This window comes from Equus quagga, chromosome 7 (genome assembly GCF_021613505.1).
Source record: "Equus quagga isolate Etosha38 chromosome 7, UCLA_HA_Equagga_1.0, whole genome shotgun sequence".
NCBI classification, from domain to species: domain Eukaryota; kingdom Metazoa; phylum Chordata; class Mammalia; order Perissodactyla; family Equidae; genus Equus; species Equus quagga.
The window spans coordinates 50,188,131-50,259,228 of record NC_060273.1 but is presented as its reverse complement, the minus strand read 5'-3'; the positions used below and the strand labels follow the sequence as shown (position 1 = coordinate 50,259,228).

The 71,098-nt window shown below is 50.2% G+C and overlaps 2 long non-coding RNA genes across 2 annotated transcripts; one reads left to right on the top strand and one right to left on the bottom strand.

Moving 5' to 3' along the window:
- Positions 1–11,502: 11,502 nt before the first annotated feature.
- LOC124242841 (uncharacterized) lies at positions 11,503–17,009 on the bottom strand. Its single transcript, XR_006889524.1, has 4 exons — positions 16,859–17,009; positions 16,609–16,734; positions 15,319–15,579; positions 11,503–12,029 (listed from the first exon to the last, which is right to left on the bottom strand). It is a non-coding gene; the product is annotated as an uncharacterized LOC124242841 (long non-coding RNA).
- Positions 17,010–35,054: 18,045 nt separating this feature from the next.
- LOC124242786 (uncharacterized) lies at positions 35,055–68,568 on the top strand. The gene is made up of 3 exons (XR_006889500.1): positions 35,055–35,523; positions 67,697–67,909; positions 68,278–68,568. It is a non-coding gene; the product is annotated as an uncharacterized LOC124242786 (long non-coding RNA).
- The last annotated feature ends 2,530 nt before the right edge of the window (positions 68,569–71,098 follow it).

Below are 71,098 nucleotides of genomic sequence, written 5' to 3'. Positions count from 1 at the left end.
CACACCCTGATTCTGTTTGGAGCAGCAGTGAAGTCAGTTCCCGGTGACATCTTGCTTTCCCGGACATCCTTGCACTAGGGGCAGTCATGGGATACGTTCTGCACAATGAACAGGTGCACGCAGGAGAGCTTTGGAGCTCGTTGGAAGGTGGGTCCTTTCTCCCTTGAGCACAGACATGATGGGCGGAGCCTATAGCTGAGATCTTGAAAACAAGATGGAAAGGTGAAGAGAATTGCAGAGACACTGGTCCTGACATCACTGAGATGCTGAATTACAGCCAGTATATCCTACCTCCATCTGTACCACGTGAGAAAAACAAACTCCCTCTCGGTGAGGGAGAGGGCTGTGGTGGGAGTGGGGTCGACCAGATGACTGAATTGCTCTGGGGCAGATACTGGAAAGGAGGGCACCGTGGGGTGCAGGCAACCCCCAGATACCAGCATTCCCACCTCATCTTGACCCTTCCCATTCCACAGGGAAAAAAATTAAGTCACTTTAGTTGAATTTTCTGTTCCTTGCAGCCTAAAGTATTCCTAACTGATAAGCAGAGCTCCAGGTAACCTTGGAAATTCAGATATGGAAAACTGGGGGGCAAGTTCAGGGTTGGGTTTTACTCTCTAACCATATTGTCTCCACTCTTTGTGGTTAGAGCTTGGCTGAACCCCGGGGGTTGAACTCTCAGAGAGCAGCAGAGCATGGTCAGAAAATCTAGATGGGGAATCCTAGCTGTGTCACAGACCAGAAAGGCAGTGAGGGTCCCTGGGGCATAAACTCAGCCTTTCAGAGGAGGCTGTCCTCTCAGACAGCACCCTGAGCCTCCCACCCCCACCCCGTTCCCCCCACACCCCCTGCTGGGTTTCCATCAGCTTTGTCAAATTAGTCACCATTTCCTGAACATTCTGTGCCTTGGCTGATCCATCTCTTTGGCCGTAAAGTTCTCATCATCTCCTCTTCCACTCCCCTTTTTGGCTTATCTTTCAAGGCCCCACTTGGGACCTCTTCTGTCAGGTCCTTCTGACCACCCCGGTGCCTCCCCACCCACACGATGCACCAATCCTGCTGCTAGGTCATCTCACTGCTCTACCCTGCCATCTCTTCCAGCCCTCCGTCATCCCTTGGCCACAGGCTAGGAACTTAGCACATGACAGTACAATTCACTGTAGACATGTTTATGTCACCCGCCAGAGTAGGATTTCTTTGAGGGCAGGATCCATTTATCTTCACCATTTACATTTTTTCCAGAGCCCAGAATGGTATGTGGAAAACAGCAATCCGTGCTGGAGTGATCAAGTCTAGTCTTTTGAGTGATCAAGTCTAGTGTTCTGGAACACAAGTTTCCTAGGATGATTTAGGTACTGTACACCAGAAAGGTTCCATGGTCAAATAGGTACGGAGAAGGCCAGCCTGTGTGAGATCTCTCAGAGCCTTCACCACATGGTGAATCACCAAGGAGGAGATTGAGTATGCGTGGTCTCTCCGGGGGAATTGACTATGAGATAGCTTTCTCATGGAGAATGCTGAGGGGCTAAAAGGTTGAGGAATGCATTTTGGAAACCCTAAAGCAGAAACACCTTTATTTCACAAGGAAAGCATAATCCAGTGCCTTTCTGGAGGTCTACCAGCTGGTTGGAGGCAGAGGTAAGACCTAAGATTGAAAGCCCTTGAAGGCATACCTTGGGTGACCTCAGGGGTCCTCAGACAGTCAGTGAACTGTGGTTGGAAAGGCAGCAGTTTGAGGAATCACAAGACCTGAGCTCCAATCCGGATTTTCCTCTTACTACCTGGGTCACTATAAGCAAACCCTCCAGCCACTCTCGTTCTCAGTCTACGTTTCTCACCTTCAAAATGTAGCTGATAATGCCTATCTCACATGGTACTGTGACGTCTGAAGGGTCTGAACAGATAACGAAGCTCCATAAATGGCTGCTGTGGCAGCCAACAGCATTCTCCAGACTTCTGGAAAGATCCCGCAGATGTTGGAGGTAAACACTGAAGAAGAGTTAACAGCACTCTGGGTACACACACCAGTGGTACACAGAGGGATAGCCAGGGAAGGCTCCCCAGGGATGAGTATGACCTCTCCAGCCCGATATTACCAGTAGGACAAGGGTTTGGTTCATTCTGGAATCTTCCTGCCTGCCCCTGGGGACTAATGCATGAAACAACATCCTAACATCCCTCAGTCCTCGAAACCAGCTTCCTTCTCCATCCTGGAGGCCATCTTTCCGTGTTCCTCCACACCCCAGGGTGGGCAGCAGTGCAGCTGGACCTGCGCTTTCTTCTCTTCCCCCTCAGTCCATCAGGACCTGGCCTCTGTCCATCTCCTTGCCTCTTCTCCCTCCGCTCTCTCTGTCGCTCTCTGCCTTACTGACCCTGACCCTCTGTCACTTCCCAGCATGCTCCAGGTTCCTCCCTCCCACCTGAGGGCCTTTGCTCTCATGTTCTTTTCTCCATCTAGAAGCCTTTCTTTCTCTCTGTGGTTGAACTCTCCCTCAGATCTCATCTCAAATGTCCCCACCTTAAGAGAAGACTTCCTCTAAACATCACCACTAGTCCCTCCACTCTTATCCACTCCCATTGTTTCCTCTCCTTTTTCTTCATACTAAACACTGTTAGCAATGATATATTTATGTGATTTGTAAAAAATATCATCTGCCTCCATTGTAGAAGGCAAGCTTCATGAGGTTTGCTCTGCTGACCTTTGTGTCCCTGGGGTGTAAGCAGTGCTGGCCACGAGAGCAGCTGCCCGTCAAATATTCAGTGAACTGCGTGTGCGTGATGTATTGTCCAGACAACATTTCTAGTTTGTTTTGGGGGATCCATGGGCCCCACAATTTTCTGAATAAGATTGTTCCCTCCATGGGGCTGGGAGGTTTGCCAAGCCTGCTTCTCAGAGGAAAGGGCTGGGGTTTGAGCCTTGCTGTGTGGACGGCCAGGCAGAGGAGCATTGCAGGAGGCCCCTCCCCCAGTGGATGTCCATCTCTAAAGTGGTCCCTTCAGGGTCTCCTAAATTCTTCTAGCCTTCCACAGAGCATTTTCTGAACACTGACTCATTCCATTCTTTGGATTCTGCAAATTTGGAAGAACTCACGTCTTCCGTTTTGCATTGGTTGCTGGGAAGCTCAGGTTGAATCTGCAGTCACCTCTCATAATCAAATGATAGCTAAAAGCTTGCAGATTTCCTCTTACTCACACCCAGGGTTCATTTTCCTTTGTAGCCCTATTTTCCTCTTGTCCCAATTTCTTGCTGTATTCATTTTGTGTCTTGGTGAATGTGTGTAACTTGGTCAGCCACATCAAATCCTTTCTGTAGCGATTGAGGTACTCTGTAATTGAGGTGAAATTTAAGTAACATAAAGTTAACCATTTAAATCAAGTGGCATTTAGTTCATTCACAGTGTTGTGCAACCATCACCTCAAGCTAGTTTCGAAACATTTTCATCACTCCCAAAGAAATCTTCACACCCTTTAAGGTCACTGTGTGAGTCACGCCTCGCCCCTTTCCCTCCAGCCCCTGGCAAGCACCCATCTGCTTGCTGTCTCTATGAATTTGCCTATTCTGGAGATTTTTTGTGAATGGAGTCATACAATATGTGACCATTTGTGTCCGGCTTCTTCCACTTGCATGTTTCAAGTTCGTCCATATTGTGGCATGTATCAGTACCTCACTCCTTTCATGGGTTGTTTCGATAGATTGATAGATTAGAAATGTGGGTCAGCAGAGGCTGGGGGCATTTAAGTCACTCTAACACATGAAAGGAGGACAATCTCCCCCAGTCTCTCTAGCGTACGCAATAGATTCCCACCAAGGAACCGATGTAGTCTGGACGTTCCAGTATTACATTCCAGAGGTCTTGGGACCTGGGCACTGGCTGCTTCTCTCCAGAGATATTCTCCCAGAATAGACAGAGGTGTCAGTCAGCATTAAAATAACCTTGGCAGAAATCCCCATGCCAGAAAGATAGCCACAAACATAAGCGCCAAGGTACGTGGTGGCAGGGAGGGGGTTCTAAATTAAGTCTTGGGCTGTGAGTTATATTGACTTGGGTGTGGTGGGGCTGACCGGTCGGTTCTGCCCCTTTGCTGCATGTCCCTGGTTTGGCAGGTGGTGGGTGAGAAGGACTTTGTAAAGGCTAAGACGGAAACGCTGCCAAGAAATGTGGGATGACTTCCAGCACTAAGGCGCTCCATCCAGGCCAGAAAGGAATGGAGAGGGGAGAAATAAAGGAAGGCAAATGGATTTCAGCTTCTTGAATGGGACTTAGAAAAGCAAATCTAATGGCCGCTCAGCTCATGGAAAGGGGCTGCGTTAATGCATTGCTTGATTATTGACATCAGAGGTGACCAGAGAGATAACGGGACTGAGTGAGATGAAAATGACAGCAGAAACCACTGTGGGCCGAATCTCATTTCCTTCTGTGATATACAATGAGGCTCTTCTTTTTCAGTCTTATAACAATGTGAAAATGATGGTTTGGGCATTTTGGGGAGACTTTGGGCTAAGAGGAACCTGGGAACAGATTCCAGCCATGTCATCTCTAGTTAGATCAACTTGCAGATTTCTTCTCTGACTCTTAGTCTTTTCATCTTAAAAATTGGAGTGATAGCTTGGTTATCTCAAAGAATACTCTGGATCAAATCTGATAGTGCGGCCGAGAAGCCTGGCATTGCAGAAGGTGTTCCTCAAAAGTTTGCTCTTTTCTCCCTTCTTCCTTTTCTAAATCTTAGGAAAGACTCGGATCTTTATGTGACTATAGCTGTCAGTGATGCAACGTGAGACCCAACGCAGCGAGAAAGCAAAGGGATAAAACATAGTTTTAGTTGAGAAGACTTCGAGAATTCAAGTTGGAGGAGATAAGATAGATCCACGTGAGAAGAAATTTCAGAATAACCCCAAACAGTCATAACAAATGTAAAGTGGCGCGTGCCCCCCTTTATAGCCAGCTGATGGCATCTCCTCTGGAGAACCTCATCTGAAGCCACAGTGGGTGATGCCATTCCACAACATTCTCCAGTCCGACACTGACATGCCATGTCAAATGATCTGTTTGTGGGTCTTGGCCTCCTTCCTCCAACCGACTGTGAAAACTGCCTGGCCCATAAACGCTTTTTTAATACTATAAATTAGCATTTAACAAGTACTTACTACATGAGAGGGCCTGTGCTCAACTTTTTGTACTGACCATCTCCTTTTTTCATTACCACAACGCTAGAAAATAAGTCATTGTATTATTCCTGACTAATAGAGAGAGATATAAGACTCAGGCAGAACACACTTGCCCAAGGTCACCGGGGTGGCACGTGACGGAGCTGGCCTTGACTGACCAGCTGGACTTCAAGTTCCTGCTCTGAGTCCCAGGCCCAGCTGGCTCCTTGGCCTTCAGTGCTCATGCCTCCCGGTGCGGCAGGAAGGGAAGCAGGGGTCAGCGTGGGCCTGACTGGCTGCTGAGGGAGGCCCCAAGAAGACGTTGTGACATCACTGGGCGTATTTGCACTGGAGGCCTGGATGACCACAGAAGACGAGGAGACTGAAAGCTTTCTAGTGACACACATTGTAATAAGCATTGAGAGCAGCAGGAGTGGGCGGCAGGAGGAGGAAGACTGAGGAAGCTTCTGTAGATGAGAAGCAGCACCCCCAGAGAAACCATTGCTCCATCACACAAGCTGGGGAGATGGGCTTTGTGCAAGCTCGGCAGCTAAGGGTGGGCATGACAGGGAGAAGGAAAGTGGCCTGCTACTTGGAAAGAAAGTCTGACAACAGGGTGCTTGGGAGGGGACGTCATCTCTTGGAGCCATAGCTGCATTTGAGAGCCAGGTCAGCCACTTACTAGCTGGTGACTAAGAAAGTCACCTTTCCTCTCTGCACTGCAGGTTTCTTACCTATAAAATAAGGACAATAGTAGCCACCCAATGGGATTATCCCAGGATTAGAGATAATGCATGTGACATAATCAGCACAGTCCTCCCCCCGTGGATGTCAATGTTCGCTCTCCCTGTGACGGTAGCAGTAAGGAGTGGTATTAATATGTGTGTCTCTGTTGGCAGAGGATTAGCGTAAACCTTGGTTTCCTTTGAATGGGCTTGCCAATGATGGTGAAAATCAAGAGTGCCTATTTCTTTTGTTAAAGCTTTAGAATCAACTATAGAGTGGAGAGTGAAGAAAGTTGGTGTGTTGGGGGGTGTGTGTGTGTGTCTGTGTGTGTGTGTGTTGTGGAGTTGTGCGTAGTCTGAAGCATGCCAGAAGAATAGATAATGCTGCAGAGCAGGGGTGCCGCGGGCTGCGAGAGCACCAAGGAGGGGATTATTAACTCTCTTAAGGAGTAGAACAGGCTTTCAGAGGCTGTGACATCTGCATTAGCTCCTGGCAGACGGGAAGAAGTCTGCCGGGTAAAGAAGAGAGAGCAATGCGGAGGCATGGAGTCTTGGTGGAGCTTGCCTTCTTCAAGGAACGAGTTCAGAGGGAGCAGAGGCAGGGAGGTTGGAGGAGGTGGCAGGACACCTGGAAGCAAAAGTGGGCCCTCTCCATTCTTCAGCCCAAGCCAGAGTCTGACTTCCCACCCCAAGGAGCCCCGGACACTCTGCCATGTTGGCCTCCCCCTACCCACCACGCCACGTGGCAGCTCTGTGTTCAAACAGCCACGTGTTCCTGGCTGTGTGTCTGCCCCAGGGACCTCAGAGGGGAGGACACACAGGTGAGTGAAGCAGGAAGGAGCCGGGCAGGGACTCAGGGGAGGGTGCGAGAAGACGACGCTCTTTGAGATGCTGGGCCTTCGACGGCCTCCGCAGCCTGTGCTGTGAGCCCTGCCAGGGTGGCCGCTGACAGTCTGCAATGTCTCTGTGGCCACGGGCCATGGAAATCGAGGGCGGAGATAGTTCTTGGCGAGGCACGCCATGGTCTGGTACATCTCATAATTTCCTTTGGAGGCCTCCCTGGGTGTGCCAGCGGTCACAGACAAAGATGTCCACGGGGGCTCCCATCACCTCTGACTTGTTTTCCCAAAAGTGCGGCTGGATCTTCTCAGTGCCATCTGCACTATCTCACTGGCCACCCCACCCGCCATCTGTTTACAGGCTGTCAGACAGCTGGCTGGGGTGAGGGGGACACTGTGTGACCACAGAATGCATAACATTGACTGCCTCCAAGCAGAGGACCCTGGGGCCTTTACCTTGCTTGCCCTGGGATCCCAGCTGAAAGATGGATGTCAGGTTAGCACCCGCCGTGAGCTTCGCCTATGCTGACAACAATGACAATAATAATACCAGTGATTACCTGAGGGCTTATTAGGTACCAGGTACTGTACAGACACCTCATCGAATCCTTGCAGCAAGCCTGCAAGATGAGGGCGGGTTATCAGTCTCTTACTCCTGAGGAGGAAGCTGAGGCTCAGGGAAGTCATGTAATGGCCCAGGGGTCCACAGCCGAGTGTCAGAGCTGGAAGTGAGCCCCAGAAGCACAGGACCTCCAAGCAGAAGGAGCTCCTTCCTCCTGGCATTCAAGGCTCTTTGGGTCATGTACTGATCTACTTGTCTGGCCCCATGCAGATGCTGCCCTGCCCGCTGACCCATGGCATAGCTGCCGGCCATTCCTGATGCCTCATCAGCTTTCCAGCTTCTACTCCTTTGCACCCCCCCCCCCCCCCCCCAGTTTCCTCTGCCAGGATCCCTGGGAGCATCTCAGAGGGACCCACCTGGTCCAAGGAGTCAGGGAAGATTTTCTCTTGCTGGCATTTCTGACGTCCAGCACTGCAGAGTCGATGATGACACTTTTTGTTCTAAAGATACCTCCTGCTCGTTGTTAGATCCCAGAGTACACAAGTGCATAAAGTCTAATCTCATTTCCCTCGAACATCTCCTCCACCCCCAAACTCCCCTCCCAGAGAAAGCTGCTGGGTGGTTGGTGGGGGTCCTCAGGTGTTCCCATGCCTGCGAAAAGATGCATATGTAATTGGTCCAGCCATGCTTCTGGTGGCTGTTCTCCGTTTGCCTCCCCTCCTCCAGCCCTACAGCTCTTCTTTACCCTTCTCTGCCCTGCTCTGTGTCTGGGAGGCTGACCTCGCAATGGCAGCGTCCTGGCTCCCATGGTCTCTGGCTTCCAGTGGGGCTGGCCAGTGGGAAGCACTGGCAGGAGATGGAAGGGCGGGAAGAGAAGGACGAAGGACGCTGAGGGGTTTCCTCCTCCTCCCCTCCTACTTCTGCCCTGCACCCCTGTAGTTCTCCAAGTGGCTGGACTCCCTGAGGCTGCAGGCCCTGTTGGGTCTTTTCACAGTCCAACTCCCTCTGGACTCCAGTAACCTTGTCCCTCCCTTTGTCCCCTCAGGCCAAGGCAGGGCAGTGACTTCCTGCTGTTGCTGCTCCCTGGGTGCTTCACAACCCTTGTCGGCTCCCTTACCCCTCACCCCAGCACTGGACCAGGCCCATCCCAACACCATTTTCACACCTTTGTACACTTTTGAGTGTGCCGTCTGCTTGCTGTTGGAACCCTGTGACACACCTACCATTCTGGAACTGCTCTGCCCTTAGCACTGTATCCTGAGCATCTTTCCGTATCAGGACCTGCATATCTATTCTTAAAGCATGCATGGTGTTTCTTTCTGGGAGAATTATAGCTAGAGTTTGAAACCAAAAAGAAATAGTGACCAGGTGAAGAGATGCATGTGTTGGTAAATGCAAATGGTGGAGAGAGCTGCAGAGGGCAAAAGTGAGTTGCCATGACAGAGATGGACAGGGGGGACCTGCTGGCTGGTCTCCTGTCACGCGGATGGACCAGAGCCGCTGTCACCTGTGTCCTGTTGATGGTCACTTAGGCCTTGTCCACAACTTCACTCTCTCAAACCGTCTGGTCTGTCTGCAACATTCTTGTACCTACATCTTGGTATCTGTGTCCTAAGATGTCTGGAGAGGAATTTCCCTGATGTGGAACTGCAGGAAAGAGATGTGGGTGGATTTAAAATTTGCTAGATTCAATAAATCATGCCTAAGGAGCGACTCTTCCCAGGGAGGCCCATGCGAGAAGAAGCCACAACTTGTTTGCCCTCTAGGGAGCCAGAGGAAGGCTTGTCCAGGAGCGAGGACTTGGTGGGAAGGTCCCCCAGCCTTCCTGGAACCGAGGCCTCATCACAGACTTTGTCTTTTTATTTAAAGTGGTGATAATGCAACTTGCCCGCTGTCACTTCCCCTGCCTTCCTCTTTCCTCCAGGGAACCTTGTAATTGATATAAGAATGTTGCAACCAAATACCACAGAGATTTTTAAAAAATGAGATCCAAGAGAAAAGCCTGGAAGCAATTACTACTCACCCTTTCTGGTGATTCAGTTTGAGTAGATGCTTAAAGAGCACCCAATCTGTGCTAATTCTGTGCTCGTGGTAGGAAGACATGAAGGATGGGATGCGGCCCCTCCGAGGAGCTCACAGTCTGGGGAGGGGAGGGAGGAGTTAATACGATGGTTTCCAAACCTGTCAAGGGACCTGTTGCAGCGGAATCATCTAGAAGCTTTGCAAAAACCCAGGTCCCAGGGGCTCACCCTGAGGGCTTGCTGGCTGGCAGGTCTGAGGTGGGGTCTGGGACTCTGTAGTATTAAAAGCCCCCCTGGGTGACTCTGATAGTCGGGGTGCTGTGGGCTGTGGCTGTAGCATGTCTCCAGGGGTGCATGATGTGGTCGCTTGGGTAACGTAGAAGTGGCTGAGCTGCATGGCCCAAGGGCCAAACTTGGTATTTTGTGTGACCTGTAATTTGGACTTACACATTTTAAAAAAAACCCCAAAATTAAACTAGTTTTCAGCCTCTAAAAATCAGGAGTTATCTCATTAAAATTCAGATTTCATCTCTTTGAAAAATCCTAACAACTTGCTACAGCACTTGGCTTTTTAGATGGGGCATGCATTCTCCAGTTTGACACAGTCCCCAGCACTCCCTAGTGTCTCTCTCTTAACATTGTCAGTTGCCATGTTGTCATTGGATTAACACTGCTCTTTTCTTATGGTAGAACTAATGGAAAATGAAGTACTTCTTGTCCTCTGAATTATACTAAATGTTGAAAAATGTAAGACAGACCAAGAAGTCTGTGTGTGTTATTTTTTTAAATGAGAGAGAGTGTATTTCTTTATGGAAGTATTCAATAGGCGCATCAAATGTGTCAAAAGACTATGAGCCCAGCCCATTTTCCTCATTTATACTCCCACCCTAACCTTGTGCACCAGTGCCAGGAACACCAGATGGGGAGCCAAGAGCCTGCATTTCTCCTGCCCCTTCAGCCACTACCCCACCATGTCACCTTGGGAGCAGTATTTATTCCTCTTGGCCATGCTGTAAAACACTGGTTCTCAACTGGGGGAAATTTTGTTTCCCCTCCTAAGGGACAGTCCCCATCTTGAGGTATTTTTGATTGTCACAACTGGAGGGAAGAGTTGCTATTGGCATCTAAGTAAAGGCCAGGGATGCTGCAAAAGATACTACAATGGGCAGAACGAGAGAGAGTTATCCTGCCCAAATGTCAACAGTGTTGGGAGTGAGCAGCTCTGCTATCAATGAGGGAGTTCATCCCTTCTAGCTCTGAGAATTCATAAGGTTACCCTAGGAGAACACATACACAGAGAGACAGTACTCTCAGTTTTGGGGCTGACAAAGCCTCAGGAACAGGTAGAATCTTGGAGGGTGAGTAGGATGGGAGGCAGAGAGAGAGTGTTCAGGTGAGTGGGAGCTATGGGCAGAGGCAGGGGAAGGCAAGTGCAGAGCATGGTCATGGCTGCAGGGGGGTGAGTGGCCTGGTGTGCCTGGGTGTGGCAGGAGTTGTAGAGAAAGCCTGGAAAAGCTGGGGCCCAACCGTTAGGACAGTGTTCTCAGTGCGTGGGGTGGGATGAGGTCTGTATAGTTCACAGATATTCTGGCTCTCCTTCCAGGACATGATCGGGTTGTACTTCCTGCCCAGGGGAGGCACAGCTGGCCATGTGACTTGATTTAGCCATTGAATAGTGAGCAGAAGTGGTGAGTATCCACTGTGGGAGGAAGCATTAAAAACCGGGCATTCTGCATATCACTTTCTTCCTCTGGCACAATGACTCTCAACGTTCGGGATGGTGGCTGCTTCATCAGCCTGGAACCCTGAGCAACAAGAATGAGCAGGGACCTGCCAACCCACAGTGGATATGGGCAAGAAGTAACCTTTGTGTTTTGAGCCACTGAAATTTGAGGGTTGCTTGTTGCTGCAGCAGAACGTGGCTATCCTGACTGATTTAGACAGAAATCACTGGTGGTGCTGAGATGACGGTCGAGGGTACACAGAGGTGGCGTGAATTATACTACATCCCTCAGGGAGAGTCCTCCTTCCTGTCAGGATCACACTACAGAGTGGGTCTCAGTGTGTGCCAGACTGTCTTGAACACCCATTCCATACAGCCTGTGCTCCCTCTTTCACAAAGAGAGAGGGCACAGGCTCAAGTTTTGTCTTTAGTTAAAGTTTCATAGAATAGTTTTAAAATTGAATTTAATTTTAGGGTTGGCTTCTATTCCTGGCAAGGGATTATAGCAATATAAGGGTTTTTTTAATGGAAAGTGAAGAAAGTGAATCATTTAAAAAACTTATATAACGCCAATAAAACACAGGTGGTATACACTTATGGCAAAAGTCATAAAGATAGTTGACAAATGACTGCAGTAGGGGGAGTAGAACGCATGGTATATGACAGAATCCCTTGCACAGGTGACCTGTCGAGGCAAAAGCTGTGGCCAGGATAACAAACACAACGCTAATCCTATTTCCAGGCATTCCTCTAACAACAAGGTGAAGCAGCTGTTACGCAATAGAATTCAGAGGGGTACAGAATACAGTCTGACGTCCTCTGTACCACCCCATGCCTGGCGCCCAGTAGGTGCCCGACCAACCTGTGTTGCATGAGCGACTGGTGATTGTGATTTCTGTGCCCTCCTTGGGGAGGGCTGCCATCTTGGGAAGGCTCTGGCTCTGCTCGACATGTTGAAAAGCTCCTGTGAGCACATCAGGCACGTGGGGAGACGCTTCAGAGTGCCACTCACTCTGCAAACAGAGGGGAAAAAACTGAGGATCCCTGGGAGGGGAAGGGAAGAAGGAGCCATAGAGGCTGGGGCTGCTGGCTAGGGGGAAAGGGGAGAAATCCCAGGTGATGTGTGTGCATGTGGTGTGTGTGGGGGGGGGGTTGTTGGAAAGGACTATGGAGAACTGACATTGTTAATATGAGTTTTTAAACGTTTGCACGAGATGCGCAATGGAAACTCCCTCTCCCCCCTACCCTCCAAGAATGGATGAGCCCCACACTGCATTGCGCAGCGAGCTCTGACTCAGCAGAGGAGAAGGGGAGACCGAGGAAATGCTGGGGAGGCTCCAGCTATCCGAAGCCATGGAACTGTGGGTCAGAGGTCGTCTGACCATGATCTCGGGAACTGCTGAGGCTGCAGCTGCCCTCTGGGTACACATGAGTGAGTGAATGAATGAAGGACGGTGACTAATGCACTGGGATGTGACAGCCAGAGGCATTTCTTACTGTGTCCACCATGAACGGCGAGAGGCGAATCTTATTTTCCAAGGTGGCTGTAACAGAGTATTCCATCGCACAGGCTCTTCTACAATGTGACTGGACACTCCTCCCGTGAGAGGTGGTGTTTGTGTCCCCTCCCTTACCTTTATGTGGCTTGTGATGGCTCTGACCAGCAGAACAGGGCGAATGGATCCCGGGTAACTTGGAAGGCAGCATCCTGAAGGGCAAGGTGGCTTCCTCCTTGTTGACTGGGACACTTGCACTTGGAGCCCTGTGCTACCACATGAAGGGTATGAGTGCTCTGAAGCTGCCGTGCTGTGAGGAAGCCTAGCCACATGGAGTGGCCACGTGCTCTGGTCTGCAGGGTTAGTCTTCAAGTCATCCCAATCCATACCTTTAGATGATGCTGTTCCCCAGTTGCAGGTCACCTCTGGGCTTCAAGTCTCTGCAGCTGAGTTCCTAGACATCGAGGAGCTAACCCTGCTGTGCCCTGATTGAATTTCTGACCAAACGAATACAGGAGCCTAGTCAGTGGCAATTTTAAGCTGCTAAATGTTGGGGTATTTTGTTACACAGCAATCAGTGACTGAAACACAGTGACTGAGTCTTCCTCATCTCTGAGTTCTCAGCCCACAGCACTGGGCCCGAAACCAAGAGGGGCTAGATAGGATTAGCTGAGTAAATCAGTGAGGGAAGAACTGAGTTAGCATGTGCCCCTAGGCAGGTCTGCGTTCCTTCTGGAGCCCCCCTTCCATCACCTAATTGTATGTTCACAGGAACAGACAGAGCACCAAAGCTTTTGTGGTGACTGGATGCTCTGGAACCAGGAAACACCACCTCTTTTTCAAAGAGTCTCTGATGTTCTTTCCTTTCTGACAAATTAACTTTTCTGGTTTGATTGGCAGATTTGGTAAGCATAAGATCACGTGCCAGTGCCAGTGGGAAAAGGGGGGGGGGCGCAGAAAGGGAATATGCAGGGGAGGGCTTTCACCATCCATCAAGCTGTGTCGTAGCATGTCATTTTCTACCCAAACAGGCAAAGGACAACACTGAATCTTTCAGAGGCAGGCCGCTGGCCGCGGTGCACCAAGACGGCTATCGGCTTACTCTCCCCTCTAGCTCCTCACAGCCCCGCTTCTCCTCCCAGCCCAGAGGCTGGGAAGAAATCGCTCCTGCTCCTGGTGAAGTCCACCTCCATTTACGTCCCAGTACTGGATCGAGGCAGTAGGTTAGCCTAGACCATTTCAAATGCCGTCCAATGCATTTCCTTTGATTCATCCCAAAGCCGCTTTGCAATTGCTGTTGAAAGTTCCAACTGTGAGGGAGGATTTATAAGGAGCCAGGAGTTTGCCTATCTGGACGATACTGGTGGGCAACGTCCAGCTGAGGCAGTTGTCTGCTGGCTGAGCAGGAATCCATTGCCTGCTGGAGGCAGGAGGCCAACTCATTGCAGGCAGCCACGCCTGTGTCCTAACAGCAAAATCAGTGCATCCTGGGGTCTCGCTGCCCTGGGAGGTTTCCCTGACGCGTGACCCAAGAGATGTTGGGAACACTTGCTGCCATGACCTGGCAGGAATCACTGAAAGGCTCGATTGTGCTGTGGGAAAGGGATGGTGCTGTGAGCAATCCACATGGCAAGTCAACTGTGAAAGTGCTCTGTCAACTAAAGCCTTGGAAAGGGGGAGTCCAGTTCAGCTACTCCCTTTTACTGGAAGGAAAGTCAGTAAGTTTTGAGTTTCTCAAAGCAGAGAAATATGCAGCTAAGTCATTTCACATAACCTGAAACCTCCATCTTAAGTTACATTTCATGCCCACACATAAAAGTGTGTGAGCTGGTGCCACCTATGGGCGAGTTGTGACGCTGCAGCCCAGCTCTATTAGATGCTCCACGTGGACGGACAAAAAGTACCATAATGCCAACAGATAAAAAATGCAGAGGCATTTAAAAAATATATGAATATAAATATTTGTTGGCATAGTTTGTTTTACAAGGAGGTAATACAAGCTCTTGGAACTGGAGGCTGAAATCATTAAATTGTATGCAAAAAGATGGAGAAAATTATGTTATAGGAGTTCCTCTTGGAAAAAGTTCTGTGTGTAGAGGAAACGGATTCTGTGCTAAGTCTCTTTGGTTGTGGAGTAAGGCCCCAGGGGCCATGCTCCAGGAAGAGTGGACGGTCTCTACACTGCCTGCTGGGGAGGGTGGAGCCTGTCAGCTGCTATGGTTGACCTGGCTGGGGCAGACATGTTGGAGGGCACAGCTGCATTGCTTGACCCAACAGAAAGGAATGGAGCATCTGCAGGGGAGTTTGGAAGAGGAAGACTACCAGGGGCAGCATGGGAGAATGGAAACTCGGGGGATGGGCATGCAGAGGAGGTGTGTTGCAAGGGGTGCTGGGTACCATCTCTCCTGCGTTTCCCCCCTGGGAAATCTGTTTGGGTTTCGTTGTGGAGAATGCATAAGGGGTGAGAGCCTGGGTTGACCTGGGTTCTAAATAGAATCTTGGAGTTGAAAGAGATTTTAAGAAGTCACCAAACCCATTCCCACCCAAAGTGGAAGCCCCTCCCCCAACACCCCTGGGAGGTGCCACCAGCCTGGTCCAAACACATCTGGGACAGCGGCTCCCTTCTTGAGGAGGCAGACAGGGTCAGGGAGGAACTTCCTGTCTTTGGTTTGCTGTCTCTGTTTGGTTCGGAGGAACTATAAATAACGAAGTGGCTACATTTCACGGTGGGGAGAGGGGGCATAACAGCAAAGTCACAACAGCTACTGGGTAGAGTGTTTCTACTGGCGCCAAGCACTTAACTTACACTGTCTTGTTACAGCCTTATGGGGAAGTCTTTCCTCCTGCTTTGGAGGGAAAGAAACGGAGGTCTCGCCAACACCGCTGATTCGCCTGAAGTCACACAGCTTGTCTGAGGAGAAGCAGGGGTTTGCACTCAGGTGCCTTGAGCTTTTCCCTGTCCCCGTTTCTTCCCTGTTGGCTTTACTGGGAGAATCACCCTCTGACAACGTTTCTGAGAGGGCGTTTGAAATGGGCTCAGCGTTGCGTCTGACTGTGGTCTCTACACCTTAAGAGGAACAAAGAGAATTTCCAAAGTGGTCAAGTAAGTTACAAAGGAAACCTGGAGAATAAATGATCTCTGAGGAATGTTTAGAGGAACTAGGATGATTTCATTTGAAGGCTGATTATATAATGGGTCTTCAGGTTTATGAAAGATTGTTAGAGACGATGGCCACCAGCTGTTCCTCATCTCCACTCTGGACCGGAGAGGAGGAAATTGGCCTAAGCTGCAGCCTGAGGGTGTCTATATGGAAGAATTTCCTGACACTGGAATGGGCAGGAAATAAAAAAAAGCAGGCCCTTTTTCTGAGGACACCAAATGGAGACCAGAGTCGTCTCGGTGTGTGTGGGCTTTTTAGCAGCCAATTAATCGGGCTCGCTGGGCGTGTGCCTTGGGATTTTGTCTCTAGAAGCTCTCCGGGTTGCAGGGGAACGTTGCAGGACTCTCTCTGACAATAGCCCCAATGGAGCTATGCCCCCATGATAGCCCAGTACCCCTTCCTAATGACAGACCGTGCCGAGCACCAGGGCATGTGCGTACGTGCACGCCAGCGCTCTGCCCCTGGCCTTTGCTAGCCCCTAACCCTGGGGCTAAGGGTGTCTCCTGGGTTTCTGGGGAGGGAGCAATGAATCATCTACGAGTAGGTCTAGCAGAGTGCCTGGCACGTAGTTGGCGCTCAGTGAATCATAGTCCTCTGCTCCCACCACCCAAATCTCTAGAACTTATGTGAAGTCTAAATAAGCTCTGTTTTTTGACAGTAAAATTATTTGATTTTGAGTTAAGTTCCACAAGGTTCAACAAGGTTAAGGTCTGCAAGGTTCAAGGGGTACAACTTAAATCTGTGCTCTGGGGATTTGCTGAGTGAGTTCATCTCCAAACCCGCATCTACTGCAGACTGTGGATCTCTGCTCTCAGCCCAAAGTGTCTGGGTGCTGGCAGAGCTCCCTCACCCGCCACTCCCGTCAGTCCAGCCAACCAGTCCCCTCCGGGTCTCTAGTCCTCCTTAGACACCCGGGAGGCCCCAAGTTATCTTACATCATGCTGGCTTCCACCCCAGTTCCTCCACGGACTTGCGCTGTGACAAGTGGCCTCGGATAAGTCATTAACCTTCCGGCGCCTCGGTTTCCTCATCTGTGAGGTGGGAAGGACAGTCGTGCAGCCCTGCGGTAAGGATGGAAGCAGACAAGGTGTGGAAGGCACCTGACACAAGGCCTCGTGTGCAACTGCCAAATGAATGTTGAGACGAGGGCCATGTTTGGGGATTGTTTCCAACTCTCGGCCATACCTGAACCTCTTAGGATCACTTCCTGGGTCCATCAGACTCTGGAGATTTATCAGACAACCTGAATTGGCCTGTGGAGGGACCCTCTTCTCTGCCCAAGTCCTTTCTCTGACCAGACAGATGGAACGTCCTCCCCGTTGGCAGAAGCGTTACAAAGGGAGCGTCTGCAACCTCCTCTGCGGCCTTAGTTTCCCTGGAGCAGCTAATCTGATTGGCCAGCGCTGGCGCCAGGAGGCGGGGGCACGGATGTCTTACTGCGCAGGCGTGTGGCTGGCCTCTGGCTGGCCGTGTTTTCTGCAGACTTCTTCCTCGCCCGAGGTGCCTTCAGAGTCCCGCACCCATTCTTCCAGGACACCCAGTCTTCCAGGAAGCCAACCTTTGCGGGCTGAATAGATGCTTCCTTAGCCAGTAATTAAGCCAGAGTTCCTCAGATTCGGCACTATTGACATTTTGGGTGAGAAAATTCTTTCTTGCATACTTTGTAGGATGTTTAAGCAGCATCCCTGGCCCCAAGTATTAGATGCCAGTAGCATTCCCCACCTCAGCTGTTACGGCCAAAAATGTTTCCAGACATTGTCAAACGTCCCCTGGGGGGCTGAGTGCCGCTGAATGAAGCTGAGGCTGTGATCCGCGTGTAGGAAGCGAGCCTCAATCAGAGGTTTGGGTAGTGAGTCCTATCAGACCTCAAATGAGAGAGAAGGGAATTCTTTTCCACTAACCCTTAAACTCTTCAACTGTGCTGCTGGGTGGCTAAGTGAGAGGCCTTCTTTAGTTTCTTTATAGCGAGAGAGAAACAGAGCAAGAAATAGAGAGTGAAAGGGAGAGAGGCAGAAAGGGAAACTGAGGCAGGAGCCAGCAGCAAGTGACTTCCATGAAATTCCCAAGGGCACTCGGTGTGCAGGAACAGAGGAGCCAGCAGGGCGGGGCTGTGGGGGCCGCCCTGGGCCTGGGTAAATATGCTCTGTGGAGAGGACGGGCTGGCAAGTAAATATAGTGACCATCTCCACAGCAGTTCCTGGGGCGGCTGAAGTGCGGGGAAGGACACACAGCCCATTGTACAGAAACCGCATTTTTTTTCTCCCTCTGTCTCTTTATCCAGCCGGTCTCTGCAACTGCCCTGGCCAGTGCTCCCCTGTCCAGACCTCTGCCCTGGGTCATCCCCCGCCACCAGCCGCCCCAGTCAGTCCCAGGTACTCAGTGCCGGGGCTGGAACCGAGGCCATGGAGATGGAGGCAAAGGAAACGAGCCTCCCCCGTCCTGGGCCGCTGAAAATAATCACGGCCTTTTCAAAGGCCGACTTCCCCTGGTGCCAAGGCAAGAACTGTCTGTCTTGCCACCTTTCAGTTCTTGTTAAAAAGCAGAAGGCATGTCAGGGCTGGGCCGGGCCACAGCACAGAGAGGGCTTTCTTCACAGCCCTGGACGGAGCTCAGCGCTCTAATGAAAGCACTTATTAGCCCCAGCTGGCATGCCATTTTCCTGAGCTGGAATAAAAAATTGCCTCAGTCATCCTTTCCCAGGCTAATTTCAAAAGCATAATTACCATCATCGTAATTGATTACTATTTATTTTGGTCATTAATCGTCATGCAACCCCTTGTTACATGTGGATGAAATGATCCAGTGATATTTACGGCACGTGGCAGCTGTATTTGTTTTCCTTCAGTCCACATGTCTCCCTTGTCCCTTTCAGGGGAACCCCTGGATTTCATGACACCCGGAGAATCCTTCTCTGGCTTCCATGTTCAAGCTGCTAAACTATGGTGACTGAGGAGAGTTGGGGTGAAAAGTTGGGGGTTCAAAAAAGATATGGATAGAGTGCCATGGGGGGGGTAGCAATATTAAAGGGCAAGGGGGGAGGACACCCTCCAAACTCGTGTTGGAGATGAGAGGCCAGGGAGGAGGTGGAGGGAGATCAATTGAACGATTATGAGACTGTTGTTTCTTCTCTCTGGCCCCTTGAAGGAGGCAGTTACCAAGCATCAGTGAGCAGTTAATTTGGGAAGAGAACTGATATTTTCTGCCTTAAAGGCAGCTTAGACGGCGCCTGCAAGTAACTGCAGGAGGATCATAACGTGCCCCATAATAATGACAATGTGCATACAGCTCCCACTTTGCCCGAGCTCTTAAGGTCCAGTCAAATGCAATTCCCGCAGATTAGTTTAATGCACACCCACTCTGGAGACAGAGCAATGTTTCGTCCCCATCGTCCCAACTACTATTAGGTATTCAGCTCTCCTGAAAAATCTGGAGGTTAGGACAATAAAGATAAGTGAGCAGAGGCTAAAAGCCTTAAATTCCACGAAGGTGGTGCTCTTACACCTGCTGCCTCCTACTGGGCAGCCGTGCTGGGTCCAGGTGGGACCTGACTCTGGCTGAGGCACAGGCTGCGCTTGCCTCTGAGCCATCTACCCCCTTGATTGGTGGAAGGATGGGTGCCAAGTTCAAATAGGCCAATCAGAGTTCTTCCCTAGAAGTTTTGAAGCTGGGACCAATAACAGCATAAGTTAGTCCCTCGTTCGTGCTGGAAGTAAGGAATCGTTCATGGACAATTTTTCATTCACCTCATGGATGAAACCAGCCCACAGTGGGAGGGATTTAGTCAATAGTCAGAGAGAATCTCGTTTCAGAGATGGAGGGTGAGTCCTGGTGGGCATTTAAGACCCCGCTTCCAGTTACTCCTAAAACATGGAAGAGGGACACTGAGAAGAGCTCAACAAGTTGGGCCCTGCATAACTCCAGCAAGTGCCATTTGTATGGTCGCCTTGTGATAGTGGCCCCTGGGGTTGTGCAGTGTGCAGCTTGCACAACTGTACATGGTGACCCCATCTGGCAGCAATCCCTGCCCTGTCTTCAGCTTACTTGGAGATACTCCAATACACTGTTATTAAACTCTCCTTTTTGCCAAATCCAGTTGGAATTGGATTTATGCCACTTAAATCAAATGAGAGCTAAATAATATGATAATAGATATCCCGAACCACAAAGAAAAAAAAAGATGTCACCTCCTTCCCCCCAGCTTATTCTGGATAGCAGGAAGGAAGTACCTGTTTTTCTTAGCTATTAGCTCTGAATTTACCAGACCTTCAGGGAGTCAGGGAGGGGGAAAAGAAGAGTAAACCTAATTTGCACCCTGACCCCAGCCTCAGTCCTGGGGTGCCAGGCCCCGCAGAGCTGCCAGGCCATGGAGAAGGCGGGTGAATGCAAACCATTTCCAGAAGGCCTTTGAGCTGGCTGCGTGGGAACAGCTGCACGGCTCCCTGATGGGTGTCAGTGTCAACGCGGACTCAACATTTTCCAGGGGAATGGGACTGAGAGAACGTCCTGCTCCGGCCAGATGCAGCTCCAGAGGGTGGGGAGACGCCAAGGAGGAGGGAAGGCGGCCAGGCAGAACGGCAGCCCTACCCACCCGGGGGAGAGAGAATGAGGAAGAGTCTTGAAGAAGCTTTAAATTCATAGCTCCTGCATTCCACCCTTCAAGGGCTTTCTGGGTCTCCGTGGTGAAATATGTAGACGCTTGATTTCAGGAATGAACAATAATCAAAGGATTTTTTCAGGGGTGGGAGGAGGAGGAACCCTGGCAGAGTTCTTAGTGAGAAGGCAGAGGGAAGAGAATTCAAACAATCCCCAGGAATGTAAATAAGTGCTGTACAAAGAGACGTGGGTGGTGCAATGGGATTAACGTGGATTTTGCAATCAGCCTGATCTGGGGTCACGTCCCGGCTCCATGGGAGCATAGAGTAGCCACGTCAATTCTGGAAGCCTCATTTCCTCGTCAAAAATAGGGATAATAGTGGGGGCCGGCCCCGTGGCCAAGTGGTTAAGTCCGTGTGCTCCACTTCAGCGGCCCAGGCTTTCGCCGGTTTGGATCCTGGGCACGGACGTGGCACCACTCATCGGGTCATGCTGAGGCGGCATCCCACATGCCACAACTAGAAGGACCCACAACTAAAAATATATATATATATACAACTATGTACTGGGGGGCTTTGGGGAGGAAAAGGAAAAATAAAAAATCTTTAAAAAAAAAAATAGGGATCATAGTACCTGATTGCGTGTGGGGATGGTACCCGACGCGAACATCAGTATAGCAGAGTGGCCCAGGAAACAGCGCAACGCCAGAGTGTGAGTCTTGTTGTTGCTGTTTCTCCCCCTTCCATGTTCTTGACTCCATGCTAGGTTCTTGTGTGCATCTTTTCAAATACAACTCAGTTCTCTGCTTTCATCTTCAGGCCAAATATTTTTGGAAATATGTAACAGGGTCCACTCGATAATGGAGGAGCTCAGACTCAAAGGCCGTCCGGGATCCACGCCACCATCGTTGGAGTTATTTCCCTCGGCCCTGTCCTACCCACCAACATCGTGCCTCCTTGTCTCTCCCTCTGGTTTTGCTCTGCTGTTGCTGTCTCATCTCCTTCTCACTCCCCATTTGTATTGGTTATCTATTGCTGCATGACAAATTCTACCAACACGTAATGGCTTAAAACGAGAAGCATGTATTATCTCAGTGTCTGCAGGTCAGGGGTTCTGGGGCGTCTTAGCTGGGTGGGTCTATTCCGTTTGTCTTATGAGGCTGCAGGCAGATGTGGGACCAGGTTTCAGGCAACTGAGGGCTTGCCTGGGGCTGCAGGATCTGCTCTCAAGTCCCGTCGGCAGGGTGCCTCAGTTCTTCCCTACGCTGCCCTCTCCATAGGCTGCTTCAGTGTCCCCATAACGTGGTGGCTGGCTGTCCCAAAAGCAAGTCATGGAAGAGAAAGTGAGCAAGAAGGAAGTCACAGGGCCTTCTGTGACCTACTCTCCACAGCCACATGCTGTCACCTCCACTTGATTCTCTTTGTTAGAAATGAGTCACTAAGTCCAGCCCACATTCAAGGGCAGGGAAATTAGAATACACCTTTTCAGGATAGGGGTATCGGATGATCTGTGGACGTTTTAAAACCACCACAGCACCTGGGGTAGTCAGCCTTCCCATCATTTCTTCAATTTCAGGATTTTAAGGTTTGTTTTCCCAGGGGCTTGTAGTCCAGATCCCTGTCATGGGCTGAATGGTGGCCCCCAAGCATATTGAGTTATTCCAGTATATTCCTGGAGCCTGCAAATGTTACCTTATATGGTAAAGTTTTTGTAGGTGTGACTAAATTAAGGATTTTGAGATGAGGAGATTTTCCTGGATTATCTGGGCAGATCCACAAGTGTTCTCATAAGAGAGAGGCAGAGGGAGATGAGACACACAAGGGAGAAGTCAACATGAAGATGGCGACAGAGATTAGAGTGATGCAGCCACAAGCCAAGGAGTGCTGGCAGCCACCAGAAGCTGGACAAGGTGAGAGAGGATCCTCCCCCAGAGCCTCTGGAGGGAGTGCAGCCCTGTCGACACCTTGATTTCAGCCCAGTGATACTCATTTCAGACTTTTGGCCTCCAAAATTGTGAGAGAATAAGTTTCTGTTATCTTAAGCACCCAGTTTGTGACATAGGGGAGGAAACTCTATTCCTCACCCCTCTAGGTCCTTCTGGCTGGTCTGAGAATTAAACTGACGTGAGACAGATTAACAGGAGAAAAACAAGCAAAGTTTAATAACATGTATACGAGGGAGAAACCCAGGAAAACTGAGTAACTCGCCAAAATGGCTGAAGCCGCCACCTTATACCATCTTCAGCTAAAGACAAAGGAGGATGTTGGGGGTAGTGGTTTGGGGCTTCAAAGGGGAGTAAGGCAGTTCACATGGAGATGGAAAAGCAAACGTTTGGTCAACGAATGTTAGCTGGGTATCCATAGACAATGTGATGATGGAGAGAGTTGTCCATGGTGATGGCCTGTCCTGGGACAGGCCTTCTGTCTTAAATTCTTTTAGGCACTTAGAGGGAAGGTCAAAGTTTCTTTCAGAGTCTTTTGTCCTTAAAAATAACAGAGCCAAAGAGACACATTTTGGGGAGGCACATCCTGATCCCCCACAGTGGTCGTTTGTTGTAGCGGCCACAGGAAACTAGAACGCATGATTTTCCTTTGTTCAGTCAGTACATCTTTAACAGGAATTTTCTCTTAAGTGTCAGCCGCTATGCTAGGTCTGGGGTGAACACTGGCTTCAAAAAAAGCCCTCAGGAAACCCTACTTCTAAATGCGGTGACTGCCACATATGTGTCCACCCTCCAGACCTTCGTCCTGAACCCCAGAACCCACCCGACTAAGCCTCTTCACCTTGACCTCCCGTGGCCTCTAAGTGACTCAGACTAAACTTCACCAACTAAACTGTTCTCTCCTCCGCCGACACCCTTTCCCTGGCTTTGGTTCATGGCATCAACATCCACCTCAATACCCAAGTGGGAAAACTCGGCCTTGCTTCCACCATCTGCCCCTGCATCGGGTTTCCAGGCCCGTGGAGTCCACCCGAGAGCTCTCGGAATTCAGCCTTTTGTGATTTCCTACCTCGAGGATCTCAACAGCTTCCTGTGGCATTGTGACTTATAATAAGAAAGAGACATCTGGGCTTCATCCCTGTTCCTGGCACAGAGCTCCTAAAACCCTTGGAATTTCCTTAATGATGAGAGCCTTAAAGGTGGAGGGAGTGTCTTTTGTTATTCATAACAAGTCCCTTTCAACCACACCCGAGTTTCTGTTCCTGGGGTGACTTTTGGGAAGCCCCGAAGTTGGGGGGGGGGGGGGGGGGGCAGGCCGGTTGCAAGGGGAGCCGGCCAGTGCTTAGAGGGTTGGAACTTTCAACCCCGGCCCTTGACCTCCTGGTGGGGAAGAGGGATTGGAGGATGAGTTAGTCAATCATGCCTATGGAACACAACCTCCAAAAACTGAAAAGGATGGGGTTCTGAGCCTCGCGTTGGTGACCGCGTCAAGGTGCGGGAGGGCGGGGCACCTGGAGAGGGCGCGGAAGCACACGCCAGCCCTGTCCCTTGCCTTGCACTCTGCTCTTCCTGAGCGGTATCCTTTAGAACAAACTGGTAAATGTGAGTAAGGTGCCTTCCTGAGTTCTATGAGCTGTTCCAGCAAATTATTGAACCTGAGCAGGGGGTCGTGGGAACCCCTGATTTATAGCCAGTCTGTTGGTATAAATACAGGAGGCTTGGGACCTGCGGCTAGCAGCTAGAGTGGGGGCAGTCTTGTGGGCCTGAGCCCCTACCTTGTGGGATGTGACGCTAACTCCAAGTAGACGGATTGGAGATAGACTGTCAGAAGTAAACTGAGTTGTGGGGCATCCAGTTAGGTCCACAGAGAATCAGAGAAGGGGTCAGTGTGGGAAAACGCAGCCATCTGGTGTCAGAGTGTCGTGTGAGTGTGGAGAGACCGGTTTCCCAGGCCTCTCCACTGGGCTTTCTCTTCCCAGCCATCTGTTGAGCAAGGGTTTCTCAACCTTGCCATTATTGACATTTTGGGCCAGATCTTTCTTTTTTGTTAGTTGTTGAGCAAATTCTTTGTTGTGAGTGCTACGCTCTGTGTGCTGAAGGATACTCAGCAGTGTCCCTGGTCTCTGGCCACCAGACCCCCAGGGCTGTGACAACCGAAAATGCTTCTGGACATGGTCAAATGTCCCCTGGGTAGGGTGAGGGGAGGCAGAATTGCCCGTGGTTGAAGCTGACTCTAGAGTTTCATCATAAAATATGTGAATTATAAAGTGTGCTTATGGTGTAGTGCACCTTGCACCAGGCTGTTGATGATTTGGCCCAATTTGTGCCTCTCTCTCTTGTTTTGATTTTCTTTCTCTAGTTGAGGTTATGCATATGTACAGTTCAACTAGTTGTACAAGCTTTAAGACAAACAACATTCCTCATTCCCCTCCCCTCCCATTTCCTCTTCTCCAGGCGCAATGTTTTTGACTCTTTTAATATGTACTGCAACATGTCTCTATATACTTGAATTGCTAACTGGCTTTTTCAGGTTTTGGCCTTCTCCCTTAACCATGGAAGATAAGGACTTATCACTCTTTCCTCCCTCCACTTCCACCACTTCCCATCCCCCGCCCTCCCCATAGATTTGTCCTGTAATTTTGGCTTGATAAGCATTCATTGTTTCTTATGTACATTTATGTATGCCTTGCAGAGCTGTGGCTAGGAACTAATCTTTTGTTTTTCCTGGAATTAACAATTGCCTTTTTATTGTTGCTGTTGTTTGTTTGCTCAGTTTTCTGTGTATTTATCATTAATTCAATCCCTAAATCTCAGTTTCACCTTCCTGACAAAATCTTTGAGTGTCTGGCCTGCCCAGTCTGTGCCGGTTGCCCTCTGCCCTGGTACACAGCTGTCGGCCTGGGCCAGCCCTTCACCAGCATCCAGAGAATTCCTCTCACCTCCTGTTTCTGTATGTTGTACTGGGTTAAATATTGTCCCCTGCCAAATTCATGTCTTTTCCAGAACGTTAGAATGTGACATTATTTGGAAATAGGCTCACTGCAGACGCAATTAGTTAAGTTAAGATGAGGTCATATTGGAGTAGGGTGAGCCCTTAACCCAGTACGACTGATGTCCTTATAAGAAGAGGAGATGAGACGCAGAGACAGACATGCCCAGAGGGGAGACTGAGTGAAGATGGAGGCAGAGACTGGAGTTCTGCTGCTACAGAAGCTGGAAGAGGCAAGAAAGGACCGACCTTCCCCTCGAGGTTTCAGAGAAAGTGTGGCCCAGCTGACACCATGATTCCAGATTTCTAGCCTCTGGGACATGACACTGTAAACCTCCGTTGTTTCAGACCCCCAGTTTGAGGCATATTGTTACAGCAGCCCCAGGGAGCTCATATGTGTGGTGTGTCTTGTTTCTCCCTAGCTTACTCCTTCATTTGGTAGAATACCCTCCAATGAGTTCCTGGGAAAAAGCATGTGGAAGTTAAATTTTTGTTGAGAATTTGTGTGTCTGAATTATTTTTATTCTGTTCTTACATATGAGTGATAATCGGGCTGGCTATAGAATTCTAGGTTGGAAATAATTTTCCTATAGAATTTTGAAGCCACTCCCCATTGTTTTTTTGCTTGTTTTTCTTTCTGTTTGCTAGTGAGAATTCCAAATTTATTCTAATTCCTTATCTGTTGCACATACCTGTTTCTTTCTACCCTTCAGAAGCGTGCTAGATTTTCTTTATTCCCAGTGTTCTGGAAATTTCATAACAGTGGCCTTGGTGTGAGTATATTTTTTCCATTATGCTGCAAACTTGAAGTTCCCTTTCTGTCTGGAGATTCGTGCTATTCCAGTTTGGGAAATATCCTTGTGTTGCTTTGTTGACGAATATCTCCTCCTCTCTGTTTTCACTATTGTTGCTTTGTGGTACTCTTCTTATTTGCATGTTAGACTTCTTGGACTAGTCTTCTAATTATTTTCTCTTTCTTTTCTGTTTCCTATCTCTTTGTCTTTCTGACTGACTTTTCAAAATTTTCCTCAATTCCATCTTCCAATCTTTTACAAAGTTTTTAATTTCTATTTTCACATTTTTAATTTGCAAGAAATACTTTTTGCTCTATAGGTGTTCTTATTTATAAACTTCTGTTCTTGTTTCATGGATTTAACATCTTTTCTTATCTCTCAAAAGTTATCAATAATGATTTTTGGAAATTTTCTTCTCCTTGCGTAATGTTTTCTTCCTCCAAGTCGCTTTTCTTCGTTTTGTCCTCTGCCTCGTAGAGGCTCTCCTCACATGTCTGCTTATCCACGGTGTCTGAACAGGCAGATCTTCTTGCCTGTGAGCTTTACTGTGGGGTGCTATGCTGTGCCAATTTTGGGGGAGCCCCTGTGTCAGTCTCTCCAGGTCTTTCCACCTGGGCTTGTCAGATGCACTGGAGCAGATTGTTCCAGCCTCCTTTCTAGAGCGCAGCGGCCTGGCTGCCAGCATTCTGGGAGCCCAGTAGGGTAAGAGGGATGGGAGAGGGGGTCTCAGCATCCAGTACGTCCACAGTCACTGAATCCCCCATCTCCAGTTTGATACCCTGGGTCCCAACTGCGTCTGATGTCACACAGTCCAGAGTCCCTAGGTTTATCCTCTCTGGAAAGCCAGTTGTCGGTCTTCTGCCAGAGTGGGAGAGAGACAGGCACCCCACCATGCAGAGTAGGGGTGGGGGTCCCAGCATCTAACTGCTGCTGAACAGATGTCAGCCAGCCTCCCTTATTTGACGCTCTCCCTCCCTGCGGCTTCGCTCTCAGTTCCAGAAGGACCTGGTGCCACAGGCTCCTGCGTTTTTCTGAGCTTTCTGCTAAATAAATCCAGTTCATAGGTTCATGGGTTTTCCTGCCGTGAGCATGGAACTCAGCTCTTCGGCCGCTCAGTCAGTTGCTTCTTGTTCATAAGCTTTCTGGCTCCCAGAGTTTCGTTATCTTCACCTTTCTCATTTTCTCTTTAGGTTTGTATCTTAAAAATCCCATCACGGTGGTTTTAGCCGGCCTCACGAGGGCCTGGGGTCCAGCGCCGTGCTTGGTCCCGCCTCTTCACTCAGAAGGGCCTAGTTTGCGTTTCCAGCCTTATCTCGATGTTATTTTGGAAGGGAGGTTGAGTATGTCTCGCGTCTCTTCCAAAAAGTCTTCCTCAGCATTACTTGGTCCACTTTGGACCAATCATGTGCTATCCAGCAAAAACCATAAAATCTATTTATTTCTGTAATGATATCTTCCTATATAACCAAAGGGACCATCTTTTCCTCCGATGCTTTTCTCGAGCACTTTGCCACATCTTCTGCCTCCCCTTCCCCTGCTGGTGCGGTGGGGACCAGCTCAGGGGCCTGTGATTAGACGCTGGCATTTGCTCTGGGTGAGATGTGGCCACACGGGAGCCTTGAATGGAGTTTCATGATGGATCCTGAGGTGCTCTGGCGACAGCAGAAGACAGTCGGCGTGAGAGGGGAAGCAGAGAGCCCAGTGGGGAGGCTGCTGGAGCAGCAGGGGAGGACGGCGTTGGCCAGGACCAGGTAGCGGTGGAGGTGGTGAGACAGGGCTGGACTCTGGGTATATTTTAAAGGGAAAGCTAGAAGGATTTGCAGGTGAGTCAGATGTGAGGCTTGCAGGAGAGAGGAGTCCAGGATGATGCCAACATTTTTGACTTCAGCTCCTAGAAGGACAGGAGTGTCTTGCCCAGGTGTTGGGGTGGGCAAGAGTGGGAGGGAAGATCAGGAAGTCAGCCTTGACCATGCCAGCCTGAGTTGCCTGTTAGTGTCAGGGTGGCGGTGATGACCGGACAGCTGGATAGAGGCGGCCGAGCTGACAAAAAGCCTGTGTTTATGGAGCTCTTCCAGTGCGCTGGACACGGACCGCCAATCGTGTACTTTACACATCACTCCTCCCATCTCTGCTGCTGCCTGATAGGGGTTATCTTCCTCTGCACGGACAGAAAACAAAGGCACAGAAAGGTTAAGTAACTTGTCTCCGGCCACACTGCGAATAAGCCTTGGAGCTGGATTCCAGCCTGAGCCCGCTAGCCCCAGAGCCTGCCCTTCTACCCCTGTGTCGTGCATGTCCCCCTCCTCTGGAGTGTGCATTCAGGACCTCCGGGGTTTGGCCTGAACAGCAGGAACCTGATGGGGCCTGCGTGGAATAGTAAAGTATCGAGCTCCTGGGCTCAGGGCAAAGCAGGCAGCGGATTCATGCAGGTGTTAAAAGTGAGGCTTGTGGGGCCACTCCAAGCTGGGTTTGAATCTCTGTCACTTGCTAGCCCTGAGGATCTGGGCTATCTGCCCCTCTTGGCCTCAGTGCTCTCGTCTGTAAAATGGGGATAATAGTGGTACCTACCACATAGGGCCATTGTGAGGATGAAATAAAGGCATGCATGTAAGGTGCTCAATAAGTGTCATTTGTTATTTTCATTATTGTTATTAAAGAGCAAATATTTCGAAGTCCTGAGCAGACTCCCACCCCCTGGATCCCCCATGAGGCATTGTGTTGGGAGGAGGTGGGATTGGTGGAAGGGCGCTGGGAGTCTGCGGAACATGGTAGAGTGTATAGACTCTTTGGAACGGCCGCTCTTTCTTTCAGAAGTTGGGAGTGGTTCAGGGCATTACCCAGATCCCATTACATTAGCGACTCTTTGTGGCCAGTAAAACCACCCACGATCCTTCTGGCCCGATGGCCTCTGTCTTAATTCCCATTGCTCCAGGACCCCAGGGATCAGGGCTACAGGAGGGCAGGGTCCTCGAGGCTGGAGATCAGACTCACAAGGAAGCTTTCTGCTTCGAGGCCACCTTGAACCCCCACTTGGAGGATGCTGGGATGCAGCTTGAATTGGCCCATCTCGCCACACACACGCCGACAGCCCTGGAATGTTTCCTTAGACGAGACCGTCTCTGACTTACAAGGAATGAAGAGTCACCGTTAATTCCTGGGTCCAGAAGGATCCCAAATGAATTTAGAACAACTGAAGACTCTCAGTTCAGAGGGACACTTTAAAAAGCAACCAATAATTACAGCTGGGGAGCCATGAAGGAGCCCGAAGACACCAAGGCCTGTCCATTCGAGACCAAAGAAGGAATGTTGTTTATCAACTTTTCACCGATGCCGCACCGACTCCCCAAAGAATCTAGGGTGGCCGACTGGAGAAAGCAAAGAAGAATCCCAGCTGTCAGCCTTTACCCACTGGGAAAACTCCTGAGATCGAGCCACTCAAGTGGGTTATTTTGCCAAGAGGAAAAAGGAACAGATCACGGAACCAAATAAGTCACGTGGAGGACCCGTTACTTATATGAATAATATACACTGAAAAGAGAAACCATTCCGAATGCTTTGTTTTCTAGCATCATCAAGGAATGGAACTTTTCATTGCATGTTGCCATGTTTAAATTACCGATTCTTCTCTGTTCTTTGCACTGAAATTCTACTATTAGAATTCTTACTGCAGATGTTCTGGGGAAGTGACAGGTATAAATGCATCAGTTTATCCGGTGGTTCCCATTGTGACAGTTCGTCTAGAAGTGGGTGCTAGTTTGGGGCAGAAGAATTGAGAGTCTCGACTCTCAGTACTGCCGGGGGAAGACAGGATGGGCTGGGACGGGGCGTGGGCAGTGGCGGCCCACTGCACAGGGGGGTCCGGGGCTGAGGGGGGCTCATGGTGAAAAGGAAAGATGGGCAAATGTGCGAGAGCAAGAAACTGACATTCATTGAGCATCTATTTTATGTTTAAGCCTTTTCAATGTTGTCTGTGAGATCAGTAGTATTATTCCTTATTTTACTAAAGAGGGAACTGAGGCTCGGAGATGCTGTGATGGGCCTACGTCAGCAGAAAGGAAGTGAGTCCTGGCTTGTTCACAATGGGACCCAGCACCAACGGATCCCAATCACAGGCAGTGTTGCCTCCTTAGCTCCTGGGAGTCTAGACCTGGGAAGGCTTTAGGGTTTCTCTCGGTTCAGCCTCCTCCTGTGATGGGCAAGGAAGCAGAAGCCCAGAGACTTGAGGCGCCTTGAGCACCGGGTGAAGGAGAGACTCACCCTGAACCTCGGCTCTAAAGCCCAGGGCTGCTGTTTGCAGACGACCACACAGCTTCAGATGGCTGGACGGCTGCCGGGACACGACCTTCCGTGACAAAGCGCCCTAAAATTCTCCAAGCCTGCAGTCGCTCTGAAAAATGGAAAATTTCAGCAGCCACACCTGCTGGGAGTCTGTTTCGTGCTGGCAGCCACTTTGTTTACCATACCTGACCTTGGTCTGCATCAGAGAACATTCTTCGGGATCTAGAGACACGCAGGTCAAATCCTGCTGCAGCCAGTGCTCAGCGGGTCTTTGTGCTTCCTCCTGTCAAGTATTTCCAGGCATAAGTGGCCAGGGCTTGGAAGTATTTCTGACATAGTGTGCTTTTTGTTGCTTATGGGATTGGAGTTTTTTAGGTAAATACCAACATGGATTCCAGTGTAAACACGGACTTTCCTGTATCCTTTGCAGGTAAACTAAAAATAACATCACTTTTACTAGTGCTCTATTGACAAACCTTGCCAAATTTAGGATACTAGAAATCAACTTGTTTAAAAGCCACTATGACATGTATTAAATGGAGTTAAACCAAAGGCACGCACCCGGTTCTTGGCGGGGGTAGGGGAGGGAAAGAGAGAAAGCATCAATAAATGCCGGAGTTCACAGCTATACATCAGTGCACACGTGAGAGGAGCCAGGAGCTGCCACTTTGTGAGTGTCTTCCCTGTGGTGGGCACTGTTTTCCCTACAAGTTATCATTTAATGAGAAGCAGTCAGACTGCCTGGGTTCAACTCTCAACTTTGCCATTTACCAACTGTATGACCTAGGGCAACTTACTCACCCTCTCTCTGCCTCTGCTCTCCTCACCTGTAAAAGGGGGATAATAGTGGCCCCCGTCCCCACAGCGGGTTTGGAAGGGTGAAAGGAGATGGCGCTCACAGGGCCTTTAGCACAGGAGGTGGTCTAGAGTAAGCACTCGGTGAACGTTAGCAGTTACCACCTTTCGGCTTTCACGGATATGTCAAGTAGTGTCATACTCATTTTATGAATGGAGCTATGGGCTCAGAGAGGGTAAACACACTGCTGAAGCCACACAGCTAGTTTGGGGCTGAGCTGGGGCTTGGACTCAGGCCTTTCTACTGGTGAACTAGACCCAGAGAAGACTCCATGCAGGCCCATGTGGGATCTCGAGCAGGTGGTGGGAGATGGGTGGGGGGCTTTGAGTGGTGGGGCCACTCACGTGTCATTTCTCCTGGGGTTGGTGTAGGACCTTCTATTTCACAAATGTGGTGAGAAGAGAAAAACCACTGTTACTGTAAAGTTGGTTGGTCTAAGATGAATGCCATTTTAGGAGAAAACTCCTGCGGTTAGTGTTCCCATTTGGTTTGAAACGTGAGGCCCGGACAGAGCCAGGTCCACTGGCCTTCACCCTGTCGGACCCCACAGCTTCTCCTTCTCGGACATACTTGGTAAAATCCCCTTTACCGTCCCGAAGGGAAAGGAAATGTATCTACACACAGAATTCCCTCCCCGAAGTTAATATAATGCCCGATTTGTAATAGAAAAGAGCCATGAAAATAATTTATGATAAAAGGATGTGTGTCTAGGCGTGACCACGCGGGGATGTACCTGAAGAGACCAGATGTGTGCTCTGGGCTCTCGTGAGTAAGTGTGGATTCAACAGAAATAAGACAATAATCAATGGAAGATGGGGGAAGCTTCCTTCACAGTTACTAAGTTGAAGTAAGAGTCAACTAAGAATGTGTGTCTATTTAAAACGAAGAATCATCTAGAAATGCAGACAGACAGAGGTGGCTTCCATGGTTCCTCCTGTACCTCGAGCAGCTTTGCTGTCAGTGCAGTATTTTTTTCTGAAACAGTGATTCAGATCCTGGTAAAGTTCCAAACAAAACAAAATGCAATCTTCTCTAAATTTACTCAGGAGTTATGTTCTGGGAAACTCAGTGTGTATTAAACTGCAAAAAAATACTTTGTGTTTGTGTGTAAAGCGGAGCTAGGCTCTAGGGGAAATCATTATAAACAGGTTTTTCACCTACGTGGATGTCTGATGGGTCATCCAAAAGGTGTATGGAGCAATAAATCAAAAACTGAAAGGTAAGACCGTACAGTTTCTAGAATAAAGCAAAGACGTAAGCAAAGATTAGTCAGGACCAAAAATTATTAGCCTTAAAGGAAAAGTTGATGAATTTTACTCTCTTGAGATTCTGTTTCATCAAATGATACCTTTAGGAGAGAGAAAAGACAAGTCGCAGAGTGAGAGAAGATAGTCGTAGTCCTAATATTCACCAGAGAAGTCACATCCAGGCTACGTAAAGACCTGTAGTCAAATGACTCAGCAGAAAACTGGGCAGAAGATTTGAGCAGACACTTCACGAAAGAGGAACTCCCAACGGCCTGTGACCACAGTGTGAGGCCACGGCACACCCTCCAGAATGGCTGGCATGAAACGGACAGACAACACTAAGTGCTGGTAAGGAGGGTGGGCAGCAGGAGCTCTCATGTTGCACAGGTGGGAATGTCAATCGCTGCAACAACTTGGGCAAAAGCTTAGGCAGCAGCCGCTAAGGCTGCACACTTGCCTGTCCCGTGACCTGCTACTCACTCCGAGGTGTACGCCCAGCAGAAACACAGACGTCTGTGAATCAAGAACTGTGTGCAGGAATGTTGGAGGTGGCGCCAGCCCTGACAGCTGCAAACTGGAAACAGCCCACATGCCCATCAAGAGCTGTACGCAGCACCGTGGGGCCCTCTCCTGAACACGATGGCGAGGGAAAGAAGCCAGACAAAGGGCACACGTGGCTTGATGCAATTTCTGGGAGGTTCAAGACAAAAGGAATTCCTGGTGTTAGGAGTCAGGGTGGTGGTGATCCCTGGTGGGTGGTAGTGGCCAAAAGGGGGTCTGAGGGGGCTTTGGGGGTTCTGATAATCTTCTGGTTTTGGTCTGGGTGCTGGTTACATGCGTGTGTTCACTTTGTGAAAACTCATTGAGTGTACACTTAAGATATGTGTGTTCTATATGCACGCCATAGTTCAGTAAATTTACAGTAAATATGGGAAAAAAATTTCATCCCCTATCCACTGAATTCCACTAGCTCCCTGCCAACCATTGGGACACCTGAAAATGCTCCACTGATTTCCAAAACGTCCCCAAAGATCCCCCTGTGAGAACCACTGGCCCAGACAGGAGTTAAGACCAAGACGTGGGGGAGTTCTCGACACGGGAAGGTATGTGCTGAGGGTTTACTGGCTCCCACCCAGGAGGAGCGGGAGGAGGAGTCTGTCGGGGAACCCCAGGAACAAGGAGGGGCACTGGAGCTTGGAGGGGGCTGTAGCCCCATACACTGGGCGAGCTCGCGGCCCTCTGTTGGCCCATGCTCCCTGCCCACATGGTGTGGAGGCTGAGAGCTAGGTGCTGGGGGCTGGGGGGCCGCCAGGCCAGGGGCCGAATGGAGGACAAGGTGAGAGGCTGTGGGGTCTGCATGCAGTGAGTGTCCGGGGGGCTGAGTTGGTGACGGGGAGACGGCCAGTGCTCCCTGGGGTGTTTCTGAGTCCAGAGAACAGGCCGTGAGTTGACTGGTCACAGGTGGGGGCATCAGAGTTAGCAGCGTCCAGGTGGGAAGGACACAGCTCTGGATGCCAGCAGGTCCCAGCCAGCACGCAGGCCGGGGCCCTTCTTCCCACGCCAGGATGCAGTGCGGCCCCTCCCCATACCCCTGGATGCAGAGGTCTCTCCAGGCGTCGCCAGTCAGAACACACACTAGGCAGGGGAGTGGGAGCCTCACCTCCCTGGGCATTAACCTTTCAGGTGTGGGATTATGGGAGTGTGAGGGTCACGGGGAGCAACCAGGGACAGAGTACGGGGGCCCTAGTGGGGCTTGAAGCAGCAACTGCTCACAACCTTCTCGGTGGTGGCTAAAATCTACCAGCCAGTCCACTTGTGCCTCTGCACGCTGACTGATGGTCAGCCCCGCCTGAACGCCGGCCCAGAAGAGAATCAAGTCAGGTCATCGGAAGGACATTTCTCTCCAAGAGACACCCGGGCAGCGTGTGCTTCTGTCGTATAAACAATTGTACAAACCGCCTGCAGTTGAACAAGAACTCAAGAAACAGAACATTCTGGCCCACAGAGTGGACTGAGGCAGTCCATCGGGTGTCAGTTCTGCATGGAAAGGGAGGGAAAGAGGCCTCTCAGCCGCGAGTCAGCCCAGGGAGAGACAGTCCCCCAGTGAACATTAAGTTCAACTGCTATGAAAATACCGAGCCTAGAAGAGCAGTAGTTCATACACAATAATGCTGATTTTTCTCTCATTTAAAACAGTTCTATAAGTAGTCAGTCCAGGGCTGGTGCAGTGGTTACATGGTCACTGGGGTACCCGGTTCCTTTACTGTTTCTGCTTCACCATCTTTAGCCTTTGCTTTCATCCTGTAGTGTGCCTCATGGCCCAAGGAGGCTGTTGGAGCTCCAGCTATGTCTTATGCATTCCACTAAGGGGGATGAAGGAAGAGGCAAAGGGATACTCCATCTAGCTCTTCTCCTTTTAAGGAGCATCCTTGACCTTGCCTAATGAAAACTTGGAGTAATTTCCAGGATAGCACAGGGAGATGAGAGCCGCAAGTCCTTGCAAAAACAGAGAATAAGAGAAGCCTTCCAGGCAGTCAGCTCTGGAGGAGGCATTTTGCAGAGCATATTGGAGGAAAATGGAGCCTCTTTAGACATCAAGACTTGAGTACTCTGTGATTTAAATTAGCACTGGGAGATGCAAGTAGCAACAAGACCTCTGGGCCCACAAAGCACCTGGGAGAGGACAGAGAGCAGAGGGCAGAAGGTTAGGTTCAGTTGACTGTGGATGCTGGAAGAGAAAGAGGATTGACCCAGATCAGAACAGAGAGTAGCCTCGGATGCACCATCTGGGGGCTTCCTGCTCCTTGGGAATGAGGGTCTGATGTCAACGCCAGCTCACCACCATGTGACACGTGCACCTGTGTCCAGGCCAGCCCACAGAGGCGCTCCAGGTGCCCAGCCTCCTGGAGTCCTTCCTGACTGCTTGTCCAAGACACCCAGGAATCTCAGACTCGTCACAGCAGCCTTGTCACAGAATTCAATCTTGAGGTTAAACCGGGGCAAAACTTCCCTCATTCAGCGGCGAGGATGGGAAGCCGTGACTTTGCTCCTTGATGCTGAGCCCTCCTGGAGCCCCGGGAAAGTCGGCTGGGCTGGCTCCTTCTGATGGCTGAGCACAGGGACAAACTTCCTCTTCCAAGGCCACAGGCACGTGAGTCGGAATCCAGCCCCACTCCCGGCAGGTGCAGGGAGTCTGCACCGCATAGGGTCAGCCCTGAGCCTGCCTGCCCCAGCCCACCCGCCAGCTCGTTATCCCACCCCAGGTCTTTGAGCACCTACTCAGGTGCACGCAGTGCCCTGGTGCTGGCGGCTGGTCCATCCCCACAAATACAGGGCGCGGGCAGGGGCACAGAGGGAGGACCCGTGTCCCAGGGCTCCGCAGCGCAGGTTCTCAGCAGGCTGACGAGCCGGCAGCACAGTGTGCTGGGAGGGCTCCCGACAAAGGCGCCTTCCTCGCTCTGGAAAGACAGCGCCGAATTCAGGGTCCTAAGGTGGCTAGAAGCTCTGGGTGGAGTGTAGCCCCTGGGGCTGGGGGTGGGCTCTCACAGCAGCAGCCCCTCCCCCCTCCTCTCTGCTCCATCACACAGCAGGGGCTGCATGCACAGCATGTGACACCCAGGCTCTGTCCCTGCCTCCTGCCAGCAGACATCCTTGGGGCCGCATGGACGGGGGCACGTCCCACCCTGCAGTTCCTGGAAACGGGCTCGAGCCTTTTGGGGGTCTAGGATGAGCCCCGTCCAAAACCCTGGCTCCCTTTGGATTCAGGGATGATTTGGGCTATTTGCCCTTCACTAATCTGGGAGATGAAGGGCTGGACTCGGTCATGGATAGACCTGCCTCCCTCAGGAGCCTGCCCCAAACCAGGGCCCACTGCCATTGCCGGCCCCCTGCCCAGGGGCGTTCCCCCACACGCCTCCCTCCCTCCCATAGGGCCCGGGGGCCTGTCCTTCTGACTGTGTCTCTTGCCGTGTGGTGGACTCTGACCGTGTGGTGGGCCGCAGGGGGCAGGCGTTTTGTAGAATACTCCGGACAGGGCCACTGCTAGATCCAGGGGTGAAACTCAGATTAGCTACAGCTCAGAGGGACATGGGGCAGTGGGAAGACCCCAGACCCTGCGGAGCAGACAGACCTGGGTTTGGGGTACCCGGGCGGCCTGGCGGACGGCCCTTCCTTCCCAAGAACCGTTTTCCTCGCGTGTTCCTTCTTCATAGGCTTGTTGAGCGATGAGAACAGGCCGCCCCTGCCAAGCTCCGGGCCCTGTGGCCCCAAGTTCCCTCTCCCTCCATCCTTCTCTTTGGTTCTAGATGTTCCCCGTTATTCTCTATTTAGTGATTAGATGCTAACGTATTGAGCATTATTTGCTAGGCACTCTTTTAAGCACTTTCTATGTGCCGATTCTAAGACTTACCGCGACTCTTTCAAAGAGAAACAAACAAATGTGTAGGCACATACCCTAACCTGGCGAGCTTGCCCCGAAGTGCACAGCAGCGCTTCTCAGAGTGTGCTCAGCAGATCAGCAGTCGCCAGGGAACTTGCAGTCACTTGCTAGAAAATTCACCGTCTCCAGCCCCAGCCTACACCTGTGGAGTCAGAAACTCTGCAGGTGGGGCCCAGCCATCTGTGCGCCCCCCCCAGACCTTCCGGTGACTTTGATGTGCCCTCGAGTTTGAGAACCACTGACCTCATTTGTCATGGGTTCAGGCCCCTGTGTAATGATTAATGATAGTAACAGCTAACACTCATTTGGCTCTTACTGTGTGCCAGGTGCTGGCTAAGTGCTTTCACGTGGATTGTCTCCTTCATTCCCAAAGCATCCTACGAGGCTATGAATACCCTCAATTTACAGACAGGGAAACTGAGGCATGGAAAAGTTAGGTGACTGTTCAATGTTGCCCAGGCTTGAACTCAAGCGTCTGCCTCTGTGTTTCCACAGTGCTTGTAATGATGACATGGAGGCATGGCAACATATTATATAATAATAATAATAAAAATGTGTTCCCAGAAAACCTGGCAACCTCAAGGGTTTTTCTTAAATGGCAGTTGGCCGGAAAGTGTGACTGTTGGGAACTGACCCATTCTCAGGGTATCTGACTAATCTGGGCTTTCCTGTAGGTCTGGGTGGCAGAGCCAGATGCCCACAGGGCCAGGCAGGTGACACAGCAGACATGATAGGTGACAGGCAGTGAGGTGGCCCCAGGGTGAGGCGATAGGGTCTGATGGGGACTGTGGTAAGCTGGAATGTATGCCTAGTCCAAAGAGGGCAACTGCTGCATAGCTCCAGAGAGGTATTGCCATGTGAGGATGTGGGCTCCCTTCACCCCATTTTATAAGCAAAGACAGAAATCTGGATTTTATGTGAAGTCTCCCAATTTTAAAATATTGCCCTCCAGTTCAGCTTTTCAGACACGATGAGGGCTGGAAAGAGGACATCTAGGGGCCAAATCTGGTGCACAGACTGCTCCGTTGCCACCTGTGTATAGCCCCCTCAGTGTCGTGGAGTAGGTGGTCCGCACTGGTAGATTTAATGCATCTCCCCAGATCCAGTCTCTAGAAGTAATTATTGTATTTTATGCATTTTCAATGTCGCTCTGGAGCCAACAGCCAACTCTGCAGGAAAAAGAAGGGACGGGGGAGTGGAGCTGGGTTCCGCCCGGCCGGCGCCCAAGCAGGAGCCCCGCGCGCCCTCTGGTGGGCAGAGCCGGGCAGTGCCGGGAGCCGGCGCGCGGGCTGCGGCCGCGGAGCGCGCCCCGCGCTGGGGGCCAGGTGCGGGGGCTGGAGACGGAGCCGGCCGGCGCCCCAGGGGACACCCCTGAACCTCGAGAACTACTCGAAATAGCAGCAACAGCAATAGTAATAATAATAAGTGCAATAATCGTATTAATAACTAGAATGACAACCAAATATAATAATTAATATTGAACAGCTTGTGACTTACAGGTCATAAGTTTCATTTACTTTACTTAATCGTCAAAAGCTCTAACACTCTAGCAACACGTCGATGTTATTGTCAGTGAACAAGGTTCAAACAAACCCGGAGAACAGACTACGGACATTTTTAAGGTCTTCCAGACGACTCTTGCTTTGCAAGGATTCCGAACTCACTGAGCAGCGGCGGCAATGGCGCCCTTTCCTGTGCTTCTGTCGGATCCTTCCATTGTGAATATTTTGCCACATTTGCGGTGTCACTTTGCTCTCTCTCTAAGTGCATGTTATTATTGCACAAGCTGGAGCGCCGCGAGAGTGCGTGGCGGGCCTGAGGCTGCCTCCCATGATGGCTCAGCGGGTGTTCCCTGGGGGCAGGGTCCTTCCCTCGTGACCCCGTCCGGGTATCAGAGTCGGGAACAGGAGCGCGGGTGCGGTGCTGCTATGTCATCACAGGCTTATCAGATCTCTCCAGTCGTGGCGCTAATGTCCCTTAGAGCATTTTTTGTTGATCCCTGTTACAGAAGAGGAAAGCAGCAATGTGTGCCTCCCCCCTCCTCTCCCTTGCCCGGAGGTGCCTCTCCCACCGAGGGGGCGCCCCTGGGGTCTTCCATTTTCCTCCATGAAACCGTCCTTCCCACTTCTCAATACGCCCGGAGAGCTCCTGTGCAATGTCTCCCCGACCTCTCGAGTCCTATTTGCACCGAGGGAGACAGTCTCAACTCGACGAGGAAAGTGCCTGCGGGGGCAGAGCGGGCCTGCAGTCCTGTCCCGCGTCCCCAGGGCCCCCGGGCTTGCTAACAGGGCGGGAGAAGAGGAAGGAGCAGGCTCGTCTTCGCAGGTGGGAGAGCGCAGTCGGCGACGGCGGGCTGGGGCCTCAGCGCACCCCGCCCTCGCCACCTGCTGGGCTCGCCCGCGGCGCCCTGCTCCCTCCCTGGTCTTCGTCCGGGTCCGGACGCTCTCTCCTGGGCCCCGCTGCTCGTTTCCGCCTGCTCCCCGCATCCTGCTCCTCTCAGCGCGGCCGCCGGGGCTCGGGCCTGGACCGCCGTCCCGGCACCTGCTCCCTGCGCGGCGAGCCCGGAGCCTCCTTGCCGACCGCGCCCGCGGGCTGGCAGCTCCCGCGTCTGCCCAGCGGCCCGCGGCTCCGTGGACGCCGGGCTCGTCGTGCGCCTGCTCCTTTGACGTCTCCCCTTAGACGTCCAGTGGGCGCCTCACGCTCAATGAGCCCAAACGGAGCTCCTAACTCCCCAGTCCCAGCCTGATCCCCTTGCCCTGCTCAGTAGGTGGCACTCGGTCCTTCGAGATGCTCAGGTTACAGCCTGGAGTTGTCTCTGATGCCTCTCTGCTCTCATGCTGCACATGCAACCCAAGAGGAGGTCTGATCCGTTCTTCTTTCTAACATGTTCCGGGTCCGCCCTCCTCTCACCACCTCCACGGCTGTGCCCCAGCTCTCCCAACAAAGACATTTTCTAACGAGTCTCTCCGCTTCTTCTCTGCCTCCCTTGGAGTCTCTTGTCTATACAGCAGACAGAATGATGTTTATAAATCATAAATTAGATCGTGTCACATCCCTGTTCTAAACTCCCCAGCGCGTTCCTGTCTCAGAGTGAATGCCTCCCTACCTCTCCGATTTCTTTCCCACCCTTCCTGTCCTTGCTCCTTTCCAGCCACACTGGCTTCTGTGCTGTTGCTTAAACACACTAGCACACATCCACCTCAGGTCCTTTGCACTGGCTGTTCCCTCTGCCTGAATGTTCTTCCCCGAGATATCCCCATCGCTCAACCGCGTCCTAAATGACTTGGTTAACTGTCACGATTCAGTGACGCCTCTTCTAATCATTCATTCTTTCAATTCATTCATTCATTTATTCAACAAATATTTGTTGAGGGCCCACAACGTGACAAGCACTGTTTTAGGTACAGGGGAAACATCTTTGAATAAAACAGACCCAAATTCCTGCCCACATGGAGAAAGACTATAAATGATAAGTTGATAAAGTCAATGTTTGAGGAGATAAGTGCTATGAAAAATGGGGTGGGGGGAGCAGCCTGCTGGCACAGCAGTTAAGTTCTCACATTCTGCTTCGGCAGCCTGGGGTTCACCAGTTCAGAATGTGGGTGCAGACCTACACACCGCTTGCAAGCCATGCTGTGGCAGGCGTCCCACTTATAAAGTCGAGGAAGATGGGCACAGATGTTAGCTCAGGACTGATCTTCCTCAAAAAAAAAAAAAAGGGGGATGGGGGGATGAGCAGGCAAGGGATATAGGGTGTGCTGGAGGAGTTGCAAACTGGGTAATCAGGAAAGCAAAATTCAGAAAATGCCATTCTAACAAAGTTTTGAAGAGGCGAGGGCTTAAGTCATGTAGGCACCTGGGGGGAGAGCATTCTAAACAGAGGGAACAGCCAGTGCAAAGGCCCTGAGGCAGGGAGCATTCTTGCAGGTTCAAAGAACAGCAAGAAGTCCAGTGTGGTTGGAGTGCATGAGCAAGAAGAAGTAGGAGAGGAGGGCAGAGGAGTAAAGAGGTTCGAAGAGCACGAGTTTAAGCAGAAACGGAATTTATTACAGGATATTGGGGGGCTTCCAGCATCTCTTGAGCAGCCTGAGGTTCAGGCTGAGAGGCTGTGCAGCGGGGACACAGCCTGAATGTGCCACCACAGGGCAGGTCCAGGGAGTGAGATGGTGGCCAGTGCTGAGCAGAGCCACCACACAAATGGGCTGGGCGCTCCCCTGGATCCGGTGCTGCTGGTCCTGGCATCTCCCGGCCTCCACCAGGCGCCACTGGCTCTGAATCCGAGTCTGCTGCTGTGCCTCTGTCTGGCGGGCTGGCACCCTGGTTCTGGGAAACAGTTTCTGGCTCCTCTGGGGAGTCAGGGACTCAGAAGGAGGGAATTCTCCAAAGCTAAGAAGGGCCTTCAAAGACACTGGAAAATGAAGGAAAATCATTTTAAAGTTCAGGCCATCATGTACCCCGTCATCTGGGCAGCAGGCGTGCCAGCGCTTCTGTCGTTAGGGAGAACAACGTGGGGGGACCTCCAGCATGCAAAGCCTATCTGGAGGGGCACAGGTGCCCCAAAGTACACCTGGCCCTGGTCCATTTGCTTTGTCACTAAGTTTACAGGCTTCTGGTGGCCCATGCAGGCCACTGGGCAGGGTGGAGTGTTGATTCCCAGCTCCCCTGGGGCACCTCCACTCCCTCCCTCCTTCAGAAACAGAAAGAGAGCCTCATCTGCTCTAGACCCTGGGGGACAGGAACCCGACCTTGTCTCACTCCCGCGCTCTCCGAGACCCGGCCGGAATCAGCGAGAATCACGGCCCTCTCGCTTCCCAGTTGGCCAGCTGCACGGAGGCCAGTGGGCACAGCTCAGGCTGCTGGATGAGAGCTGAACTTCTGTACTCGTAACAGTCAGACCCCTTGAATGGAGGATCCCAGTGCCTGGACTTGCCTGGAAACTGGATCCTGAACTAGATGGCCCAACTGATGAGGTACCCTCTCCACTTTCCGTGTTCCTGCAGCGTTGCCAGATTTCTGCCTAACAGCGGTGCCCTTTCTTCCAGTTTCCAAGGCATTTTCCTTTAAATCTTCACCAAGGTCCCCCTGCTAATTTGATGCCCTTTGACCTCAGTCACCCTCTTCCAAGTCCTCCTGCTCTGCCCACTGCCCAGTTCCAAAGCCTCGCCCACATTTGCAGGCTTGTGTTCCAGAGGCAACCCACGTCTGGTACCAGACTTGATCTTAGTTATCTGCTGCTGCGTAATGAATAATCCCAAATGTAGTGGCTTAAAACGGCAGGAAACATTGATACTTTCAGTTTCCATGAGTCAGGAATTCAGATCAGCTGAGCCGGGAGGTCTGGCTCCAGCTCTCTCGTGAGGTTGAGCCAAGACATCAGCAGGGGTGGCGGTCACCTGAGGGCTGGACAGGGCTGGAGGCCCCATTCCCCGGCGGCTCACTGGGACGGTCGGCACGTCTGTGCTGGCTGTGGCAAAGGCCTTGCTTGCCCTTGCCTCGGGCCTCTGCACAGGGCTGCTCCAGCAACCTCGCACCAGGCACCTTTCCCTCAGAACAAGTGACCCAAGAGAAAGGGGGAAGTCACAGTGCCCTGTGACCTAGCCTGGGACGTCACACACCCTCCCTTCTGCAGTTTTCTGCGGTCACACTGACCGGCTCTGACTCAGTGTGAGAGTTGAGTCCGCAGGAGCATGGAGGCCAGGAGGCGAGGCTTGCTGAGGGCCACTTGGAGCCAGCTGCCAGAGGCAGTTAAAGAGAGGGAGAGGAAAAAAAAAAAAAAAATATATATATATATATATATATTTGTTGTTATAAAAGTAATCTATGTTATTTATAGAAATTTAGGAAAATTCAGATTAGCAAAGAGAAGACAATAAAACTACCCCCTAATAGCTCCACTCAGAGAAAAACCACTGTCAACATTTTGGGGTATATCTTACCAGTCTGAACTTTTAAAATTTTTGCAAAAATTGGATAATACTAGACAAAATCATTCACGCCCTCTAATTTTTCCCTTGGTAGTATAGTCACAAAATGTACCTCTATCACATCTTTTTTCATGGCGACACTGCATTCCTGCCGGTGAGGAAGCTATAGCTTATTTACCCCATGTCGTATTGCTGGGTATTTAAGTGTTTCTTACATTTTTTACCTTATTAACAAAGCTGGGATGAGCATCTTTGCAGCTAAACTGTTGTCCACGCACGTGGCCATTCTTTGGGATAGAAACGGAACAGCAGCATCCGTGGGGAGGCGCGTGTTCGCGCGCATTGGTGTCTGTGGTCCAGCAGTCCTTCAGGGAGGATTCGCCATTCATGCATCCGCCTGGCCTGCTGGGGTGGGAACTCCTCTGCCCTCTGACCCTCCTGAGCCCCATTGTTAAGCTTGTGCTGTGTGAGCAGCGGGGGTGGGAGACCATAGTTGCAGCATTGGTAACTGACAAACGGCTGGTGTCCCATCGTATTACAGCACCTACGAGTCACAGGGATGAACGTCCCTCTGGGACAGTGAAGTAGGAATATGAACACAACGCTCACAGCATAAAAATACAAATGGCTCCTAAACATACAAAAAGATGCTTGTATTCCTGGGTAATTGGGGCGATGCAAACCAAAACCACAGTGAAATAGCTTTACATTGCCCATTAAATTCGCAGAGAATAAAATAAATAATGTTCACGGTTGGCAAGCAGACCCCTCCCTGCAACCTCGTGGGACTTCTTGTCATTCCCGCAACCACATCCCTGTACCTCTCCTCAGGCTGTTCCTTCTTCCCGGTGAGGCTCTGGTGGCAGCGAGGGGGATGCTGAGTGGAAGGTGGGAGCATTTGTGGAAATGTGACCTGTGCATGCTCCACCTTGGGTCTACCCTGCAGAGAGCCCCACCACTGCTGCCCAGGGATCCCCACTGCAGCGTCACTGGTACCAGGGGAATCCTGGACACAGCAAACGCTCATCAAGAAGAGAGGGTCAAATACACCAGCCCCCCCACCCACACATAGACTGTGACGCCTGGTTAAAATGAAGCGTTCCAGAAGAGTGATTAAGCACTTGTGCTCTGAAGACAGACGGCCAAGGTTGAAGTCCCAGCTTGACCACTTACTTGCTGTATGATCTTAGGCAAGTCATTTAACCTCTCTGTGCTATAGTTTCTCCATCTGTAATATGGACAATAACAATAGCCCCTGCCTCATAGGGTCATTGTGAAGGTAAAATGAAATTAGTATTATGTATATCATAGAATGGTCCTCAAAATTTATTACACAAAAAAAGCAATTTCCAGAAATATGTATATATATACACATGCCTGCTGTGATGGCATTGTGTAAAGAATTTTGCCAACAGACTCAAATCATTTGCATGCATCCACGCATTCAGATGCACAGGAAAAGTTCTGGGAGGCTCCCAGCAAATATGGAACCCTTGTTACCACGGGGAGGCAGGTAACATGGAAGCGTTAGAGGGGCCTTCACGTGTAATTCTCGATGGTTTGACTATCTCACTTGTGCAAGAAACAAACAAACAAGAAACCACAATGAAAGAAACATCTGCAGTTTATGAGTTCTCACTTTTCTCCCCAGGGCGTAGCCTACTCTCTGGCTTCGTCTTGACTGTTGTCGAGGGAACTGAGTTTAAAAGAGGAGGCCATTTCCCTCTAACCCACTGCTAGAGCATTCATGCTCTTATGCGGGCTGCTTCCGTGCTCCGTCCCTGAGCATCCGCGGTTCGGGTCGCGTCCTCCTCGCAGGCTCTCCTGAGCCGGTCCCTCCCGCCCGCTCAGGGTGCGCCCCCTGGCGGTGGTAACTCGTAGTGCTGAGGGTCCGTAACACTTGGGGAAAAGCAGAAAACTTGCTGCTTCTCCAGCGGCTCAGCCCTGGCACCCTGCGGTTCGACTCTACAACCTGTGCTGGTGGTCTTGTCAGATCTCTGTTATGTGCAGGGGAAGAAGCCTCTCCCTTACTGTTTTTAAGTTGTCTCTTTCTAGGGTTGTCAGATTTGCAGCTAAAAACAGAGGACACCCCATTAAATTTGAATTTTAGATAAATCGCCAATAATTTTTTTAGTATGAGTAGGCTGCATGACTGCATGGAACATACTTATAGTAAAAAATTATTGGCGGCTTATGTGAAATTCAAATTCCTGTATTTTCTGTGTGGTGCCCGTGGGAGGAGTTGCTGTGTCTGGGGGGAGGAGGGAAAGGAAGAGAAGAAGGGGGCAAGCACGGATGGAAGGGACAGGGGCTCAGGTGAGTCTTTCCCTGCGGGAGGCCATAAGTGGCCCCTGTTTCCTGTGCAGCTGGGGTTGGCAGGGTTCCTCAATCTAGGATGGCACTGCTCAACCCTGTCTACACCACAATCACCAGGACCTCTGAAGACCTGCTGCCTTGGGTCCTACCCCAGAGATGCTGATGTCATCGGTTTGGTGGTGGGGTAGCTAGGCGTGTTTTTAAAGCCCCAGACAATTCAAATTTGCCGCCAAGGTTGAGAACTACCGATCAAGGAGATGTGGTCCTGCAGAGGGGGATGTGCATGTGTGTGTGTGTGCACGTATGTCCCAGATGCCTTCAGTCTGCACGTCCCCACGTTCACCAGTCTGGGGTCCTCCTTCCCAAGAGCCCCATCCCTGTATTATGAAGAAGCCTGGGGCTCTTCCCAGATCCCCATCCCCTACTCCCAGGGCTTGTACTTGACTGGTCACTTCCTGCCTCTGATTTCCGGTTCTCCCTGAGCGCTGTCATTCCTGTCTCCCCCAGGACTGTCTTTCTGTCTATGTCAACCTAATGCTGGTTTCCATGACCACGAACACACAGCTGTGGGGTTAGCAGGTGTTTCCTGAATGTCTGCAGTTAATGAAGGGTGTCGTCCCCGAAGTACATTGCCCCGCCTTGCAGTCTGTGGGTTGGCTCCTGCGAACCCTGCTTCCTGCAGGCGTCAGCACGAGGCTGCTGGCCGAGTTCCACACTGCTGTTCCTTTCTTACTCAGAACAATTCAACTGTTTTTTCTATGCATCTGCCATGTGTCCAGGTAGTTTAGAAAGAGATGTTCTCTCCCTGTGAAGAACTGAGTGACTCTGCACTCCTAGGCAAGGCGGCTCCAACTGCAGCCAGTGTTTAAAAAATAGCATCTCCCTCTTCTTTCTACGTGTGCAAATCTTCAGGGATTTCAGCAAGTTATCTTAATAGTTAGGGGACCCTACTGACTTTGGTGCAAATATTCTCGCCAGAGAACGGAGGTCCTTGGATGAAACCCAATAGTCAGAAGGGTCGGGGTTCCCTGGTCCCGGAGGAAGGCAGCTGGCGTCTCAGCAGATATTCCTACACACCTGGGTTTGGGCCACATCTGTTTGGTGGGAAAGCAGGAGAAGAAGGAAGGCAGGAGGGAGGGAAAAAGGGAAGTGGAGAGAGAGCAGAGGAGGTGGAGATGAAAACAGAATGATGTAGGTCCTCCTAGAGATTGAGCCTCTGGTCCTGCAGAAAGGACTGAGAGAAGCAGGAGGAGGAGGAGTCCCTTGAGGCCGAGCCGACGGTCGCCCTCCCTCGGATCACAATCCACAGGGAGGCAGCCATGCCAGCCTCGGCAGGACAGAATGGACGCCTTCCAGCCGCGCTGCCTGGGAAGCCAGGTTCCTGATGTTCCATTGCATCTCACCCTTGTCCATGCCCGAGGTGACAGATGTCTGCTCTGTCTGCACCTAGGATTGAGCAGGGTCCTGAGCAGGCCAGAAGACTTCACTTCCCGGGTCCACCCACACACCCAGCTGCCTCTTTCTTTCCTTCCCCTCCTTCCTTCATATTTTCCCAAAAGGAGAGGAGGCTTTGTTTTAAAAGTTTGACATGAAACTTTACTCTGTACATCCACGGGACTGGTGGAAATTCAAAAGTCGGGTAATGTCGAGTGTTGGCCAGAGTGCAGGGGAAGGGGCCCTGTAAGGGGGTGTGGGCAGGAGCTGCTGCCGGGCAGGGCAGTCTGACTGCGCTGGTTCAAGTTAACTGTGTAATTCCCCGCTGCTGACCCAGCAAGGCCATGCCTTGGTGTACAGCCAGAGACACTCTGTCCTAGAGGAAATGCTCAGAAGATGCTCATCCAGCATCGTTTCCAGCAGGGGAGTTGCAGGCCACTCAGGTGGCTCTCCCTGGGGGCCCCCATCAGTCCGAGCGGGGGATGTGATGTACACACAGATTGACGTAACATACAGAACAGACTACATTCAAATCCGAGGATGCACGTGAAATGCTCAGAAAGGCTGCCTATGAAGGGAGGGGTTGTGAGGGGAAGTGGAGGTTGCAGTGTGTGCGTCCACATTCTTTGGCACTGCTTCCCTCCAGAAGTGGGGTCTACGCCCCTGGGTGGGCTTGTGACTGCCGTGGCCAGTAGGATACTGAAGAAGTGGTGTGTGTCGGTTTCCAGGCCTGGGTCTTAAGAGGTTGGCAGTTTGTACACCCTCTCTTGTGGTACCCTGTCTCTGGGAGTTCTGAGCCACCCTGCAAGAAACCAGCTCCCCTCACCCCTTGCTGGAGAGGCCATGTTTAGGCATTCCGGTTGGTGGTCCCAGGTGGGCCCAGCCTTGCAGCCAGCTCCCAATCCCAAAGTCACCAGACGTGTAAGTAAAGCCGTCTCAGATCCTCTAGACCAGCCCAGACCTCCTACGAGCTGATCACATGGAGTGACCTGGGTGGATGCCACACAGAACAGAAGAGTCCTGCCGAATTCCTTGTCCATAAACTGTGATGTGGCAAAGCCACAAACTTTTGGGGTGCTTTGTTTCCAGCAGTAAATAACTGGCACGGGAATGAAAGGCAGTAAATAACGAGAGGCCTCACACTGAACAATGATGAGGCCTGGAGGCACAGAAATGTACAGGGTCCCCTGAACCAGCCCTCCTGCCGCTCTTCTGAAAATTCCTGGATCTGTCCGTGGACACCAGCCCCATGGAGGCCAGTCCATCCTTGGAGAGCCCAGAGCAGATTCTCTGCGGCTGACAGGCAACAGGAGGGAAATAGCTTCTCATTCACTAGCTCCACAGCCCGGGAGCGCCACATACCTGGTAGGAGTGTCCATTTAGCCACCACTAAAATGGTTATGGAAATATTAATATGTCGTCAGAATGAAAAGCATTTGAGATTAGAAATACATTAAAATATAATTCTCCAGGCAGAAGATAGCAAGCTCGGCTCAGCTGAGTTAGAATCGACAAGCAATCACTAAATACTCATTGCACATCAGATACAGCACCAGCAACAGGGCTGGAGGTGAAGCAACTCATGGGCCTGCCCTGGGGGAAGGCAAGGGACAGCGTCAGACTCACCGTGTGTCACAGACCTCTCTGTGAACTTGGAGTTCCGAGAGCTTTCTTAACGACAACATGATACCCTCGTACTAGTGTAATTTTAAAAACTTTTAGTGGGTTTTTCTAGGATGAAACCTATTTATATATTATTCTTCTTCCAAAGCGTCATTTTGAAGGATAATGGTTGTTACCAATACTTGGTAGATAGTTAAGTTGCCAGATTATCAGGAATTTTGGGGGGTTTTCCCCTAAAATTTCTATACAGGAAGGATTCACTGTCAAAATTCAGGACATCTGAGTGAATTGAAAAGAAAAAAACATACTGTATTAATAAAGTATGCATTTTAATTTTAAATGTGTTTATTTAGATTCCACCAAATGATTTGGGATGGCTTACATAAATATGTACCACATAAAAAAAAAAAGAAAAATTAATGCAGAAATCAGGACAAATGAAAATTAATAGGAAAGAAAATGAAATAAAAGGCATAAGATTGGAACAGAAGAAGTAAAACTTTCTCTATTTTCAGATGGAAAAACCTAAGGAATCCACTAAAAAACTATTAGAACGAATAAACAAACTCAGCAAGGTTGCAGGATACAAGATCCATACACAAAAATCAATTGTGCTTTGATGCAGTAACAACGAGTAAACTGCAAATGAAATTAAGAATTCTATTTGTAATAATAGCATCAAAAAGAAAAATACAAGAAATAAATGAAAAGAAGTGTAAAACATATACTCTGAAAATTGCAAAGCAGTGTTGAAAGAAATTAAAGACTTAAATAAATGAAAAGACATCCCATGTTCATGGATTGGGAGACTCACTATCATGAAGATGGGGATGGTTGAATTGTGTCCCCCCAAAGGATTGAGATCTTAACCCCCAGTCCCTTTGAAGGTGACCTTATTTGGAAATAGAGTCTTTGTGAATGATCCAATGAAGATAAGGTTATTAGAGTGGGCCTAATTCAATAATAGGTGTCTTTATTAAAAGGACATGTATAAAAAGGACATGTCGTTATACAAAGGATATCTTTACACCACGTAAAAATGGAGGCAGAGATGAGAGTGATGCATCTTCATGACAAGGAGTGCCAAAGATTACCAGGAAAATACCATGAGCCAGGGGAGGGGCCTGGAACAGATCCTCCCTCACAGCCCTCAGAAGGAACCAACCCTGCCGACACTTTGATCTCAGACTTCCAGCCTCCAGCGCTGTATGATGATATGTTTCTGCTGTTTAAGCTGCCAGTTTGTGGTACCTTGTTAAGGTGGCCCCAGGAAATGAATACAGAGGGCAGTTCTCCGAAATTTATCCACAGAGCCAACGCAGTCCCTGTCAAATCCCAGGGAGCTTCTTTGCAGAAATTGACAAGCTGATTCCAAAATTCATATGGAAATTCAAAGAACCCTAAATAGACAAAACAACCTTGAAAAAGAACCAGGTTGGAGGACTCACGCTTCCTGATTTCAAAACTTCCTAGAACACTGTAGGAATCAAGACAGTGTCGTGCTGTCCTCAGGAGAGACACACGGGGAACAGAATCGAGACTCTAGAAATAAACCCTCACATTTATGGTCAACTGAGTTTTGATAACGCTGCCAGGACAGTTAAATGGGGGAAAGAATAATCTTTCCAATAAATGCTGTTATGACAACTGGATATCCACATGCAAAAGAATGAATTTGGACTCGTACCTCACATCTGTGTAAAAATTAATTAAAAATGAATCAGAAACCTAAATGGAACTGTTGAAGCTGTAAAACTCTTAGAAGGAAACAGAAGTATAAATCTTTATGACCTTGGATTAGACAATAGTATCTTAGAAATGATACCAAAGGCACAAGCAACAAAAGAAAATATAAACTGGACATCATTAAAATTAAAAACTTTTGGTCTTCAAAGGGCATCAACAAGGAGAAGACAGTCTGCAGAACTGGAGAAGGATTTGGAAAATCATATATCTGATGAGAGACTCGTATCTAGAATTTGGAAACTATTACAACTCAACGATAAAAAGACAAACAACGCAATTAACAAAATGGGCAAAGGACCGGAATAGACATTTCTCCAAAGAAGATATACAAATGGCAAATAAGCACATGGAAAGATGCTCAGCATCGTTATCATCAGGGACGTGCAAATCAGAACCAAAGTGGGTACCACTTCCCGCCCACCAGGACGGGTATGGTCAGAGATAGAGACGAACAGTGTTGGGAAGAATGTGGAGAAACTAGAGCCCTCGTGGACTGCTGGTGGGAATGTAAAATGGTGCAGAACTTTGGAAAACAGTTAAAGCAAAGAAGGAGACAGACTGGCAGCTCCTCAAATGGTTAAACATAGTTACTGTATGATCCAGCAATTCCATTCCGAGGTGTATATCCAAGAGAAATGAGAACTTATGTCCCACAAAAACTTGTACACAAATGTTTGTAGAATCATTATTCATAATAGAACAAAGTGCAAACAACCCGAGAGTCCATCAGCTGATGAATGGGTAAATGAAATATGGTACATCCACACAATGGAATATTATTCAGCAATAAACGGGAATGGAGTACTGATATGTTACAATGTGGATGGACCTTGAAAACATTATGCTAGTCACAAAGGGCCACATATTGTATGAATCCATTTATATGTAATAGGCAGATTAGGCAAATCTATAATGATAGAAAGTAGATTTGTGGGTGCCCAAGGCTGGGGGAAATGTGGGAATTGAGGGGTGATGGCTAAGGGGTATGGAGTTTCTTTTTGGAGTAATGAAGATGTTCTAAAGTTGATTGTGGTGATGGATGCACAACCATGTGAATACAAGCCATTGAACCTTGTATTTTAGTTGGATGAATTGTATGGTATATGAGGTTATGGTACCACGTTTGTCCTAAGATTCCAGTTAGTTAATTGGGATGGGCTATATCTTGAGCTCCCTAGCAGTCAAAGCAAAGAAGGAAGCAGGATCCAAACAGTGTTATCCTCAGCAACATCCCCACAGTAAGTAAAACTGAGTTTCTTATGACATCCCCTCATGGCCTCTTTCAATGCGCAGGGCAAACTACCAAAGCTTGATTAAGAAAAAGCAATTCTATAGGGACCCAAACATGTTTTTATTATCTTGTTCTTTTTATTATTGACTTTAATATTTATAGGAGTAAATTTTTACCCAAAGAGGATAAGACTGACTCGAGGAGTAAGAACTGTGGTTCTGTACTTGGTTAGTTTCCCTTCAGTGTCGAGTGAAATGTGTACATAATTCAAGGCAGCAAAGTGAGTGTGTCTCAGCTGCAACTTTGACTGAAGGAAGTTTATGGATAGGAGATTAATAGGAGGATGATGTGGACAAGCATTAACACTAAAAGCTGGAGTTTATTCTTAGGATGGCAGAGGGTAGATGAGTGCAGAAGGGTAGAGGACGAGTGGACACGTGGATGCTAGACATGATTAGGCAGAGATTTTCTTAACTGCTGCCAGCAGGATCCCTCTTAGGAAGGGAGCTGTCTTTGTCCGGGAAAATACCTTGGTGAGCTGGTTGGGGTGTAAGTTGTGACCCAGATAACAAGGATGTGGACAGGAACCCAAGCAGTAAACGTGCAGCTAAGCTGTTCTGCATGAGAAAATGAGAGTCTTGATTTTTTTCCTAAGAGGGAGAGAGAGAGAGGAGCCCGGAGCGGGGGTGATGTTGGGGAGCTGGTGGGGCGGAGGACCCGCGGAGAGCCCCTTGAGTCTCCATAGCGGGTGCTCATTCAAGGACAGGAAGGTCTGGTGTCCAGTAGGAAGCGTTTGAGTCGCTGAGACGTAAAGTCCTCCTTCATGTTCCCCAACGCCCGTGAACTTCACAAACACCTCCTCATTCTAAAAATGCTTGGCATCGGTGAGATTTTGTGGAAATCGAGGGAGGGGCCGAGTTCCCCGGAGCCTGCATACACAAAGGCAGAAATGCAGAGAGAGCCCTGAGCTGTGGAATGAAGTCTCTTGCTTCCCGGGCAGCTGCACAAATCCGAGGGGCCTTTGCACTGCCAGGGCACGGGATTGGGGTGCGGTACAATTCTGCGGAGGGGCTGGGGGGCTCCTGTCCGTCTGCCTTCAAAACAGTGCCCAGGATGTTAGCCGTCCACAAGTCGCAGACATGCTCTTTATTCTTCTTCATTGACCACCCAGCTCGCTGTGAGATACCTGCCTGAGTCTCGTAGCTGTGCAAGAAGCATTCAAACAGGATGGTGGCCCCAGACCCTTGGGAGCTCCCTGAGGAGGCCCGAGGGATACTGCTGTGTCCATCTTACTGGCTTGGTAGACTAAGCAATATCTCGTACAAATATCTCCCAAATGGGAAAGCAAAATAGGTAAGTATATAAATATGTCAAGTCGACTGGCAGACCAGCTAAGACACCAGGGCTGGTGAGAAGGCCGAGGGTGAATCTGGACCCCGTCATTTATAAAAATACATTTTCGAGCAGTTTTAGCTTTCCAGAAGGATTGCAAAGGCAATGCAGGGAGTTCCCCTGTGTCCCCACTCAGTCTCCTCTATTAGTAACATCTTCTGTTAGCATGGCACGTTTGTCACAATTAATGAACAATATTGACGCGCTCTTACTAACTAATATTAATTTGGATTTCCACAGTGTTTACTTAATGTCCTTTCTTTGTCCAGGAGCCCATCCGGGACACACCTTACAGTCAGTGACCATGTCTCCTTAGGCTCCTGTGGGCCGTGATGGTTTCTCAGGCTTTCCTTGTTTTTGATGACCTGACAGTTTGAGGAGTGCTGGTCAGGTGCCTTGTAGGCTGTCCCTCAACCGGAATTTGTTATTTCTCTCGTGACTAGACTAAGGTTATACGTTTGGGGAGGAAGACACACAGATAAAGTGCCATTTACACCACATCGCATCAAGGATGGATACTGTCGATATGAATCGTCGCGGTTGACGTTGACCTCAGTCACCTGGCCAGGCAGCGTTTGCCAGGCCTCTCCACTGTCCAGTTACCTTTCCCCCTGTGCACACGCCCTCTTTGGAAGGAAGTCACTCTGTGCAGCCCACACTCACAGAGTGCGAGTCGTGCCCCCCGCCGTGAGGGTGGAGGGGCTACAGAAATGATCTGGAAATCTGTACAGGAGATTGGAACCACTCACTTGAAATCTGTCATCAACCAAAGGGGTGAGTGGGGCGGGGGGACGTCCCCAGGCCCGGAGTTGCTCCTGCACCCTTTAGGGTCAAAGGGGGCTGGTGCCCCTCAGGGAGAAGGGGATGGGAGGGAGAGCATGCCCTGCCTCTCCCTTCCTCACAGGCATGGGGAAAGAGGGCTGGCGGGCCCTGGGCCACCACTCACGCCTGTCAACATGCCTTGGAATTGTGACACAACATACTCAGAGTTTCCCAAACAATAGTGGGAAAGTTTTCTTTCTTTTGGTCTGAGCAGACTGTTAAGAAAAAAAGTCAAAGTTATTAAACCACAGAAAATAATCTGTCCCAGTGTCTCTTCTCCTTTTCACCTCTCTGGGTGAGTGGCCAGCACCAAGCTGCGTGCCCGGAACTCCTGAAGGGACAAGGTCTCCAGTGAAAGCCCCAGAACCACCTGGTCAGGGCTGAGGGGCCCTTGGGACTCCTGAGCAGATCCCAGTTCTGGGAGAATGCCACCAAGAATTTTTCCACTTTGTGATGAAAGGACAGACCCATCTGGTTTGGGCTGTTTAATGAAAGGCAAAGGTAATTTGGAAAAAACAAGTTCTGGCTACTAAATACAAAGGTTATTTTTACTGCAGAGGGCCAGCCATCTAATAAAATGCTGCAATTGCCAAAATTTGTCAGGCCCAGGAAACTTTATGGCCACTTACATCTGTCCTCTTGATTCTGAAGGTCACTTGCTGTGACTGACTCAAGGGGTTCAGTGAGAGCCTGGCCCCGGTCACGCAGTCCCTGCCAGGTTGGAGTTGGTATCATTTAAGGGCCAAGATTTGTTTCCAGAAGGAGAGGTTGAGGTTTCTGTTTGTTAGTCATCTCACCATCCTTCCTCAGTGCCATCAGGGCCATGAGCTCCTCCCACACTCTGGCACACAGGCTGCAGGAGACACAGGATTCTGGCTTGTTCTGTCCTTGAGCTGCCTGCAGACTCCGAGGCCTGAGATGAAGTTTCTTGCGGAGGTCATGTGCCCTGTGCACAAATCCATTGTGATTGGACAGAAAATACCCTCCCATGGCTGCCTGTGGACAGGTTCAGGGCTGAATTCCTGAGTCCCGAACTGAGAAGAGATGTCTAGAGAACCTGCTAGCAGGGCTAGCAGGGCTAGCAGGTCTGTGAAATTAGCTTTCAGACTCTCCCCAACACTTGCTGCAGGCTCCCCCCTCCTACAGAGAGACAGGCAGAGTGGCGACAAAACTGGTTGGAATCCCAGATCCGCTGCTGGCCTACTGTTTGACCTTGGACAATTCCCTGGGGCCTCTCTGTCCCTCAGTTTCTCTAACTGCAGGTGAGGATGACACGGCACGATGGCTGCACACTGTCTGCAAAACGGCAGATTACAAAAAACGGATGGTGAGTGGTGACGAAGATACTCCATCTTCTGACACACAGCTCCAGCTCTCGATCCTTAAAACTATTGAAACTAAACTATTATTAAAACTTAAAACTAACCTCTTCCACATTTCCACTGCTTTGTTTTAAAAGACTTTATTTTTTAGAGCAGTTTTAGGTTCACAGCAAAATTGAGAGGAGGGTACAGAGAGTTCCCGTATAGCCCCTGCCCCAGCACCCCTCCGGCAGCCTCCCCGTTATCAGCATCCTCCACCAGAGCGGGACGTTGGTTATAATGCATGGACCCGCACTGACACCACATTATCAGCCAGAGTCCATAGTTTACACTAGGGCTCACTCTTGGTGTTGCACATTCATGGGTTTGGACAAGTGTATAATAACATGTATCCACCATTATGATATTCTACAGAGTATTTTCTCTCCCCTAAAATTCCTCTGTGCTCAGCCTGTTCATCTCTCACCCTCCACCCCTGGCAGCCACTGACCTTTTGCTGTCTCCAGAGTTTAGCCTTTTCCAGAATGGCATATAGTTGGAATCGTACGGTCTGTAGCCTTTTCAGACTGGCTTCTTTCACTTAGTAATATGCCTTTAAGTTTTCTCCATGTCTTTTCATGGCTTGATGGTTTATTTCTTTTTAGCGCTGAATAATATTCCATTGTCTGCATGTACCACAGTTTATTTATCCATTCACCTACTGGTTGAGTGACATCTTGATTGCTTCCAAGTTTTGGTAATTATGAATAAAGCTGCTATAAACGTCTGTGTGCAGGTTTTTGTGTGGACACAAGTTTTCAGCTCCTTTGGGTAAATACCAAGGACCGTTCTGTAAGAAACCACCATGCTGTCTTCCAAAGTGGCTGCCCCGTTTTGCACCCATTTTGCCCACCAGCAGTGAATGAGAGTTTCTGTTGCTCCACATTCTTGTCAACATTTGGTGTTAAAAGGGCAGCCATTCTGAGCAGCTGAAGCCTTTTATTACCAAGTTGCTGAAAAGCCATGCAGATGCATTGATTTCCTGTGGAACTAGGACTACCCATGCCAATCACTTAGGGTATGAATCTGGTCATCTCTCTTTTTTTCTAATTAATCACTTGAATTCTACTTCCCCCTCAAACTCTATTATTATAAAGTTTAATATCTTGCTTTTGAATTTTCCAAAAACCCCGGGGCCTTACTTGGTCCTGCTTCTGAAATACCAGATGCAGAGAGAACTGGCGAGTCAACGGCCCTCTGTGGCTCTTGTCTCCCTGAACCACCAGGTGGCGGTGTTGACCACCAGCCCTGCGCAGCCCTGTGGACATGCAAACCGCTGTGCCAGGTCCTTGCTCTCCGTGTCTGCTGTGTCTGCAGTGGTCCCACACTTGGGCTCCAAAGTTGGCTCCCTGGGTTATGTTCAGACATTATTCCCCCTGAGCAGCTTCCACCAGCTGTCAGGCGTTGAGCCTGAATCATTCACCACCTAGACTCCCATGTTCTTCCTGGTAAGTATTATGGACCGAGTGTTTGTGTTGTTCCTCCCCATCCCGCATTCATACATTGAAGCCCTAACCCCTAATATGACTGTATTTGGAGACGAGGCCTTTGTGGAAGTAACTAAGGCTAGGTAGGGCCCTGCTCTGATTGAATTAGTGTCCTTATAAGGAGAGACCCCTTAGAGCTGGTGCGCTCTCTCTCCAGCACGTGAGGACACGGGGAGAGAGGGGCAGTCTGCAAGCAGGGAGAGGGCCCTCCCCAGAACCCCACCATTCTGGCCCCCTGATTGTGGAGTTCTAGCCTCCAGAACTGAGAGAAAATACATTTCTGTTGTTTAAGGCCCCCGTCTGTGGCATTTTGTGACGGCAGCCTGAGCAGCCTGATGCGGCGAGTTCTCCCTGGGGGCCTCCATATCCATTCCTTCCAACACACTTTGATCAGGGTCATCCTGGTCCTACCTGACAGAACCACTTTGGGAGGGGATTCTGAGGTACTGAGTACCAAGGGCACGGTCTAGAACCGGGGAGGGACCTGGGATCCAGATGGGTATGTCCCTTGGTCCTTGCCCTGTGGGAGAGGCATGGGCAAAGGAGGACGGAGCAGGGGCCTCTGACGTGTGTGGCCTGGGCAGGGTCCCTGTGACCAGGTCTAAAGCAGGGCCCCCTGGGCTCAAGTCACGGCCCCAGCGCCTGCTGACTGTGAGCATTCCGCAAGGTGTTTCCTCTTTGTGCCTCACTTTCCTCACCTGGAAAATGGGACAATGAAAGGGCTCACCTTACAGGGCTGTCATGAGGATTAAATGGTCAGCCCGTGGGAAGCACCTCGCATGAGGCCCGGCACACGGTGGCTGTCATTACTCTAAGGCCCAGCCCCCCAGCACTCTCAAGCTCGTCCACTTACACACAAACAGCAGCCATCAATGCGGGCTGTACCCAAGACTGAGTAAGTGGGCTGAGCCTGGGGTCATGTGGCGCTTTCCACAATAGTAAAGGAAACCCTGAGATCCCTTTTAGAAAGTTCTTCTCCCCTGCCTTCTCTTTGGTCATCCTGTCATCAAGCTGTTGCTCTCTGCCCTGTGCCCAGGGGGCCCCAGTGCTCCCATATCTCGTCGCCAGTCTTCCTTTCCTTCTACTTGGGAGGAGACACATTCCTGTCCTTGTCCCCTTGACTCTGCAGCCCTTGGTCAAATTGTCCATTGGTGCCTGTGCTGAAGGGCTCACCCTCCATCCCAGTCCTTCTGTCGGAATATTTCTTTCAGGGAAATACAGCGTTCTCCCTCGGAGAGGACGTCTTCTCCATTCTCCAACGCGCGTTTGAAAGCAGGGCCATGGTGCGCTTGGGAGGTTCTGCCACGCCGTTTCACTGCTGCATCTGCATCCCACCATGGAAGTGAGTTCCCCAAAGGCAGGGGCCCGTATTCGTGACACCAGGGCCTGGTCCCAGAGGCACAGGTGACAGGCGTGTATGGAACGACTGAGTGGATGCTGCCTTTTGTCTGCGCTGGCTCCCTTGGCAAGGCCTGCAGGCCCTTCCCCCGCTGTCATGAGGGGACAGCTCTCCGGGCCCCTCCACACCTGACCACACTCCGAGCTCCCGCCCGGGAATGCCACTTTCCAGCACCCACTGGTCGTTTCCATTTTTATCTTCACCCTAGGGCTTCCGAGAAGCTCTGCTCTGTGCTTTTCCCAGCAACACAGAACGTTTCCAGCTTTGGCATTAAAAATTACTCCTTCCTGCGGCTTCACCTTAAACAGAAAGAAAGCAAAGTGACTCACGAACCAAGACTAATCGGGGACGCCTTCCTCAAATGTTCCTGATCAAGGCCTGCTGTCAGTCTCAGATGCGAAACAAAACATAATTGAAGAGGTTGTGCAAATGCGTCCAAATCCACAAGCGACCAAGAGGAGACATTCGTGTCACTTTGGTCAAATACTAGCTTAGATAAATGATAATCTTAAAGGTGCACACGGCTGTGACTTGTTCCAGTTGAGAAAGCTATAAACACACACTTGGAACTTATTTTGTGCCAGGAAATGCTCCAAGAATGTTATGAATGCTGACCCACTGGCTCCACGTATTGACCCAATGAGGTGGGCGCCACGTGACTCCCATGTTACAGGTGGGAAAACTGAGGGACGGAAGGTTGAAGAAACTCACTCGAGAACACACAGCTGGCAGCGTGGCTCCAGATTCCGTGATTTTTTTTTTTTTAAAGATTTTATTTTTTCCTTTTTCTCTCCAAAGCCCCCTGTACATAGTTGTATATTCTTCGTTGTGGGTCCTTCTAGTTGTGGCATGTGAGACGCTGCCTCAGCGTGGTCTGATGAGCAGTGCCATGTCCGCGCCCAGGATTGGAACCAACGAAACACTGGGCCGCTTGCAGCGGAGCACGCGAACTTAACCACTCGGCCACGGGGCCAGCCCCCAGATTCCATGATTTTAACACCTCCACTGTGCTTCTAGAACCTCAAGGAGCCCAAGAAGTAACCTGTCTGTTTACCTGTGTGTCCCTTCATTAAGCAGACTCGCGGTGATCACCAACGCTGCCCTGTCCACGCAGGGCGGTGGCCACACAGAGGGGAAGGGGTCAGGGCCTGCCCTCGGGGGGCCCCACCCTGTGGTCCTCACCGCATCCCAGCCCCAGTCCACACTCAGCCCTTCCTCTGAGGGGCACGGGCACCTCAGGCGCCTCCCTTAACCTCCAGTCTCCGTTCTTCAGCTGTAAAATGGGGACGGGACCACTCACCCTGTCGAGGGGTGGTTCTGAGGGTGAAATGAATTAGCACTTGCAAAGCAGTGTGCAAAGTGCTGACCCACGCCCGGTCCATCCCCTTCTCCTTCAGAGAAGCGCTTCCCACCCACTCCCCATCTCTGCTTGCGTTCGTGCAGTCACTCGGCTCCCTCGCTTGCTGCGTTCTGGGTGTGGGCGTGGGCTGGGGTCAGAGGAAGGGCAGGCGAGGTCAGCCCGCGGGGCTGACTCTAGGGGACTCAGGGCCGGCAGCAGTGATTCTCCGGCATGGAGCTGGGGGGAAGTGCAGGCCTGGGGGTCGACTTGGAATCTATCCCAGGTGTCTCTCACCAGCTCTGTGTAGGGCTGGTCGTTTTCCTGAGACTCAGCGTTTTTCGTCTGTGACGGCACTGACCGCATTGGGACGGGGAGGGTGTTAGATGAGATGCTATGTAGGGACCTGGGGCCGCTGATACCACTGTTGTGGTCACACCTGGGGGCCAGTGAGCCGGGAGCACTGAGAGGCAGGTGCTCGCTCTGGGCAGGTCATGGCCAAGTTAGAAGAAGAACAAAGAACCCAGGGCAGGGCGCTGCAGGCCCAGCAGGGCGAGGGTGAGCCAGAAGCCGGGACTCAGCCTGCATGCCCTCTGGCTTCAGCGCCCCCTTGCTGCCCCACCTGGCTAAGGGTCTTTCGTGGCCCGCCCTGTCCCTGTCCCTGGGCTCTGCTGCTATTTCCATCAGACCAGGCTGTCTCCCTCCACCTGGCCTCCAGGGCCACCAGGGAGCCACTGTTTACCTACCCTGCCTCCATCCGTTAATGGCCGTGGCACGGACGGACCCAACACTGTGGTTGGGCCTGGCTGGCTGCCTCACAAAGAGACCTTTCAGGCCACACTGGGCAGAAAACCAGGGTCAAAAGTGGGGTGAGATAGGAGGCAGGGTCAGGCCAGGGGCTGGTTCAGGCTGAGAGTGAAACAGACAGGCAGTAATAACCACAGCCCCTGGTTTTTAAGTCCTTACTACATACCAGGCTGTACTAAGGGCTTCACATGCATTGTTCAGTTATTTACTCCACATGGATGAGGAAACAGAGAGGTGCAGAAACTTGCTCAAGGCTGCTGAGCTACTTTTTGGGGGAGCTGGGATTTGAGCACTGATCTCTCTGAAATTTGGTTTTTTGCCTCCCCGGGTAAAATTAACACCAATAGTTTCTGTTTAACGATTACCTATAATCCTCAAAGCAATTTTATAGATGAAGAGACTGAGGTTCAGAGGGGACCAGTGACTTGCCCACGGCTGCACAGGTAGGAAGTGACAGAGCCGGGGCGCATCACCCAGCTCCTCCAAATCGTGAGGGAAGGAGCCTGGCAGTCAGACCAAGAAGCTGTCTTCTGATGGAAACTTTTCCTCTGGGGAAACGCAAGGTGTTTTCCTCCTGACCTGTCCTACAGGCAGAGTCTTGCTGGTTCTCTCTTCTGGCATGACTACATGGAGTGTATCCAGGAAGAATGGCAGGCCTGGTCTCACTCTGCCTTGCTCAGCCATCTCTCTGGCTCAGTGACAATGACCACTGCAGTTGAGAGAGGACTGAGAGCTGCACACTGGACACGTCATCTCAGCCTGTGAAGAGGAAGCTACCATTTCCCCCATTTTACTGGCGAGGCAGTGGAGGCTCAGGCTTAGGAGGACTTGCCCAGGGCCACCGGCTACAGAGGGGTCCATCTGACACGTTAACCCAGGTGGGCTTCACTCCAGAGCTCAGACTGGTAGCTCGGCCTCCTGCCTTCTGCAGACCCTCCCAATTCCGAGGCTCCCTCCATCCCGCTTCCTGTGTCCCGGCTCCACCCTCCCTGAGAGGTGCACCTGGCTGCTGACCCCCTTTCCTCTCAGCTCTTCTGTCTCGCCTCTCCCACACCTCTGCGGAGTCCACGCGCCAGCTTCTCCAGCTCTCTTCTCCCTTCCCCGCATCTTGTGGGTCCTGCTCTGCTCCCCTCGGAGGACAGAGTCCCTGCCTTGAGCGGGCTCCCGGACCTCGTGCAGGAGAGCAGCCCTTGCCGCGCAGCCTTGCTACGCAGCTCTGTGCCTCGGTTCCCCATTGTAACACTCGGAGATCAGGGCTGCTCTGCATTCCACGGTCCAGTGAGTCACCCACAGCCGTCCCTCCGGGCAACAACAGTGTTTAGTAAGCACCTACCGCATGCCATGCACGGCCAGTGCTCTGCGGGCCCCGTCGCATTTGATAAATAATGGAAAGAGGTGACCGAAGTGAGGCGAGCGTTTCTAAGCTGTCTCTTCTCCTACTGCTATCCCTGGTCTATCCCTCTTCATTCCCACGGAGCCTGGCCGGGAGAGGAGGGCCACGCCCCAGAGCCCACGGAACGAGAAGAGCTGCTGGATAACCAGGTAGAGATCAAGGGAGGCGACCCTGTCCCTTGAGGGTGTGTCTGTGCCACTCCTCACAACTGGATGGGCCGTAGGTCCGTGGTCAGTCCCACAGGCGGGTGCCTGGAAGCCAACCCCAAGGCCACCTCTGGGCACACCCCCCTTTCTCTAGTTCTTGCAACTAGATTTGCTGATTTAGTTCTGGACAGATTTGCAGAAGGCCCCCTCCGGCCTCCCTTCACTCTGCCCTCAGACTGACCCCACCAAGGAGGCCCCCACCCCCCGGGGGAGTGAGTCCTGTTGGAAGGGGTCAGGTTGCAGGGCCCTGGTGGGCCGCGGGCCAGCGTGGAGCCGCTGTCTCCATCACAGACGCTGTATCCTCGGTCATCGCCTTCTCTGACTGTCTCATGAGAGTAGTGCAGGTGCAGAGCTGGCTCTGCTCCCTCAGGGCAGGCCCTGGCGTCCTCGTGCTTGTTCTTTCCTGCTTAGGAGGCAAGCAAAGAGGACAGGCCTGGCTCTGCTGGCCTTGGAAGAGCCGTCTCCATTTCTCGTGCTGTCCTCCCTCTCTCGCGGCCGCCCAGCATGTGGCTTTCCCTGTTCCGACATGTCCTGACACGCTCCTCGACTCAGTTTGGCTCCACTCTGGAACTGCAGGCCTACTATGTGCCTCTCTTGCTGTCCACCTTTCTCACTCTCTTCTGCCTCAGGTGGGAGAGGCCTGCATCTACTGGAGTGGTAAGTCCCAAGAGTTGGGTTAGGCCCAAGGAAACAGGCGGAGCTGGCCTTCTCAAGGCTGGCTTTGGTTCAAGGCCATGTCACCCTAGACCTGGCTTGGGCAAACACAGCCCCCTGTGTGGTCCAGCTGGGGTCCCTGGAGTTCTGTGTAAGGGTTTGGGGCCAAAGGCTCCACTGATAATAAGGGACCATTTTACCAGCGTCAACTGTGCAAACATCTCCCTCAGGGACTTGTGGGGAGGCGGGAGGCTGGGCCAAGCAGGATGGAAGTGGTCCTGGGCCCCCAGGTCAGATGGGACCCTTTTTACAACTGCAAACCACAAGATGGTCCCAGAGTAGTCTTAATGAGGGAAAATGGAATGACGTATTACAATACTCCCTCTATGGCGATTTCATCCAATAATGCTCACTGTGTTTTCATCTACCCTTGCCCAAGCGTTTATGGAGAGATTTGTACTTGGAATGGAAACCAGTAAACTCCTAGCTTATTAATAACTTATGGAATATAAATAAGTTCCTGTTAGTTTCCACAGCTTGTGAAAACAGCGACATGGACTTTCACAGAATCTGGTGGGTATGCCCAACGTGGTCTAGCCTGGTGTATGAGGAATGACTCCTGGGCAGGCATAGAAAGACAGGTGACCTGTCACCAGAGTGGCTGACACTGAGCCACAGTGAAAAAAAGCAGATGGGGGCAGGTGGAAACGATAAGACAGCGGGAACGAAGAGAAAAGAAAGGACTAGCTCGACTGCAAACCTGCTCTCCCTGGTCCACCATCGGTCAGGGAGGTAACCTCCTGCTTCCTCTTGTAGCCCAGGCTGAGGTCAGCTGAGCCCCCCGCTCCAGCCGGCAGGGGCTGTCACATGGTGTGGATTCACTGCTTCAGCCATTTCATCTCTTGATCTTCTCTTCATCTCATTGTCACAACCCCCTGGCCAGTTCCTTCCCAGGAAGGAGTTGTCAGTTCATACCATAAGATTTCAAAGTAGGGGTCAGGCCAAAAGTTTTTAAATAGTCGCTGAGCCACCAGGTGGGGCTGAGCAAGGTAAGCGTCCATGGAGACAGGAGTCGGGGGCAGTAGATCAGCGTGGGGTGTCAGAGCCAGAAGAGTGAGGTGACATCTGTGTGGGGTTGGGGTGGTGGCAGTGATGGGAGATTGGTTCTGTATAGAGGTGACTGATCTAATGTAAACGTATTGAGGATAATGGGAGAGTGGTAGGAAAATTCCAATTAAAGGAAGGAAGGAAGCTAGACTGAACCCTGAGAGGGCCTGGGAGCAGCAAGGCATCTAGCACCCAGGTCTGATTTTTAAATATCAGTCGAAGGAATCCAGGATCCTTGGAGAAATGGCAGACTCCAGGGCGGGGGCAGGGAAAGCACAAAATGATCTTGGAGCATCTCGCTGTGCCAGAAAGTACAGAAGTGCTCAAGGAGAGATGGAGAAATGTTCTACGGACACAAAAGCCAGCCTGAAGGGCCACTCACTGGCCAAATCTGGGAGAATTTGAGCATCAAAAGAAATAATGATAACATCAGATTATAGAACATTGAATAAAATAGGAATCTGTGAGTCCACACAAATAGACACAAATAAGTGAATAAGTAAACAGGGACAAGAGAAAGCTTTTAATTCAGTAGGATGCTGACTAACAAATGTAGAAGGAAGGATGGAATTACAAAATGACCACTGGGCGCTCGTCACAGTGATACTTGGTTCGACTGAGGAACATCCATAGGTGTAAACATTTGATAAAGAGCAGAATATTTACAGTCTTTAAGCGCCTCCCCACAAGATACCGATTAATTACACAGGGACAAGAATAATCTGGCAGACACGACTTTAATCAAGTGATCAAAGTTAACATCACCAGTAAAGGGGCAAATCTAACTCACGCACCTAAGAGGATGCTATGAAAAGAAGACAGCATCGCTTCTGCGATATTCCTGCCAAAGCAGCAGAATCTGAATCTAATTATGAGGAATCGTCAGACAAACCCAATTTAGGGGTGTTCAACAGAAGATCTGGGCTGTAGTCTTAAAAAAGAACTGTTCCAGACAGAAGGACACAAAGAGATGTGACAACCAAATGCAGCATTGGGTTCTAAACTGAGACACTTTCCTGTAAAGGATGCAATCAGGACAGCGGGCAAAACTTAAACCAGGCCTGAGGCTTGGGCAGCAGTGATGTGTTAACGTTAACTTCCTGGTGCCTTTACTGTGGCACAGAGGAGGCTGTCTTTCTTGGAAGGAATTACATGTTAAAGTGCTTGGGGGTGACAGGGCATCGGGTCAACAACTCTTCCCAAATGGTTCAGAAAAAAGGATTATTTGTACTATTCTTGCAAGTTTTCTTTAAGTTTGAAATTATTTCAAAGGAAAAATAAATAAATTTTTAAAAAGTTATAAAAATCTACTAAGAGGGGCTGGCCCGGTGGCATAGTGGTTAAGTTTGCATACTTGGCTTCAAAGGCCCAGGGTTTGCTGATTTGGATCCGTGGCACAGACCTACACACTGCTCATCAACCATGCTCTGGTGGCATCCCACATACAAAATAGAGGAAGATGGGCACGGATGTTAGATCAGGGACAATCTTCTTCAAGCAAAAAGAGGAAGATTGGCAACATATGCTGGCTCAGGGCTAATCTTCCTCACCAAAAAATAAATAAATAAATAAATAAAAAATCTACTAAGACTCACGCATCTTTGTTCAGGGTTATGGTTAAAAGCTAGGGTTTGTGAAATGTGGGGTATACGTACTGTGGAATAATATTCAGCCTTACAAAGGAGGGGAATTCTAACACAGGCTGCAGTGTGGATAAACCTTGAGGACGTTATGCTAAGTGAAATAAGCCAGTCACAAAAGGACAGATATTGTGTGATTCCACTTAGATGAGATTCCTAGAGTCGTCAGACCCACAGAGACAGAAGGCAGAATGGAGGTCGCCAGGAGCTGGGGAGGGGAGTGAGGCGTTAGCGTTGATGGGAGCAGAGTTTCAGTTTCACAAGATGAAAAGAGTTCCGTGGATGGATGGCGGTGATGGTTGCACAATAATGTGAATGCACGTACTACCACTGAACTGGACATTTCAACATGGTTAAGATGGTAAATTTTACCTTGTGGATGTTTTACCACAATGGAAACGATTGGGGAAAACAAGGTGGGCTGTGGGGGTGGACAGAGCAGAGCTGGACGCTCAGCTCTGACACTTGTCACTGAATATGTCAGGCGAGTGCTGTTTCTTTGTCAGTGGGGACAGCGGCACCGTCTTCCTAGTGTAGAGGCAGAGGCCCTGTGGGAAGCCCTTCAGTCTAGTGGCTGTAGCCGACAGCACATGGCAAGCACCCCAAACAGGTGAACTCCTCTTACTGTGATCATTATGCATCACTGACTCCATAACTCTGCAAAGCGGCTGTCATCTCCCCATCGCCCCACTTCCCATGCACCCCTAAGCCCTGCTGGGCATCAGAGCTCCTGAGCTCGGTATCTTCTCCTCCCTGGGAACTTCTGGGAACTGTCAGAGAGATGGTGCGCGTCCGGGCTAAAGACACAGTCATGTGTTGCTTAATGATAGGGACATGTCCTGAGAAATGTGTTGTTCAGCGATTTTGTTGTTGTGTGAACATTATAGAATATACTCACACAAACTTAGATGGTGCAGCCTACTGCACACCTGAGCTAGATGGTACTAATCTTATGGGGCCACCGTCGTACGTATGGTCCTTCATTGACTGAAATGCCGTTATGCGGTGCCTGACTGTATAAAAACTTACACGCTTGTGTCTGCACAGTGCGTCTCTGGAGGGGTAAGTCCCGACCTCATAATAGCGATTGCTCCTAGGGAGGGTGATGGGAGGGACGTTGCGGTGACACTTCTCACTGTTAAACCCATGTGTACCCTTGGAATGTCTTCCTACGTACAAGTATTATCTATACAAATAAATAAATAAGTGGCTCAATCAGTCAATCAAATTCTGACACGTGCCCTCCTTTCCCTCCTCTCTCTCACTCTTCAGCCCACCGGCGTCTCGCATTAGCCCCCAGCTCTCCATCCACACTGCTCTGATTCTTGTTGATAAATTCAACAGATTTCTTCCTCTTTATCTTCCGGTCCTCCCTGTGACATGTAGATATTTGAAAGACCACTTCCCCTTGCTGCAGGAAAGCCAGTGAAATATACCCATGATTTGGGGGAGGGCCAAGCCTTTCGCGGTCCCTGTTGTAATCTTACAGTAAAGTGCACTGCTTTGCATACTTGTAAGTGCTCAATAACTTTTTTTTGGAATTAAACAAACAAGCAAAATCAAAAGAAAATATAATGACCAGCCTGAATACAAAAGTAAGCCCAAGTGTAATGGCACTGACAAACTCACAAAAGACATTTTGATGTGCAAATAGCCAGAAATAAAGGCAGAGGCCATTAGTTTTTAAATAAAGCAGGCCTGGTTGTGATAGTATCATTTTGCAAAGTGTTACCAGTGGGGAAACCAGGTAAACATCAATGTTTACACAGGCTCTCTCAGTATGATTTCTTACCACTGCATGTGAATCTACAATTATTCCAAAATAAAGAGTTTAAGTAAAGCAGTGAGTACAAAACTCATCTGTCAGCTGAAGAAAAATCCCCGGACTGGGGGATCACTGATGGACAAATCAAGCAGATGTCATGAGAAAGCTGGTCAGGGCATTTTTCAGTTGCAATCTGCAAAGATGCAAGTAAGTCAACATAAGAATTCAGCAGGCAGCAGTAACTCAGGGGCAGGTCAAGGACGTAATGACCTGTGGCTATAGGGGAAGAGGTTGGAGTATGGAATGTCAGTAGTATGTTGTGGTTGATATTGCCCATATTGGCAAGGTTTTACAGGAAAGATAAGGGCTCAGAAGAAAGCTTTCCAGTTTGTAAGTGGAAATTAAAGCGAAGAAGGAGAGTCCAGAGATTCAAGGACTTGTAGGGTTGGATAAGTAAACTGATTCGGGGCCCTAAACAGAAAGAAACAAACGGAGAGAACCTTGTGTGACAAAGGCCTCCATGCAATGGTCACTTTAAGGATGTCATGCCCAGGCAAAGTTTACAGATGGACAAAATGGCTCTGGGGAAAAAGTATAAGACAACTTTTGCACAGAAACCCCATAGCTTCAGGGTTTAAATTGAGAGAGGGTATGAGAGGAAGGAAGCAAAGAAATACAGCAGGTTTATGAATCAAGGTTCACAAAGAATTGTGAGCGTGGCTTTTAGCCCATGTTGCTGACTGGATCCAGTTATTAAAACTCCTACTATGTTTCTGACAGAGTCATAATGACAAAAACAAAAACAAAAACAAAACACATCCATGAGCCCAGGCTCCAAGAGTCTCTGATGAAAACTTGAAATGACCTTTGGGTCTCTAGTATCTCAGAGGGAGGATGTGGACTGAGAAAGCCGTATAGCCTCTAAGGAGAAGAGATTCACTCACGTATCGTTTGGTCGTGGCCAGAGGATGATGGAAAAGAAGGATAATGGAAATGGAGAATGTCGCAGAGGTGAAGCCAGAGGCCACTGAGCACAGTGGGGCGGGCCTGGACCCCAGGCCCTTACAGGGAACACCTGCCAGGCCTAGGTTAGGTGGTCTTACCACTGCTGCCCAGGGGGATTCGGAATTGCTATGGGCCAGGAATTTCAGAGTTTTCCATCTTTTCCCCTTTCCAGTTATTCCTCTGTTGCGTATTAGGTGAGCTGTTAGGCAGATGACTCCTCTTTTTTGTTTTTCTTTAGTTCTTAGGTGTAACAGAGGAGGTGCCTAACCGCTCGCGCAGAGACATGCTGAGCTTGAGTCAGACGCAGCCACCAGGTGGTGCCTTGGATCACCTTCCACGGAGCAGGCCCGGCATCTTCGTGGGAAGAATACATTGTCTATGCGTGGTCAGGAGGGCACACTGAGGTAGCCTTCTAGGACTCACCTGTACCTGGCTCTCGTCTCCTGGACGCGTGAGTGTTTAGACCTCTCTATCCTCTTGCAGTTGGGAAAGGCCCTGAGCCTAGTTCTGGCCCATGTGCTGGGAGTGAAAGTGTCATGTGTCACTCACAGACCAAACGTTTAATCCCTCGTGTGGGATGTTCCGTTGTTCTCTTTCTCTTCTGTGCTCTTGTACAGGAGGTCTTGGGTTAGACGATAGGCTAAAACCCGGAAGCAGCCGGGTTGCTAAACTGCCATATGAAGAACAATTGCCCTGGAGCGTTGCCTGGATCACAGGCATTTTGTGTAAGTGAGAGACTGGCTGTGTCAGGCCGATAGATGTCAGAGTTTCTTTTATCACTAACTGCGGCAGAAACCTAATCTCTCATCACTAACACAGCCCCAGAGCAGCAGCGGCAGTCAGGATTCAAATCCTGAGCGTTTAACCAGCACACCGTGTGAGCTCATCTGATTGTCGCAAGGAGGCCATCATTGTGGCGACTCCAGGCCCCTCAGAATCTGACAAGCTCCTCCTGCCTCGCTACAGAATCACCTGTCTAGAAACCTGAATGCTGCTCCCTTAAGAGTGCTGGATAAACTGGGCCACATCCAGCCTCTCTGACCGTGTTTAACTTCTACCGTATCCAATCTACTGCTGTTGTAGGGGAGGAAAAATAATTTTCCCTCTGCCCTTCTGAGTTCTTAGCTGAGACTCCTGTAATAAAAGACAGATCAACAAGAGAAAAACAGAAGTTTGTTAACACATACACCTCGTGTGTACATAGGAGATCCCCAGGGAAAGATGAGTAACTTCGCAAGTGGCTTAGAATTCAGGGTTAAATACCAGCTTAATAGGGAAAGAAGAGGGGGATTAGGCCTCTCGGGGAGAAGAATGACTTTGGGAAGGATGAATGGGCCTTTGGAAGAACAGACGGGAGGGCCGATAGCTTGTGATGAAGTTTGCCTGGGTGTAGGGTCGGCCTCTAGGACCCTCTCCCGTGGTGAGAGTCAGTCCTCCCTGGCTGATGACACTCCCAGGGAGGGAACCTATGGCACTTGAGTCCCCTTCGGAGGATCTGTCTTTAGGCAGATGACGGGAGTTCAGAGAAAGCCTCTCCCTGCATTTGCTGGTTTTCAAGCCCCTACCGCTTGAAATAATCAATATACCAAAGCGGCATATTTTGGGGTAGCATATTCTGCTACTCTTCACTCATTCACAAAATATTAAGCTTCATACCTTGATGAGGCTGCACAGACAAGCCCCTCTCTGGCTCTCGCCCTGGGGAGGCTGCCACTTGGGGCGACGTTGAGAGGCTTCTGAGAACAGCGTGTGCTGGTTTTCTCAGTCCGCATCCTAGCTGTAACTTGACCCCACTGCTATGTGCTGTCCTGCCCCTCCACTCATCCTTGGATGGTTCAATCCAGACCCCCAGAGGGGGACGTCAGAGAGCAAACGTTAGGCTCCGTTCCAAGCTTGAAAATTCTAGAACCTGATGCATGTAGCTGAAAACCTAGTCTCTACTCCTAGGAAAATCAAAGCCTAGAAGGTCTGGCCCTCTAGATAAAGAGATGTTTTCGAAAAATCTTAAGTAATCACAGGACAATGACTTTCTAGGGCAAGTATCTCCAACTTACTGTCCTCAGGGGCCAGCAGGGTGCTGGCAATGAGTGAAGCCAGCCAGTGGCATTTGCATGTCCTACGTGTGGTCTAAAGCAGTGTTGCTATGGAGCTCTAGCTGACTGTTTCCAGTGGAAATACAAAAATGTTGGCAAATCTTGAGACTTTTTTATTCGGAGCCAGAAATGCAGATCTATATGGAAATATCCCCATTTAAAAATATTGGCAATTAATTGAAACAAAACAATACACAACAATCACAACTCCTTCGCTGACAGAATATGGCTGGAAGGCAGAGCAGACCAGCCTGTCAGTTTGCAAACTCTGCCCTGGGATATACGTTTGAGCATGGGGAGCAAAGGCTGGCTAGAACTAAGGGTATGTGCTGAGATGTGGTAAGAGGTCAAGCTGATTTGACTTTGGCCTACATTTGGAATGAAGGGTGGACCCCAGAGGACTGACAAGTTTGAACTGGTTCCATTAAGTAATAGGGAGGCAGAGTAGCAAAGGGGGGCGGAGATCATGGGCTTTGAATTCAGAGAGGTGTGGGTTCAAACCTCACTCCCTGCTTCACAGCTGGATGAGTAAGGTGCTTCACCTCTCTGAGTCTTGCTTTCCTCATGCGCAGAATGGAGAATAAATCCTACCTAACAGGGTCAGGAGAATTAAATGAAATTATGCATAAGAATATGTCTGCCATTCTGTTGGGCATGAGGTGCTATCTCGTTGTAGTTTTGATTGGCATTTCCCTGACATGTGGAAGATAAACAAACACATAGACAAGAACAGATTGGTGGTTATCAGAGGGAAGGGGGTGTGGGGAAAGGTGAAAGGGGTAAAGGGGTATGTGTGTATGGTGACAGATGGCAACTAAACTTTTGGTGATGACCACAATGCAGTCTATACAGAAGCTGAAATATAATGATGTGCACCTGAAATTTACACAATGTTATAAACCACTATGACCTCAAAATAATAAAAGGTAAAAAAAAAAGGACAAGAAAATGTCTGCCACCTGGTAGGTGTCTGGTTCATGTGCTTGACCCTTCATAGGTTCACGAATGAGGAAGATACTGGATGAAAGCAGTGTTTCAGGAAGGACAGCCAAATGGCAGTTTCAAGACTGGAGTCAGAAAGACAGTCTAGGTCTCGGCCGTGTGACCAGTTTGAGAGCACAGTAATTATTACCATGCGTTCTTGGAGTCAAGCCTGTCTCTGGTGACAAGACCATAAAAGCTGACCTCCTGGCTCCTCCACAGGTAAGGTGATGGACAGGGTGCAAAGCACAGTGCCAGCCAAAGCTCGGCTGTGCCGGCCTCCCTGTCTGCTTCCCACCCCATCCTCGGCACCCTTAGGGCAGCCAAGGGAGGCAGGGCCTGGCCCCCTGGCACTGCTGATCCAGAGCCAGCCTCAGGCACAAGCCAGGCCCGGACCTTTGCTGGGTCCCTACGGCATCTCTCTATCTTCAACAGCCAGTGAAAGCCTTTCTGCAGAGTTCCTGACAATGTTTTGAGTTGCTTAGCAAATTCATCTTTAGAAGACTGCTTATAGCTTTTGAAAGCTTAGGAAGTTTGTTACATGCAGACATTTCCAAGTGAAAATG